A 51,498-nucleotide genomic window follows, 5' to 3' on the forward strand; every position below is an offset into this window, starting at 1 on the left:
TAATACTAGAAGGTATGGAGTATCTTTGGGACAAAAGGTGTACATCCTTCCTGTGTTAGTCCAAAGATTTTCTGTACCAAGGTGTACTGAAACTGTTCTTTTTGGCACATGGGGTCCAAATTGTGCCTTCATTCTCACATACAAAAAATACTCTTGGTATCTGCAATGTTTAAGCGTTGAGCAGAATCCAAAGACAAAGAACAGACAACCTGGACAACTGAGAAGAAACATAAAAAAACCACACAACAGCATTATAGTTACACTATTCTCCCACGAACCTTAAACGGGCCACCGTGCTTGCAAACAGTCTCACATTCATCTTTTTCCAAGTTGTTCTCATTGTTCTTCGTGCCTTAAAGGCATCTTTTGGTTTTGCTGCATGGATGCAGCCACTGCTTGCTTTGAATTAAGCCATCTCATCTTCTTCCTATCCGTGAGCTCTAAACTTTTGTCCTATTAGCTCAGCGAGCCTGATGGGAAAACAATCCTGGACCTGAAAACAATGTTGTGTTCAACCACCGCAGGGCTGAGACGAGCTGCTGCCAAATGACTCCATTCAAACACAGCTCTTTAAATTGGATCATTATGTGAATTTGTCAGAAGAGGGGATCTGAGGAGAAAAGAGAACCACGACAGGGCCATAGTTTATTTTAGCATTTATTTCAACACCTTAGTTGTACCTCTATTATATATATATATATATATATATATATATATATATAGTGTATTTTATTTAAAACAAAATTTATATATATATGTATTTATATATATATATATGTATATACCTTTTTATCTCTGCATACTTATGCTCATACTGTATGTAGTCATATTCATTATGCATTTCACTAGACCTAAAATATTCTTTTAAATAATAGTATGTAATGCTTTCTACACTACTGCTCAGTCCTTCCACTTTTTAGAGTAGCGTCCATCGTGAGACAGCATTGAGGCAACTCAGCATGAGAGTACACAGTCATAATTTTAAACTCACATGTAAAAAATATGCATTAACTAACGTGTCAGCTTCACTGGGGTCACCACAGGGCGAGCAGTATAGAAAGCATTTACAGAAAACCCAAAATGAAACAGAAACAAAACAAAGCCTCAAAGAATTTGCCCACACTATTTGGAAGACGGAGATTCTTATAAATGTTTACATACTTAATATTATAATCTTTATTATACTATATTTTTATGATATCATTGTCATCATCATCATCATTACATACAGAGCTAGAAATGATCTGTTCACCTTACAGTTGAATTCACTGCAGGGAATGGCTAAACTGGCATGTTAAAAAAAAATCCAGGATGTTCATGTTCACCTATATGTAACACATAGAGTATTTTAAGCTTATCACAGAAAAAAAAACTTTTTAAAAGTGGGTCAGAGCATTTCTTTTCCAGGGCTAATGTGTGGAGCAGGGAAACACTGGGATTGTCAAGTGGCGAGAAAAAAAAAACAGTTTTCTGACCTTTATAAATATGTTTTGGAAAAGGCATTAGAAAGAGAAAGGTGTGCGTCAGGGAAAGCATTTTAGCTACCAACGCAGGCTGACGAACACACGCACAAAATCAGACACACTGACTCACAGAGGCTGAAGGCTGAGGAAGTCAGGCAGACAGAGAAGCAGTAAAAAGCCCTTTTTGATCACTTCACCTGCTGTATGAGAGAGAGCGGTCAACATTATGGCATCAAAGTGGATGCATCCATCCCTTGACCTGTGCTATGACCATAAACACCAATAAAGTCTAAGAAAGGATGGATTTGAAATGACGTGCTAACTCTTTTCAATCCAATATATCTTTCTCCTTTCTGTAGAGGAATCTGGAAAATAATTTTTAAAAAAATGTTCATTTCACAACAATATTTTCTCAATATTTGTATGTCCTCATTACTCACAACTTGCTTTCAGCAGTTATAAATACCCTGACTAGTTTGAAATGAATGATTGCGATCAGCACTTAGTACAAAACAAATGGTTCTACTAATAGTGAATCCCGTTAAACATGTAAGATATATTTAGCGTTCGCAAAGTACATACATACAAAGCTTATTGGGGCAACCTTTGGGGGAATATGGCAAATATATAAAAACAATAATACTATTGTTGTCTGTAATTTTCTTCTATCATGTACAAACAAAACCCTTTCTCTCATAATCTGACTTTGGCTCCAGTACTCACAGCCATTTGATACTCTAATCTGCTTAAAGCTACAAAACTGATGTTCGGATGTGGCCCTTATGTTTCTGTTGTCACCAGAGCTTCTAGCTCAGTCACAATCAATAACATTTAATTGGGCTTTACCCTTTAAGCAGCAACTTTTCAACTTTTCTTTGAACTCAGACTTGAGTTTTCTCATTGCTGCTAAGCAGCAGATGGTGTGAGAATCCATCTGTCAGTGTGTGTGTGAATATGAGTGTAAGTTTGTATGTGTGTTTATTCTTTTACAGCACAAAACGGTGTGTTAATTAAATGCCTGTCCATCAAAAGTTTGAAAGTATATTTTCACTTAAAGAGCATCATCTTTAAAAATTCTTACTTTCTTCATACCATTTCTTGACCAGTAGCCATCCACAGATTTCACAGCAGTATTCTCTACATGTATATAGCAAATTTGTAAGACAGCATCTTCCCCCAAACAACCATCCCTTAGTCTTAGTTCAGCACAACCTTTTGATGTCCACTGTTCTTTTCTTGCAAATCTTCTGTCATTGTTCATCTTTGTCAATTTGTTTCTCTCCCTTTCTTTCATCTTTGAATCATCCCTTCACTCTCTCAGTCTGTGTCTCGGGGAGAAGTAGTGACATGCAAAGGAGAGGAAAGCCGCCTGGGGAGAGAAGGAGGGCAAATCAAAGAATAAGAATGGGTGGAAAATAAAGACAGTGCAAACTAAATAGGGTTGATAACACAGGTTAATAAAGAGAGAGAGAAGAGGGAGGGGAAAGAAGGTGGGATAACTTATCAAATTAAATTCATCTAATAAAGGAAGGGGATGGTCGAGAAAACTTGCATGGCAGCAATGAGACACTTTGACTTTCCTTCACCATCCAGCGCTTCCTTTAAGATGTTTTGACCTCGTTGTCTCTACGTGCTCCAGAGTCTATTTGTCCTCCCTCACCTGTCAGTGAGTTTCTTCAGCGCCCTCTCGATGTTCATTCGATGTCCAACACGTGTCACTCCCAGATCCAAGAAGTCATCCTTGGTGAGTGAAGGCAGATGCGATCCATCTATCTCATTGTCTATAAAACGGTCTCTGTGTTCACCCAGGTTTAGATAAACCAGCCAGTCGGCCACATCATACTTGGTCCAGTAGGGCAGGGGTTTGATGGCGAATGGTTTGGCTGGTGGAGGAGGGTTGAGGTGAGGATAGTTGAGACAGGAAGGGCTGGGTGGCAAATGCATGGGGGAAGATGCTCCGGAGAGAAAATGAGTTGGGGAGAGAGAGCGGGAGACAAGCAGTGGGTTTGGACTTGGTACACCAGATGGGGAGAACAGTGGAGGCGTTGAAGCCCTGTACGGGTCTCCTAGAGGGATGCCAGGAGAAGGAGGAGTGAGGGGTCCAGGGAAGTCAAAGGGACTGCTGTAGACAGGTGTACTGGGGAGGATAGGGAGGGAGGAGGGCCTGGGAGGGGTGGGGTTTGACTGTTCAGTGTTATAGATTAGAGGACTGGGTGCTCGCCGCCGGGAAACTGAGGATCGCATCTCTTTTGTAGGACTGCACTGAAAGTCAAATGTTTGCCTGCGGAACTTGGATCGATGCTTGGGTGATGTTGGGTATGGGCAGTAGGTTGGAGAATGGGGAGGATGTGAATGAACTGGAGAGGAAGGCATCTGTGGAGAAGGGGATCGGGTCCAGTTGCGCTGAACTGGGACTTGAGGGGACGGAGAGACAGAAGGGGTAGCCGAGAGGTTGGGTGTCAGGATCTGACGATGCTGAGGGGAGGAGGTAGGTAGTGGTGAGGTGGAACGGCCAGTGGGGGGGCTGTGAAATGCATCTGTGTAGTCTGCAGAATATCTGAAAGACACACAAAATGTATGTTTTAACATAAAACTAGTAAAAAATAAGCAGATATACAAATTTGGGTCATTTTAATATCAAAGACCAGCTGATGAAAACAAACAAACCTATGCATGGTGGGTGACTTTGGAGTGTGGCTCCAATCATCCATGCTCTTCATGCCGCTCATCTGTTGCAGCTTGGAACTTAGCTCATTGATGATACTGGCTTTCACACCCGACAGAGGTGAGTGAAGTCTGCGGCCTTCCATAAGCAAACCACCTCTCTGTATTGCGACTTGCTCGTGTTCCCCAATCTCACCCCAACCCACCGATCGAGTGTCCATGGGCCTCTCTAAGCAGGCAGCAAGGGTGGAGCTAAAGCCATCCTCCATTCTAGATCGACTCTGCTTGTGCTTCCTATCGTCTGCAAGAGTTCCATCTAAACTGCCGTCTTCTGGCATGCTTTGCCTCTGTAACTGCAGAGGAGCAGGGTTGGTGCTGTTCTGCCTACGTAATGCTACAGATGGGGCCCTCCCTCCCCCCTCCTTGTAATGAGTCATCTTTGGAAACACAGGGTTTGCCAGTTTGGCGCTGTGCACCTCAAATGTTTGCCCACCTGAGTAGGTTGTGCAAGGGTCCTGATGTTCGCCGCCTTTCTCTCCCTCTCCACCTCGCCCATCTCCCCCGATCCCTCCTCTCTCCCCTCTCAACCCACCCAGTCCCAGCATTTCTAAATGATGGTCACTACTGCTATGACTGTCGAGCTCCTCAATCCCAGAGTCCACCACAGCATCTTGCCAGTCCCCGCTCTTGGGTGTAATAGTCGTATGATGGGTGTGGTCAACAGGTTTACCTCCTGTGCCGAGGCCGGCCTTGGGCCCTGCCATGGTCATGCTGTAGTCAGAGGACGCTGGAGAGGTTGTGGTGGTGGTGGCGGCAGCAGTTGCCGTCATGGTAGTGGTAGCATACGTCATAGTGGTAGTAAGGGCAGCTGTGCCTCTGTCCTGGGCTGCAGTGTGAACACCTACTGAGGGGTCATTAGAGCTGCTGTAATAGTGGTGAGAATGGGACATGGGCTGGGGTCTGTGAAATGATGTGGCAGGCAGAGCTGCAGCAGAGGTGGTGGTGGTGTTGGTGGAGGAAGGGGGAAATATCTGTGGGGAAGGATAAGATGGAGAGAGAGCAGATTGTGTGAGGTTGGCCACTTCGCTGTCATAGGAGGTAAGGCTGGAGGCAGCAGAGTCACCCCCTTGCGAAGACGATTGGGGAGCATTTGAGGATTTAGAGGATGGAAGAGGAGGTGGAGGAGGTGGAGCAACAGAGGTTGAATGTTGATTCTGGTGTTGATGATGCTGAGGAAACTCCTGCGCTCTCTCATTCTTACCATTAGCAAACTGTAAAGGAGGAGGCAAGGGATCTGCAAAGACAAACTCATCATCTGCATCTATTGAGGGAGCTGGCGGAGGTAGAACCATCAGTCCTAGACCTCCACCTGCCCCAGCTCTAGCTTCTCCCATAGCGTCATGTGTCTGCACTGGAGCTGTAGGGACAGTATACTGAGGGATGTAGCTGGTGTTGGGAGTGCTATCCATCTGAAGAAACGAAGGTCTGCGAGGGGCAGGCTGGGCTGGAGGGGGAGGAGGCTGTATTGGTGGAGCAGGTCTGGTGTCGTACACCTCCTTTTCTCTCTCCCTGGGGCTCTGTGGGTAATACTGTGTTGAATACTGGTTGGTTCTGTCCTCAGAGAAACGAACTCTAAGACCCTCCCTTGGTCCTCCCTCCTTTTCTCTCTCCATCCTCTCCCCACCTCCTCCTCCTCCTCCTCCCAAACGCAATATTCTTGGGGACTGCGGTCGACTCAGAGATGCAGGTGAGGTGGTGGTGGTGGGGGAAGTTAGGTGGAGGGACACTGGAGAGGTGTAGGTCGATTGTGTTGGGGTTGCAAATAGGGAAGGTGTTGGAGTCTGAACAGGAGTCGGGAAGGCTCCTACTGTGGACAGCTGGCGGCCAAAGTGTCTCTCCTCTCGGCGTGTCCTGCGGTCGTCCTTAAGGGCTCGCTCTCTTGCAGCCAGGGCCAGGCCAAGTGGAGACGAAGGGTCCAGAACTTTTCCCGTCAGTGGGTGGATGAAGGTAGTAGTGGGCTGTGTGCCATACAGTGATGGAGCTGACTTGGGCTGGCCATCCTGACTGAGGATAGGGGAAGAATACTCAGGCAGGCCAAAGGCTGGGGGCATGCTGCTGGAATAATTGACATAGTTGTCTCCAGAAAACATGCCTTCATCTATAGATTTAGAAGGCCGTAGTCGAGGTGTGGGTACTTCCATTTGTGAGCCCTGTAAAGGCTGGATGCGTGTCGCTAGTGCTCCTCCTGCCTCTCCTAGTCCTCCGCCTGCCTCCCCTTGGATATCCTCCTCAGATGAGAGGTAGAAAGATGCACTCTTTCTTCTCATATCTCTGAAACGTTCTCTTTCTCTGCGTGCCCCTCCTCCTCCTCCTCCTCCAAAAGTTGACCCTAAGGTTGAAGTGTAATCCAAATTATCCAGGTGTTGCTGCGAGGAAACAGAATTTGCAACAGTCGATGACGGCAAAGAAGTGGGTATAGGGGGCTGAGGTGGCAAGGGGGTGAGTGGTGAGGGTAGGCTGGTATTGGGGCTGTCTGGGGCTGCGTCAATGGAAGTTTGGTCTTCGGCATCCTGAGAGGGCTCAGCCTCCATGCTGCTACCCTGGCTGCTTCGGCCGCTGCTGCTGGTGGAGGGTGCTTTGACAATGATGGTGGGGATGGGGATGGAGCTCTTCTCTTTAGCTGCACCTCCTTTCCCCGATGCTGTCTCAGTCCGTCTTCAACTTTTGATTGCTTCATCAAGGCACCCCGTCCTCCCCTCCTTGCCACCCCTCTGCCAGCCCCTCCAACCTGCTCCCTGTTGGGCACATGCGGGTGATGCTGTGGTGCCTGTTGGGCCTTGGGCTTAGCGCTCGTTGGTGGTGTAGCACTGCTGTAGCCTCTCCTTAACCCTCCCATCTTGCCACCACCCCTCCTGGGCACGTCTGGCTCTCTGATGCACAGTCCTTCCGACTGTCTGCGGAGTGTGGGAACCATGACCTGCTGGTTCATCCCACCAGTTCCTCCCCTCTCCCAGCTGGCTTGAGTAGGGTGGCCTGGCTGAGAGTGGATCTGGTAGTGGGGTTGAGATACAGGGGGTATAGGCATGGCAGGACCTCTCCCAGGATGAGGGCCCGCAGATAAAGGTGGCTCTGGTGCAGATGTGTTAGGAGGTGGGGGGATTTCTTCTGGTCCTGGCACTGACAAGCTGCGAGCCAACTTCATGGCAGGTGGGTGGAGGTATTGCCTTTCCTCCTCTGTTACACCTGAGCACAAAAACACAAGCAGTTACAAATTCATCAAAGAAAAAACTGAAATTTTGAGCTGAAAGAAATCTGTCCATGACAATTGTCATTACCAATAGATTTTTGACGCATCATGACTGCGTGCTGAGGACCGTGGCCTGGTTGAAAATGAGCCTGGTTGTAGCCAAATCCTGGTCCCGGCTGTACCATGCTCACTGATGACTGCTGCTCGTAGGGTTGCTTCAGGTTTAAAATGGATTTTCAGCAAAGAAAAGGGGGCAACAGAAAGTTGAAAGGAAGGAGGGAGTAAAGAGAAGAGAGAAGACATTTACTCAGATTTATTTAAAGTTGATATTCGCTGTTAAGCTGATATTGAGTTGATATACTGTACTATATAAAGCAATACAGAAGAACCAGTCGGTGTCAGTGTATCAGGCAACAGAGCTTAGATGAATGGACACAACCTGACTCATACTGAAACAAATGTTTTGGTGTGGGTGGTTCATTGTCAATCATTTTTCTCATAAGTGCAGTGAGGGCAGGAGAATACACAGAGCTAAAAAAAAGAAAAAGCTTAAGACCTGGCTGCTTTATAGATAGGCATCATTTCTGCAAGCATTAGTCACTTCCATGACTAAATACGTGCTACATCTTGAAGCAGTGGAGAAGCTCTGTTGTGTATGTTAATCTGTACTGCAGGACAAGGAGAGTGATGCAGAGCTGTTCAGGATTTGTTAATATTTTGATTTTGCAGAAATTGTGCCCACAAAACAATCAGGACTCCCCCAGTTAGGGTAATGACAACAACTAGGACCATTTCCTGCTGATTCTCAGCAGTACCTCATTAGAGACATTAGGAACAATACTCTTGCTCCGGTCCCTCTTGCCTCCATGACCTCTCTGGCCCTGGTTGTCTGATGTAATAGTGTGTTGGGCAGCAGCCAAGATTTCATCCAGTTTATCTGAAATAAAGACAGAGCAGGGACAGGGCATAAAAACGGCAGAGAGGTATTGGATGAGAACACAACAAAGAAACATGAAAGGAGGATTTCAGTGAGAACCCTCACGTCCCCTTAAGATTTAAAAACACCCTCTTACAGTATGACAAGAGCGGTGAGAGTGATTTCTTACTTAACGCCATCTGATAGACTGTCCTCTTCTTATCAGGACCCTGAGAGGACTCATAGTCTGGAAAAGGAGGAGGAAAAAAGAAGCATCAAACAGGCTGACTTTTAATTAAAGCTCAGGGGCTGATGGAGGTAACGATAAAGGCTGATATTCACCTGCTTTCTTTTTCCACGGAGAGGCAGCTGTTGCATACATAATTTGGGAAACAGAAATTAGGTGTGACTAGATCTGGTAGGTAGTCTTGTGTATAAAGCAGATGAAAGGGTGAAATACATACTCAGACACATGTGATGGTGTGAATGCTGATGTGATGGGAGGGATGGTGATAGGAACAGAAATGATGATGAGAGCACATAAATCCGTGATTCTCCCACCTTTGTCAACTGCATGCAGCACATTTGGTTCAGGAAAGAAAAAAAACAGAGAGTTTATGACGAGAGCAATCGAAAAGTATGATTTCACAACATGCAGTTGTTTTTGTATCTCCTAACCTCACTGTTTAATTATCACCTTCCTTCTTAAAATCAAAAGTGTAAATTAATCAAAAGACTCCTTCTCCATCAAGCTACTGCTGGTGGAAAAAAGGAAATTGCACCTTACTGGATAATTTTCTTGGCCCTCTGCATCAACTCGGTTAATATTTAATGCTGTGTTTCCCTAATCGCACCGTGGAACTGTACCCTCCTTCTGCAGAAAAGCTGCTAACCCACCTAAAAGAAGCTACTTCAGTGTAAACCCCAAGAACAACAAAGCAATGGAGAGACATAAATTAGATTTTTTTTGTTTCAGTCCTTTGTCCTCTCTGTCATCTTACCCATGTCTTCCAGCTCTGATGTCATTGACTTGGAGCGCAGGGCAATGGCAGGAGGAGTCAGTCTTTTAGTCTGCTGCGGGGCTGCCAAGGGAAGCCAGCCAAATGCAGACTTAATGTTTAGGATTCTTGTATAAACATGCAGTCACCAATGACAACCACATTGCAGGAGACTTGCAGGATGAAGTAAACACACAATCAGCTTTATCGTCACATCATAAACATAGGATGGAAACGACATACAAGGAGAATCTGACTCTTACCTCTTTTTCGAGCCGTGTCCTCCAGCTCAGGGTTCCGAGCAACCATCACAACTTTGACCATGAGACTGTTGCCGCCCTGCCGGATCATGTTGACCACCTGCCGATGACCAACCTTCACCACATTCTGGCCGTTAACCTGACAGACACGGACATGCAGAAGGACTGAATGCATATTCAAGTTTAGACTGTGGCTTTCCATGTTGTGGCATTTGTTGTTTAGCATTAAACATACATAATTTGGCAGGATTTTGGACAGGTGCACCAGCAATTTGGGAAGCAGCTAAAGTAAATCACAGCTCCAAAAGCTTGAGCAGCTCCATAAGTGACTCATATTAGCTTGAATACCAATTAGCAGTATGTGTCAGCTGTAATGGAGGTTTGACAATCACCATTTTGAGTTTTCAAGGCAGCACACAGGAACTTTGAAAGGTACAAAATGGAGCGAGAGATGTTGACTGAACTGCTGGTGCTTTGTTGATGAGGAACAGTGGCTACAAGTACAACAGCCTCTAACCAACTCTAAGTAAAAACCCAATTCATCTCACCCTATCTGTTTTTTCCCTGAAAGTTACTATTGATATTGTTAAAGGAACTTGCCCTAGACTTGTTGCATTCAGTTAGTGAACAGTGAAGAAAGGACAGGTGATCCTCGGGTCATTGATTAAACCTTGAAAAACGTATTTCTGTGAATCAGACTTCCTGACTAAATTCAACACTGTAAAACTACTCTACGCTACACAATGCAAAGTTTTAGTCTTGGAATAAATCAGCAGACATGTTAGAACCAGAAACTGTTTCAAACATGATGCAGAAAGTCCCATCCTGCAAACCAACAGGTTTGGTTTCTTAGGTTTTTTACAGTTAAGATACTGGCTGTTTGAATCTGTGTCTTTATCTTCAGTGCACGACAGTTTCAAGGTGAAAATGCTCAGCCATGGTTGCTTATTTTTGTTTATAAAGTGTCTTCTAGCATAAAAAAAAAGCATCACATGGACATGCTTACTGAAGAGAAAATTTCATTTTCTCCAGAAAAAAAACAACTTTATACTGTGTGTCCAGTAGCTTGTTGTGATTGCTGCATAATGAGCAATCAGTCTTCTCTTTCAAAACAGACTTCCTCCTGTATAGTCCTTGAATTCTCTCAGCCTAGCCGCGCTAGACAACCCACGGCAACGAATTTAATTCTCTGCCAGGGTGGGTCTAGTTACCCTCGGTAAGCCTCGAGGTTGGATGCTCCTAAAACTGGCCGACGAATCACCATGAAGTGTAGAGTCAGAAGGCGGGCGTAACTAAGTGACGACAGATGCGCGATGATTCTGACAGAAACAACTGGAAACAACTAGCCTAGCCGTGATAGACAACCCACGGCAACGAATTTAATTCTCTGCCAGGGTCGACAACAGTCGTTGAGCTCCATTAGCACGACTCTGAATGATCTTTCTGTTAACATATCTGTAATATACTTGAGCTTCACCCATTGACTGTATAAATAAGGCTTCACCGAACTCCCTCATCCTCTGATTTCCGGCGCTCTAGGAACTCCGTCAGCCTATTCGTTGCGCTGATTGGCTGTATACCTACCCAATTGCTGCAGAGTGATTTGAAAGACAACCTTTTAGCCCGCCTCCCTCCCTGTCGAGAGTTCCTAGACCCTTGTGCCTTCAGACCTGGGTCTAGCGCGGCTAGGCTAGAATTTTCTCCTTTTCAGTTGGAAATGACAAATATACGCCACCAAACAATAAAATTGTTCCAGTTGTGCAAGGCACATGAGTAGTTGGGATGTTTTTAGGCTTCATCTAAATGTGGGTTCTGGATTAACTGCGTTAGTAAAAGTCAGGACTTGAGATTAGGTTCAGTTTTGGGTTTAGGCTGCGTGTTAGTTCACACCTCGATGAGGAAATCCCCCATCCTCAGACCCGCTCTCCACGCCACGCCCCCCTCATCAACAGACTCCAGGTACTGCAGCGCGGGGAATGCTGGCGTTGGAGTGAACTCCTCTATGGGAGTCTGAGCTGTAAAGGATAAGACAAATAGGTTGGCAATGAGTGGACCCAGATTGGAGCAACATGGATTTGAAAATGACGTAGGAATAGAGGGATTAAAATACAGAAATGTGGAATTGGTAATGAAGAAGCTCACCTTTGGCTCCCCTAAGCACAAAGCCAAAGCCTTCATTGTCTTTCTTCTGTAGGAGCACTGTCTTCTCCTTAATGATGTAGTCACTTAAAGAGAGTAAAGCGGGAGCACAGGAGAAGGGGAAAAGAGGATGAAGAGAGACAGGGTAAAAAAGAGAAAAATGGAGAGAGGGAGAGCTATATGACTTCTAGAGCAACAAAAACAAGTCTTATTGTGATGCAAATAACACATTTTCTCAATGAGGAAAACAGCTATACTGCATCACATTATGAAATCACACTGCAGCAAAAGATCGGTTGGCTTGAGAATATCATACAAAAAGCACTGGTGCACAGAGGGGTTGATGGCAGGGATACAGTTAGTGTCACAATGGGAGGAATTGCATATGACATGACATTCCATACTACTGGCAAAATCCAGCTAGAGCTGACGAGCACTGGGCCAGAGGGAACGGCACATTACCAAAATGTGCATATATACTGATAATGGAAACTTCTAAATACACCTAAATCGCTGCATTAGCTTCCACCGCCTCTGGCAGCTTTTGCAAGGATACTGCTTCACTGACTCCTGTGCAGCACTACTGGTCATACATGACACTTCAAATTATGTACGAGAAGAAGTCGGACAAGCCTCTAATCTCTCCCTACAAACAGATCCTCTTGCTTAAAGGCTACAGCCTGAGAGGACAGAAACAGCAATCACAGACAGTCGTGATGCAATCTTATTATGTGACGGTTAGAGTTGTGGCTCAGCAAGCGCCTTCATTATTCTATTACCATGTCTGGGACATTTGGCCACGCTGCTTTACTAGACTTTCTCTAATATAGGACTGGTTAAATGGACTCCACACTGCCTCACACAGCCACATCTCATGACTCATTTGTGGACTTGACTTTCTAACAATGTCAATTCATCCTGCCTCTGTTGGTAAAGAGCCCCGGGACTTGAACAGAGCTGTATGATTTAAGAGGAATTCCAGATATTTCTTTCATAGGCAGCTCATTTCTCTGTTCGTTTGTGCTCCTCAAGTTAACTCAAACTGACACTCCAACTGAAATCAAATCAAAGGACTTGATTTCCTAGAGGGGCTCAACTGTAAGCGAACAGGACGACTGGCCTGATCGAAGGATTGTCTTTATTTATAGTGATAGCTTGACTGCCAAAACAATGCAGTAAAACTGCTGTGGGTAAGCTCAAGGACAGAATTTCCATTGGGAAATTTTTTTTCCCCTCCCTCTTTTAAATGGGAAGTTTGGGCAAATGTGTGTGAATTCATACCAAAACCTTCATGAGAAGCAGAAAATGTATGGGGGAATTTCTGGATCCAAATCTCACACAGTGGCAATAAAGCCAACATAAACTATAAAAAAAATACTTTATGATTGACTGCTGAGCAATAAGGTCTGCAGCCAGGGTAACCTCAGGGTAACTATCCCATATGACGTCTTAGAAAAAAAAGTTAACATTTAAAAGGCAATATTTTTGTTCAGTTTTAAGTTGGAGGCAGCAGACATAATGCATTTTTTTATGTCTGGCAAAGCATCGAGTCCCTCCAACTCCATTCTGCCTCAACCACTTCAGTAACACCCACTGGCATTAAAACAACAATAACAGAATAATATTTTAGTCCACATTGTCTCTTACAGTACAGACTCTGCAAGTTCGTGTGTATTTGATCCGAGCATATATTAAACAAAGTTTGGTTGCAGAGGCACAGAGGCACAGCAGAGTCATGAGCGTTGGCCTGCAGGCCAGAAGATCCAGACTTCGACATCGAGCCGTAACTTTAGCACTGAACAGACGATGCCCAGTTTCCCCTACTGAGGTCCATCCCTTGTGTGTTCTCCATCAATGTTACTGTTTCGCCAACGCACAGCCGCCTTCCAGCCATCTGCTCCTCACACCTCATTCCTTTTTCTCTCACCCTGTCCTCCATCATGCTTTCCCTCTCTAAGGATCAAAGTAACACAGAGTGGGTGGACAGATCTATCGGGCTCGCCATCCATCCGCTTGTGAACGGGGGAAATGTGGCCCCGGTGGTCCTCCGGGTGCCTCTAAGTTACACTGCTGGCTCACAGTAACACACTGGATTTCCTTTACATTGTTACATCTATTCCACTCATCGGTGGCTACAGTGACCACCATGGCCCAACCAAGAAGGACCATAAAAAGCATCATCCCCAGTCCACGGTTAATTGCTGCTGGCTAGTAGGACATGCTCTCTCTGAACTGGCTGCAATGAAGCTGTAAGCCTACTAGAGACTAGAGTTATTATGTACCCTCCTGAGTCATCCTCTCTTCTATCCACAATCACTGAGAAAAAAGGCAGCTTTTTAACCATTCACCTGCTGAATGTACATGCAAATAGGTTGGCTATGTGGGGACATTACCCATACAGCACAAGTGAAAGCACTTGACAGATGTTAGTGACACACTGTGGTTGGAGACACGGTAGATGGATGAGCAGCACATGAATACATGTAGAGGGAAGACACTCCCACAGCAAGCACTATGACATACACCCTTATATGTGAAGACCACATATGTTTTTTCAGTGTATGTAGTCACATGCACGCGCACATCAAGACAAATGCATGCACAGACAGAAACATGCACAGAAATGACTGGTATCTCGAATTAGAGCTCAAAAGGAACCGAAAAACCGCACTCTTGCCATTTTCTGGCTTGTTCAATTTCATCCCTCTGTACAGTTAAGATACCACACATTTTTTTATGACACAGTGAAATACATTAAAAGAAGACGGGATGTGACAATAGCATTTAACAGGGATAAATGGGAGGTCCTGGTGAATTAAAAATATCTGCTTAAAGAAATCATGACTCAAAGAGAATGAAATACACCCACACTGTCTGACTGAAATGCATCAATATGTGCTCTCTTTCATGCACTAACACACACACATACACGGTGTTCAAAGACATACGGAGAGGAAGACACAGAAATAAACATGCTGCAGAGTCTCCATTCAATAGCTACTTCCGTCCCAGAGATTTGCACATGCATTAGGGAAAATATGAATTTAAGACACACGCACGCATTCGCGCGCGCGCACACACACACACACACACACACTCAAAGACACACACACACACACACTCAAAGACACACACGCACACACACTCAAAGACACACACGCACACACAGAATACATAGCTTATTAGTCTGTCTTTGAAAAGGCACGGCCTCTCAATAGCATCATCTACCTCTCCCCTCTCTCCATTGTCCTCTCCTCACATCCATAGCCAGCCAATGAATGAGGAAACAGCCGCTACCTGTAAATGAACCACACGCTCCTGTTTCTGGGGCCCAGTGACGGCCACGAAGAAGAGAGGGAGAGAGAGAAATCTCTCTCTCCGCATCCCCCCATTGCCATGTCCCCCCCTCCTCTCTCTCTCTCTCTCGCGCGCTCTCCACCACCACCTCCACCTCCCTCCTCCTCCTCCTCCTGCTGCCTCCCTCCTCCTCCTCCCAGCAAGAGCTCAGCCGGAGAGAGCCGCGAGAGTGGAGGAGAGAGAGAGCAAGGAAGGTGGGGAATCAGAGGGAGAAAGAGAGAGAGCGCGATGGTCTGCACCCGGCGTACTTCAGACAAGAGAACGACAATGTGAAAGAAAGGCAGAGAGAGAAAGAGAGAGAGGGATGAGGATGCCAGCGATGGTCAGAAAGAGAGAGCGTGTGCTGGATGAGGGTTTGGTTGAGAAATAGGGGAGATGGAGATGAATCTGTGGGGTGGGGATGCGGGGGATGGGTATAAATGTAACACAGGGGGGAGACAGTGCTTGCATTTGCACATCACCAGACTGGTTTATCACAGATATGCTAACAGCTGATTCCCACCCTGGATTCACTGGCACACGCACACATATTTGCCAACTTTGCTCCCTCCTCTCCTCAAAAGCAGAGCTGTCATCAGCATCCAGGCGAACAAACACTCTTCTTCTCTCCATCTCCCTCTGAAACGGTAATTGACATTCTCCCAAATGCCTAGCTGCAGTGACAGAACATGCTCTGGATCACCTTGCTCTTAATTGAGGACCACTTCACCACAGCTCTGCAATTACGCTTAACCAACTTAGCACAGGTAATATAACCCCAGTGGCTGCTGTCTCCATTTGGAACACAAGTGCAGCTGCATTAAAGTGAATGTCTTTCTTTTTTTTTTTTGAATGACAGTGAAAGCTGCTCAGCACAACGGCAATGTCAGCCGTGATGCGTAAGAGGCTGTAAAACCTCGGGATGGCAACTAGTAAGTCCCTCTCACTAGCCCAGGGACCTAACCAGTGCTTCAGCCTCCTCATGACTCATCAGCTGGATGATGTATGTACACACAAAGACACAACCACTTTCACATTCACATGCACACTAACTTCAAACAAACATACATAGCTGCATAGCCCAGGGCTGAGCTGCAGCTCGAGATAGAAGCCACTGAAGAACTGCAGAAACTCCCCTCTTCCTTTCATTATATCATTATTGCGCTCAGCGTACACAAGCAACAAGAAGGGGAGATAGAAGCATGGGGATGGAAGTATCAAAGAGACAAGCGCATATGTTTGGTGGAGTCAAAAGGGGACGAGCTGAGAATGACATGGCTGCTCTTTGTTCTTTTAAGCGGTGACGTGTTCACGCGGCACAACAATACAGAACAAGCCCAGTTCAGCATCAGCAGAAAACAGACGCATACAGCGAGCAGGAAGACATCAAAGCGCAATAGGTGAAACAAGTGAGCACATAAACACACATTCTGCACACACACACAATAAACCTATTGTAGCCCACGAACCAGCAGTGTATTTCAATCACCTTGACTGGCCTCACAGTCTTGCCTTGCAGTGATAAACAGACAGCAGACAGTTCATTTGCTGCCCACACTAATGTGACAATCCAAAACTACATCAGAGGCAGCAGCCACTCAGGCTTAGTTTTATTAATCCATCTATTTTCCACACCCAGCATGCATCCAGTGAGAGCTCTATCACATTTACATTTTTCCAGCATTTTAGAATTCACAGAACACTGTTTTACTTCAGGGCAGCTTGATTTACAGCAGGACTGAAGCAGATAGATTACTGTTTTAGCTCTAACTTACTTATAGACTGGTGCTCTTTTGACCGATCACTGCTGGAGTCACTGCAGCTTTTCTTACCTGGGGCCATCCGTGCCATCGTAGGCTCCGACAGTGACGTTACGGAAAAGCTTCCTCTTGGCTTTCTCACTGCGGGTCTCTGCAAGGCGCATGCAGGCAAAACATATGTCCAATTTAAACTTTCAGCTTCCGTCATGACACCCTCTCCGTCTTTTTGCAGAAGTGTTGTGTCTGCAGCACAACAGACATATGAATGAATATTTACACCCTGCTTTTGTGTCTCCAACATGGCATATGGTTTGTTCACTGTGTGAACACTGCAGCAGATGAAATAGGGAGAAATAGAAAAAAACTGTACATGTACCACTATGGGCTGCTAAAGGGCCTGCTGGCAAACATGAGTGTGACATGCGTTGGGTGCAACAATGATTCAAAGGATAATTCCAGCCTCAGGAAATATGTAACCCATTTTCCAGCACGCCTCTTCTCCAATATATGCGCTATTTTTATATGCATCTCGTTAACACACCTTTTGAGTAAATGAGAGAGATGAGAGCAAAAACATCAACAAACAAAGAGATTTTGACAGTAAATGCATTAAGCATGTCATAATACTGGCAAATCCGATTCGTAGAACTAGAGATATATCCGATAAATTCTATATTCCGAGCTTGCCATTCTTCTTTAGAGCAGGCAAGTCATTAACGTAATTTTCCTGTGATATCTGAAGATTCTTTAGCGATTGGTTGTATAGTAGATTTACCATGCAAGCCTGCAATGAGGAGCTATGTTCACAAATCTAGTTTTTTACTTTGCTAACATGTCTTTCCAATAGACAGCGAATGCCATGGTGGAGCATTTCCACCTTGGAGCTGCAGCGTACTGATAACTGACTTCCAGGACTTCACACATAACAAATCTGAAGAGCCAGTATTGTCGGCTTGCAAGGTGGAGCTCTTTGCATCACTGTTCTTCTTGCAACGTGCCATTGTGTAGTGTAGAGTGGTTTGACAGTGTTCTAAGAGGGTAATAAGTGAGCTGGTTTGCTGAACTGCAGTGAGTGAAGACAGGCAGAGGCTTCATAGATCTGCACGTTCTAACAGAAGCTCCTGTATAGTGTTATGTCTAAGCCATTTGAAGGAAGGAAGGGATAATTTTCATTGGAAAAAAAGCCTGCTGTAACTTTAACACACAAAGGTGAGGTTAAAGGGGTTTTATCAATTCCTGGACTAAAAAATAACTGCATGTCTCAAAGGGGCTTTAAAAACAGTCTACTATAGACATGGTAGTATGTAATAACACACACAGCTCACCTGTTCGATTGTCTTTGCTGGGAGCCGCCACCTCCTGCACACATTCTGAAGGAAACCAGCCAGTGCGACCTTTCACTGTTCCCTCCCAGTATCCTCCTTCTCCTACACTTAACACTGAGACACATACATGGACAGATAAATAACTGCATAAACAGATACACACATAGATAGATGGCTAGAATTTAGCTTGGTGCTAAATCTACTGTCATGTAAGTACTTGTTTTGCTTCAGCTACCTCTTTCATCATTATATTGTTCAGTGCTCTGAGAATAGCTGGGAACATGTATTGCTTTGTGGTGAATTGGGAAATGTCTGCTGATGCTTCTCATTTCTCTTGTTTACAGACCTCTCCTCCTTTATGTACATCTCCTCCTTGCTGTTGATGTTTCAGATACAGTGGCTTATACTTTTCTGTATTAAACTGCAACAAAGCCGCACCAGTAATATCTGAACACTAAACTCAATTATCTGCAGTTCAGAGCGTTTAGCTAATCATCTGATAATAATGCTGTTTCATTTCACAGTTAAACAACAACATGATTACAAAGGCACTTTTTAATTTTTTGATAACAGTATTACAACCTCAGAAAGTCACCGGTGGGTTTGAAAGGCGTGTTCTATGTTTTTTTTAAATTACCGAACTTGCACAATTTATCAGAATTTGCAAAAACAGAAAGAATTTTCAGACATTCAACTGTTTTTTTTTAACTCCTCATTACCATTAAACCACAATACTTAACCAAACACAGTATTAAAATCTTGAATATACATCAAAATCACTTCATTCTACATGTCTCATTTAAAAAAAATGTCCATAATAGAATGTGTGTCGTCATCAAATTGTGTTTAGAGAGAAAGAAAGAAAGAAAGAAAGAAAGAAAGAAAGAAAGAAAGAAAGAAAGAAAGAAATTGTGCTCTTGTCAGCTGCAACCATCACTTATGTGACTGAGTAGTGGTTGTAGCTCACAACAGCAAAAATTCAGAGCCACTTTTATGAATTATATAGTAAAATACTTATAGTAAGTAAAATCTCTTTTCAGTATTAGTAGCACATGTGGGCAGCATTTAATTTTTTTGGGAACTAAGTAATCAGAGAAATTTAACTTTAATTTTCCACAAAAATTTTTTTATGCGCAACAGACACTTTAGAGTTCTCTCAAATTCTAATGTTGTTCTATATCCATAGAGGTGCAGAGCTTTCTTTTTCAGTGAAAAATGAGCCCACAGTGAGCACCAAATACGACAAGAGCCTCGAAACTGCTTGGGGTTCGGAGGGTTAAACTGTTTTGTATTGTATTATTTCACGGTGTGAAAGCGTTGACAGTTCTCACCTTTAACTTTGTCCCCTTTGCTAAGCGAGAGCTCTCTGTCTCCACTAGCAGAGTGGGCACGAGTGGCTACATACACTCGTCCTGGAACTGCACTGTACATACGCTTCATCTGAGCGCCCCCGCTGCCCGCCGAGGTCGCACTGCAGAGGGAGGAGGAGGAGGGAGAGAGTCTATAACAAAATACTGAGATAAGTTTCACACTGTGATAAACAAGTGGGATGACATACAGCTTGTCAGGCTACATCGGAGACAGTCAGGAGCTGAGTCATACTAATCAGTCACAGCCACAGTCAGAATGCAGGCGGCAGTCTTGTATTTACTCACAGCGTCTCACATTCAGTATGTCAGGTGTATAGAAAGTAACAATTCTGACAGCCACTGTGAGTTTATTCTGCGCAATAATGGCAATATTAAATTTAAATAACTGTAGCAAATACAAAACAAGAAATTAACATAAACAACAATTAATGTCATTTAGTTTACACATTAATTAGTAGTGTCATTGGAAGTTTATTAATTGGAAATATTGAAAAGCATGCATTGGATGTAATTTAAGTGGCAATTTTGGAATACTGTGACATAAAGCAAGTATTATACATTTTGTATCACCAAAGATTTATTTGTTTATTTTTAACTGTGCTAATTTCAATTTATTGGGATCATCCACTGCTTTGGTCTGGACTAAGCTTCTCAAAAAATGTTCAGTGAATCAGGGAAAAAATTCATTCAGACGTTTGTAGTTACTACATAATAAATATGAATGATTCTGATGACCAACAGCAATGGAAGCAGTATTCAAAACCTACTAAAGCAAGCATATAAAATACATAAGTATTAGCAGTAAAATGTAGGCAAATGATTAAAGTAAAAGTACTGGTTTGGGCCACTGGGCTGATAAGTGATTAATATTGTTATTAATCATATTGCTCCAGTGCATCAGCAGCATGTTATTGTTGTAGCTGCTGCAGGTGGAGCCAGTTTGAGTTATTTTATATCCACATTTATATAGAGACAGCACATATATCTTGGGGGCCATTAGACGATTAACAGGGGAGGAAACAAGAAATATCAGTTCTGATATACAAATCTGTTTTCAGTTTTGGACTCGCTGACTTTTGGTGAGATATTGGACCATTTGAACATTTATAAAAACCATGTGAGAATTTTAGAGGGAAAAATCACTATAACAACTCATAGACATCTGAAATGTAACCCCGATTACACACTGCTTTACCTAAAGAGTAAAAAAAGTAGGGAAACTACTGGTTTAATCTTCAATTATGTGTTGAATTTTTAAAACTTGTTTTATTATCCAGTGTGTAAAAATCTTCATTTTTAAAGTAACTAGGGCTGAATCTTAATAATTTGAGTGATTGAGCACATCTTGGACGATCATCACTTCAGTTGTTGGACTTAATTAATTTGTCCAGCCGTACAAAACTAAGTGAATTCAGCTGCACTTGGTATTTATTGCTAATCATCAAATGTTAGCATGAATAAGACACTAAGCAGAAACAGTGAACACAGTAGACATCTGCATGTTAACACTGCCATTGCTCAATTATAAGCATACTGACAGTAACATTTAGCTGAAAGCACAGCATCATTAGTGGTGTAAAGTACATACATTCAAATATTGTACTTAAGCATAATTTTGAGGTACTTATATTTAACTCAAGTGTTTCTATGCTACATTTCAGAAGTTAAAATTGAACATTCAACTCCGCTGCATTACTTTTGTGTTACTCTTAGATAAAGATTTGACAGTAGACAATAAAAGGTTTTAAATAAAACTGATTGTTGAAGAAGATTAAATGAGTTGTTCCAAATCCTTTTGGATTCTGACATCTTTTAAAAACCAGTGTGTTGTCAGGATCATATTTCAAATGTCTATGAGATGTTCAAGGCATCTGAAACAGTGGCTTTTCTCTCTAAACGTCCTCTAAACACGTTATCACCTCAGTAAATGTTTAAATGATCCAATATCTCACAAAAAAATGAAAGATTAGAGAAAAAAAATGTGTTTTCAAACTTTGTTTTTCTTTACACTAACATTAATCATCTGATGAGCCCTCAGATTTGCCAGCTGCTCATGTACAATATATACAGCTGTATATGAAGTAGTTCAAACCACAGCTGCTACAATAGTAACATGCTGCTGACACACTAATGGTTCACTATTAATACTCTAATGCTGTCATACAAAATAACACATCAGTCAGAGAGACCAAACCAGAACTTTCACTTTAATACTTTAACGACATTTCACTACTAATATTGATGCATTTACTTTAGCTAGATTTTTCAAGCAAGATTCTATTTGTAATGGAGTATTACATTGCTCTATTGCTGCTTTACTTAAATAAAGGATTTGAATACTTTTTCCATTCTTGAGCTTCAGTGAGATACAAATGTGGCTGTAGACTCGTGTTTCTGACATTTTTAAACCTTTTTTTCAGGGTTTAATAAAAAACACTGTCCATTCACACTGCACTTAAAATATTTAACATATTTGGAGCTAAAAATAGAGCACAGTATGCAGCTTTGCATACAGCTGCTGGTAACTAAAGATGAGTGACTCCCTTCTGCTGATTGACCTTAAAGGACTTGGTCAGAATTAGATCCCTGCAGTGTCCTTATCTTTTGCACATTAAATCTTCTGTTTAAAGGCTCCTTACACCTGTCTCCCCCGTGGCTGCCGGTGCCTCTCCTCTGTGTCGCTTTGGCCTCCTCTTCCTCTGGAGGGGGAGCGAGTACGAGTTCTGGGGCTGCTGGAGCTTCTCACGCCGATGGAGGCTCTGCGCTGGCCCTGCAAAACACACATTGTTCCATAGTGACAGAGCATCAAACTGATGCAGTAACATATTATGCATAAAAGACTGAGAAAGCAATGGCAGCATATCAAAGATCACAAAGATGAGCATCCACCTGAAGGTGCTCAGTACCTGTACTGGGTTGGGGTTGGTTGCAGCCTTGATGGGGAGGGCCAGAGGGTCGGACTGGGTCATGGTGTTGTCGCTATTAGCACGCAGGAGGGGATGGGAAAGATGTGAAGGGAGAGGCAGGGTGTGGGAGCTCTCTTTTCGCTTGGGAACAAACTTTGGTGATTCCAAAAAGGGCACTGAAGATGTGGTGAGGGTTGTGGTGAAGGTACAAGAAGAGTGATAGTGTTTGATGTGACAGCAGGGAAAGGGAGGGAGAAATTAGGCAGATTGTCAAGGGAAAGAAAACATATTGTCGGGGCATATACACAACAAATTTGGGAAATCACAAGGCAGGCAGGTGTTGGGAACTGACTGTAACACTTCAGACAGTTTTACCAGGAAAGCATACCTATGTCAGAATCTTTGTGGTTTTTGATGATTTCTCCGAGTTCAAAGTGACCAGACATTACAGATAGCTGCAAACAGAGAACCCAGATTTGGATATCATTGTTACAGCTGTCTTGAAGAAAATTGTTGCTCAAAGCTACGCTACAAATACATTTTACACAAACAGTAGTTAACAGTCAAGCAATTTACCTGAAAAGGGGTCTGACCATGTTTGTTCTTTGCCTCCTTATTTGCTCCCCTGTACAGAAGAACACGGACACAGCTTTCCTGATCATTTAGAGGGAGAAAGTGATCAGTTAACACCTTTAGAATAAACAGCAGTAATTATTATGGCATAATGGTTTCATATAAGGGATATGCTCCCTACTTACCTTGTTGTACAGGGCAGAGATGTGAAGTGCAGTGTTCCCTGAGGCATTTTGTGAAGTGGTGTCTGCCCCATAAAACAGCAGATGCTCCAAGTGCTGTGCAAAGCCATTCTGGCAAGCCTTATAATGTCAAGAGTATAATAGAAATATCCACAAATTGTTAGTTTTATAAAGGATAGAGGGAGAAAAGTTCAAATGATAAGTTTGGTTTCATACAGCATGAGGACAGGACAGTGCAAGAGAATTAGTTTGAAAAAGAGAAAACAGAAAGACATTGCAACAGCAAGAGAAAGGGAAATTATATGTCTTACATCCACATTTAGACCCAAAATTACTTTCACAGAAAAACAGGTAAGAGCCAATTACATTGCACAATGGTGGAGAAGAAAGGAAACAAAAACCAGTAAAAAAAACAGAAATGAGCTTTACAGCAGCCTGAGAGGTTTCCTCATATTTTTCTGCAGGGACTAAAATATCACAAGATACGTACAAAGTAAAGAAATTCAAAATAAAACACCATGACAACCAGCTCGCAGCACAAACACAAATTTACCAGAATGTCACAGAGACAATCATGTAGGCAATGCACCCATATTTACAGCAAGAAAGAGGTAATATCCAATGCTCTTTCTGATCTTGGCTCAGCTTGAGATGACTTCGATTTAGACATGTTTGAGGAAATAATGTGGTCACCTCATTCCCTATTTACATAATAACTGCATCATAATTCTCAGTGCTTTCGCCTCTTAAGGCTGGTAGGGATGATGAGATGGTGGGATGAAAGGTACCTTATGTATTTCTTCCATTCCAAACTCCTCTTCATCCCTGTGCTATGGAAAGAGAGAAGGAGGGGAGTAAGGGGAGAGAATGGAGAGACGAGTGAGGAAGGCCGAGAGGAGAGAGGAGTAACTAAACACTGAGAGAGACTGAGGGTGATGGTGTACGATGTCAGACACATAAATAAGACAGTGAAATGTTGGTGCATTGCTTAAGTTCACATGAAAAGACCAGTTTTCCATAAAAATATGAGAGGAAACCATGAACAGTTAAGGCAGGCAGACGGATTGATTGACTTGTTTTAGAGTTCATAATATGGGTTTACCTGATGGGTCTCATCCCAGCCATTCTCATCCCTCGTCCCCAGCCTCGCCCTGTAATAGAGCAAAGTCTCACAGCAGGAGGTGTCTCCCCCTGTCAGCACAGTGTGGTACAGCGGGGTCAGGCCACAGCGGTCTTTGAGGTCTGGAGACATTCCAAGGGACAAGAGAGCCTGAAAAGAAGGAGGGCGAAGTAAATTAATTATTTTCTGTTGTCTGTGTGTGGTAATAATATCTCAAAGTGAAATCACAAAGGTTTAACTGAATAATTCTAACTGGCTGTGATAAATATTTTGTTGCTCACACCACGGATTGGGTTCCTCTCTGTAATAAAAGTATAAGGGTCTATCTTTGGTAAAACACTCTGAGACAACTTGTTATGTTATGATCATTTTGAGCCGGTATCAGAGGTGGTTCAGCGTTTGCAGCGTACAAACTGTTCCGTACACACAGTGTTCCCTCTCCACTGCTCAGTGATGTTTTTAATATTATTGGGTCAAGTATTCTTGCACCGATAAATGCTGCTCTTACATCACACTGTGTCCCAGCTGTCTTTCAATATGCTGTGCTATAACCTCTCATCAAAAACAAAAAAATTGAGTTTTCTGTCTGCTCAAACTTCAGGATGATTTTTAAGTCACCTTTGGAGAAAGTAGTTATTATTCAACTGCAGACTTATCTTGATAACCATGGTGTTTAAGAAAAGTTTCAGTCTGGTTTAAAACCTTGTCAAGTGTGATCTTCTTTTAACTGATTCGACAAACTCTGATAGTCTGGTCGACAGTGTGGATCATGGTAACCTTATATCAGATCTAAAACAGTGTGTAGACATTAAAGATACCATCAGACAGATAAGTTCACTTCTAGGTTCACTTGGGCATACGTTCTTTCACTTCAATGCTGCTTATTTGTGGAGTCCCTCAAGGCTCCATTTTGGGCCCAATCCTGTTTTAGTTGTATGCCTTCCTTGTGTTCATATTTAGGAGACATTAGCCATACGTTTTGCAGACAACACATAAATGTGTCGACTTGTAAACACAAAAAGTACAGACTCAGTGTGGCCCATACTGGACTATTTGTATGATATTAAAATCTGGATGGACTAAAATGTTTGAGGGTATTCTCGCTGTCTGGCTTCATACAGCCAACCTTTTATAGAAAAACTTTGGACTGATCTTCAAAAGATACTTCATATTTTGGAAACAAATTAGCTCAGTGTTTAAAACCAGCTTTATTTTCCTTTATGACTTTTAGTCAAAGTTATGACGTAAGGTTCTCCTAAAGACTTCTCTGCTTTGCATTCCTTTATTTACATGCAGCTATACTTGGAAATCTTCCTAACCCTTACATCTTTACTCAATGCTTACATTTGCAACCAACCAGATGCTCCTAGACCAGGCATGGGCAAACTATGGCCCGGGCCACACGCTTTTCAATCCGGCCAATTAATTGAAATAATTTTGTCAATTACAGTAAAGACCACATTCATTTGGCCTTCCCCTGTAGTACCCGACGTTTCTGTTGACCCCACTAGATGGCGCGTTCCAGACCCAAGTGACCTTTGTTGGTTTATTTTCTCTTCTTAGTAGACAGTGAGTGTCAAGTGTTTCAGAAGGAGTGAACTACTAAACATTTTTTCGCTGAAGTCCGTTCAAAGGCTGTATGTCTTATTTGCAATGAAACTGTTGCTGTTTTTAAAGAATACAATATCACCCGACACTTTTGCACAAAGCATGCTAACTATGCTAGCAATCAGTCAGCCAAGAACGGACAGCTACGGCTCAGAGGCTGGCAGCCAATTAACAGACTTAGCAAAATATGTTTTTTTTTCTGCAAACTACGATTCAAGAGTCAAGGACGAATGCAAGTTATTTGCTAGCATTCAAAGTAGCAAAGGCTAGCAGGCCTTTCTCCGAAGGGGAATTTTTGAAAGAATGCATGGTAGAGACAGCAGGTCTGCTGTGTCCAGAGAGTTTAATTAATCAGCAGGACAGTTACTCGCCGTGTTGAACTGATGGACGAAGACGTAACCAGGTCACTGAACGAAAAAGCGGAGTCCTTAAAGCTATATTCATTAGCACTGGACGAAAGTAATGACATAAAAGACACTGCTCGGCTTTTCATTTTTATTAGAGGGATTAATGAACATTTTGGGACAACGGAGGAATTTTTGACCATGGAATCCATGAAGGGGAAAACACGAGGAGAGGACAGTAGGACAGGGTGTCTGGATCATCAGAGGATGAAGCTACCGTGGTGGAAACTAGCCAATGTCACCACGGATGGATCGCCAAAGTCGACAGGAAAAAACGTCGGGCTGACGCCAGTCTCATGTCCACTGGTTAAGTTTGGGAAAGGTATGTCAGTGAGTGTTGGAGCTCAAAGGCCAGATTAGCGCATTTTTGGAGTTAATCGGGAAAACCGATGATTTTCCTGAGCTGCGCGACAGAGATTGGCTGTGATTTTGCTTTTGCCGTGGACATACTGACGCACACGAATGAGTTGAACGTGAAGCTGCAAGGAAATGTACACAAATGTGACAGCCTTCAAAGCCAAACTGACTTTATTCTCAAGACAAATGTAAAAAAAAAAAAATCCGTCGCTCATTTCCCTACACTGGCGACGCTGACAGAGGCCAGGCCACATGTGATGAAATATAAGGAATCACTAGAAGACCTACACGGAGAATTCTGCCCTCGGTTCTCTGATTTTGGAAAAAATGACAAGACACTTCTTGTCCCTTGTCACAAGACCCAGAAACAGCACCTCAGGAGTTGCAGCTGATGGATCTTCAAAGTGACTCGGTCTTAAAGGAGAAGTTCAGCTCCCTTAAACTGAATGACTTTTACACTTCACAAAGTGAAGCCAAGTTTCCAAACATTCAGAAGATGGCACAGAGCATGCTGGTGTTGTTCAGATCTGCCTACGTGTGTGAGCAGACGTTTAGCGTGATGAACATCAACAAAGCACACCACAGATCCCAGTTAACTGATGAACACCTCAGATCCATCCTGAGAATTGCCACAACCAAACTGACACCAGACTTTGATGCACTGGCAAAAAGGGGTGACCAGCAACACTGTTCCCACTGAAACTGAATGTGAATATTCTTTACTTTGTCAGCATTGTCTTTAACATGTAATTCATATTAGTTTGCACAATCTCCAACCATCTGATGCTGGTCTTGCCCGTCTGTCAAATTTCAAAAGTCAGTGTGGCCCCTGAGCCAAAAAGTTTGCCCACCCCTGTCCTAGATGTTCTGATATTTAGGCACAAATATAAAGCTGATCCCTGCAGCGGCTTCTAATCTGTTTAATGGGTCATCTTCCTATGTAAGAACTACTCAGACTTCAGAGACTTCCATGTTGCTGCTGAGGACTCACCTCATTGACAGGTACAGCTTGACACCTTCACTTTATTTTTTATTGTGTTGTATTGTTTACTTTTGTTATTGTGTTCTCTGATTCATTGCATAATAAGAAAAATCAAACCCTAATACAAAAAAGCAAAGCAAATTTGAACATGGAATATTATCAGGCAGTTAGCCTTTCATTAGTCACATGTAATAGCACATACTGAAAAAGTGCTAACTGATCATGGAGGATGGCAGTGGGATGTGTATTCCTTTGTGTTTGTGTTTGTGTGGGGGGGTGTCTATACAATAGATGGAACACTATGTGATTATGCAATTGCTTTTGGATACATCACATCGATACCACTGAAACAAAGAATTAGCAAAAATAAATGGAGAGTTTAAAGTAATATTATCATTTTTAGAAACATTATGGAATGATTTGTCAGTGATACACCAGGTTTTGTACCGCAAAGGAGCAAACTAACCAAAAGTTATGGGACACATACAGTCTAGAGGCTACTTAAAGTCCTTCAAATGTCTCTGCTATTATCCACCTCTGATGCAGGGCTCAAAATGCTCAATTATTTACTTAGTTAAAGACCATTTCCATGGGGTATTTTGTGATGCTTTGCTTTTACCCTGTAATTAAAATAATCCCCCCTGCCCTACTTGAGTGCATTTGTACTCTGCATGCATGTGACTTTTACTTGTCCTTACCAGCAGCCCAGCATGATTGTGAGCCCGAACTGCTTTGTGCAACGCTGTGAAGCCGTCTCTGCTCCTGAAGTCGAGGTGAGTGCCGCCCTGCACCAACACCCTGATGCCCTCCACCGACAGGCCCGCCTGCATGGCCACAGAGAGCGGGGTCTCTGACCCACAGAGAGGGGTTCAGGGGCAGGAGGGATGGCACAGAGGGATGAAAGTGACCCTCAGACTCTCTTATCATATTTTATATTTACGGTACACTTAATGTCATATGCAAGGAGGAAGTGTAATTTCTTGGTGAGATGCTGCACACAGTCTTGTGGTAAACTCACCTCCAGTGTCAGGGTCATGAAAATTTGGATCCAGACCTTTATCAAGGACTTTTGCCATTTTCTCTATTGCGCCTGTCTGAACGTAATCCAGAAACTTCTTCAGACTGGCCTGAGCGTAGATAAAGATGGAAAAGCATGTCAGTGAATGGAACTTAACACAGAACAGTAATGAACAGCAGCGTTCAATTCGCAGGGAAAGAAATACCTTTGTGCTGAGTTTAGCGAGAGCCTTTTCATCCAGATTGGTCTGTTTATAAACTCTGGTTTTGTACCTAAACTGAGGACCAGAAAAAGATACGTGTGAAAATTATGAATCATCTCACTGCAATACAGTTGAGTTTATCAGACAGCCTACATAGGGGAAATAGCAAACAGATTACTATTTGCGCTATAAATCCATAGTTCAGAAAAAGGCACTGTTATTCCTGTTAGCTGTTTCCAGAAATTCCCTCTCCCACTCAGAGTTGCTGAAACACTCCCATGCTTTATTTCTTTAAAATATTAGGTCAGATTTTTGGTTAGTTTTGAGGAAAAGCTAAAATACGGTAGATGGTTTTGAAGAAGTTTGTTGTCTTTTGTGTGGTTGGCTTAAGTAATAACTAACTAGAATACCTGTGTTTATACTCATTTATATCTGGGGCAGTTTTGATCACAGCGAACACACAATGTCATGCTCATATAAGGCCAAACGCATCACGACGACTATCATCCTGCACAGTCCTACTCCTTCAAAACAGAATTTCTGACTGATAATATGTCAGACTATTTAACAGACATTTAAATGGAGATTCTTTTCTGACCTACAGTAAAAACTTTGTATCGGTTTAGACATTTTGTTTTATTTTGTATTTGTATATTTGGAACTATGGAAAGAGGGAGAACATTTTCCAAATTGGGACCCTCATTCATTTGCCATACTTGCTCCTATTTTTGTTTTAACCATAGACCTCTGCATGAACCCCTGCTGGGTCTTCAGCTAGGGTCATCTGTTCCCTTTGATCCCCTCTGCAGCGGTATGTTCCATGTGCTTTTAAAAAATAGTTATGAGTCCTATATTCTACCAGGAATAAAAATCAGGTGGAAAAATTCCATTTATTGTTGGAAAGTCTATGCATCCGCCACATATGATGCTTCAAAAAATGACTTTAGTTGGGTTTATCTTTGACCGAAAACTCCATCAATATAAACCTCTTAACTGGAGGGTTAGTCTCCACATCGGAACAATATTGTGATTTCAAACCAATCACCAGCTGAGCAGCGTAGATGTGGGAAGTCTAAGATCTTATCTCACAGCTGACAGTTGAGCTGAACTATCCATTGCACCTCGGACATCTACAGAGCAGCTGTGTTTCAACAGGGATGAGTTTGGTGATCAGAATAAAGAAGCAATCAGGCCTAATACTGGCTGTAAAATACCTACAATATATGCAAGTTGTGGTACAAAATCAGAACTAATATGATCCAGAAACTTCTCTATATTCCAAAAGCACAGCAGTGATTCAGATGGCAGTACTTATTTCATCAGTATATACAGTTGTGGATGTGTGAGAAACAGCATTGTGCAAATGTTTCAGGCACTTTAAATATTTAGATTTTTATCAATCATGTTGGGAGGGGTCTGATTGGTCCCAAATTCATTCTGAGAAGAAGAGCAAGGCAGCAGATGGTGTGGCTCCCACGGATCTCTAAATTCGTCATCATTGAAACAATCTGGGATTACATGGAGAGACCGCCTAAATCCACAGAATAACTGTGGCAACTTCTTCAAGATGTTTGGAGCAACTTACCTGCCAAGTTTCTTGAAAAACTAAGAACTGGTGCTGTTTTAAAGGCAAAGAGTGTTCACATTAAATATTGATCAGCTTTTATCTTTTTACTACACTCTGAATGAGGTTAACTGTTAAAAAATATCCACAATATTATTTTTGAAAGTCTCCTTGATTTTAATTTGCTGTGCCTGAAACTTTTGCACAATCTGCGGTGGAGGAAAATGTAGCTACAAGGCCTCATCAGCACACAGTCATGTCCTCATCTGGAGCTTAGTCAAGAATGTAAATACTCTGGTCTGAGGCCAAGCTGTGAGTGCAGGATCCTCTTTCAGCCCCACCCAACTCTGCAGCCTGTACCGCAGCTGAACCAGCAGGGGGCACTGTGAGATAATTGTATTACAGCATGGAAACTTCACAGTGATGATATCTCAAAACCCACTTAAACCAAAAAGGAGGAGAAATACAATTTTCAAGTTACATAATGTACAGAACTCAATTAAATCCATCCAATTGTGTAAAGGTTCCCCTTACTCAGTTCATTTACTGTGTAGAGCACTAGAATTCTAATAAAGGAGACTAAACACTGCTTCGTTAGGTGGACAATTTCCTATATTTTTATGTAGTTATGAGCTGTAAAGTTTTCAAAGTATGATGTAGCTCCATAGTTAAAGCCGCTAGAAAAGTTGCAAAAGAATAAACAGGTACATTAACTATATTTAAGAAAAATGTAACTGCATCTGTTTATTCTTTTTTCTTGAAACCTTGAAAAAGGGCCTGAAGAAGAAAAGAAAGAAGTAAAGTGAGCTACTGATATCCAAAAGAAATTGAACTCATAACTTCTGTACTTTTTGTGGGGATTTGGGGACTCGATATATTTAAATATGACTACTTTTAGGTAAAGAAATGAATAAAGTATGAGTCAAGTAAAGGACGCTACCATACCGTTATTCCTGACCATGTAGGAAAGGCCATGAAAGAGTATTAGGGTTTTCATTTTGAGAGGTGAAATTATTGACAATATGACTGAATAGATAACAGTAAAATGAATATATTAAAATTCAGATACTATCAGTGATTTAAATCTCAGACTCTTTATAATGTGATGAGATTTTTGGGGAAGTGTTGGTAGTTGGTAGGTAATTGCTAAGTGTTCCTGTACTCAGTGGCCCCATCATACCTCCAGGTAAGGCACCCCTTTCTCCAAGGACTGTGAATAGTCCCGCAGGGGTCGCTCCTCCTCTAGGAACTTGGCGTCCCGCCCGTCTCCAGCGGGCTGGAAGAGGCCATAGTTGTAGGCATCCCACAGCGACTCGTTGAGGGAGCAGATGATCTGCTGCTTGGCGTTCCACACTGTGCAGTCCTGGTCAAACTGGAGACACCTCTGACAGGCAGAAAGTAAAGGGCAGAGTGAAGGTCGGAGGCAGAGGACAGACGTGCTCATGTTTCTCTCTTGTACATCTACTCTGAAGGCAATAGTAAGGGTTAATATTGGTGGAAAACATCTGGTTTTAAAGGGTTTCATGAGCGCACCGGTGTTAATTGTTGACAAGGCTTGTCCCTGATTTTATAAAAGCCTGTTTGTGTTGACATTTTTTAATGCTTTGATAAAATTGCTATTCACTGCCAAATTGCTGGGATAAACAACAGACAGATGACAAATGAAAGGAAAAACTTAAACCTTTGACCCCCCACAGTGAGGGGATCTGGTGGTTCTTTTATGCTGCAGGGGGCCTTTTTGCTGGCATGGTTTGGATCCAATTGTCCCTTCAAAGGGAAGAGAAACTGCAAATAAATATTAAGTTCTGAATTACCACTTTCATTCTGTGATGAAACATTTTAATCCTGATGGAAGTCTCTTCCAGAATGACAATACCCCCATTAACAGGGCAGGAGGGGTCACTGAATGGTTTGATGAGCATGATAATAATGTAAATCAGTTGCTTGGCCTTTGCTGCCACAAGATCTCAACCCAGTTCAACTCCTACGGAAGATTTTGGACTGACATGTTCGACAACATTCTCCACCACCTTCATCAGAACACCAAATGAGGGAATATCTTTTCATCCCTCTAATAGGCTCACAGAGACTTGAAGAATCAATGCCAAGGAAGCTGTTCTGGCAGCACATGGTGGCCCAACACTTACTAAGACACCTTATATTGGTTTTTCTGTCAGTTTGTCACTCATCTGTATATTAGCTATCTATGCTAGTAGCTCCCACCACAGTTCAGTGAAGAAATCTAAATGTACTAGTGCATAGTCTTTCTGGGATGAAACTATCACAACAAAAGGACAACGTTAGCACACCATGAAAAGTACTTTTAAGCCTAATTTTAAGGTCTAATTTATTAATTCACTACTACTTATTTGTTAGAAAAAAATACTGTACTCACTACTCCATTAAATGAATGCATACATAAAATTAGATTTTAGAGAGAAAATCTATGACTAACATATGATACACAGTGTTATATAATAAACATTGTCTTTAGCATCTCAAAAAGCTACAACCTTAAGAATATATCTCCATACATAACTACCATTAACCCAGATATACCATAAATAATGAGTATATTACCATTTACCTTTGATAAGTATGTATAGTGGATAATGTGGCGGTTTTGCTACATAGAGATCCATTTTTGGCAACTCCCGAAAAGATTTTAGTCTGTCCCAAAGGAAAACCAATGCTAAAATGATAGGAACTGAAATTTTAAACCAATTTTTTTAATGAATGTTTTATTTTTTCAAGCATATTAGACATTTTTGCTTATCAAATGGTCAGAAATACTGGGGGAAATGCATAGTTTTCTGTCAAATATGTGACAATAGCACAAGCTAACGGCCCGTTCTGAGACAGAAAAAATTCTTGCATGTGCTTTAACTTTAGTAAAAGTTTGAATGCAGGACTTGTCCATTGTCATGGCTACGTTTTTATATTACAGTATTGCTTCTTTTACTTAAATAACAACATGTCAAAACAGAAGCCTTAATTTTTTTATTACTGCCATTTTAATCTGGAAAATTTTTTTATCATTAAAACAATTTAATGCTAATGTCTGGTGTTTTTATATTGGGCAACGGGAGTCTTTGTATAAACTGTCTGGTTAAATATCTGGCCAAATCCTTTTTATTGTTATGGTTTAATAATGTAGCTTGATGGTTTCAAATCAGTTGGTGAATGATGAATGTATGAGAATGTGGTGTGTGCAGAATATAAATGCATTACTTTTAAATAATTAATGGCCTGCCACAGTCATGACTTAGAAGACGTATGCTATCCCCTTCGTCTGGGCTACCCGCTTATGTGGTTCTGGATCACATTTGTTTTCACACCGTATTTTTCTCTCCTAAAGAAGGGGCAAGAATCACATAATGGGACAAATTTTCACCTTTTGTTCTTTTCTTCTTTGATATCCGTATGAAAAGCATACCATTTGCACTACAATTCAGAACAGGAGGAACAAACTACTTTGAAGAGAAAATCTCCTTTGCCTCTTACAGCATGTCTGCGTGCGATAACACCAGAGGCTCACTGGCCACAATGAGAGAATACCTGGGATGTATTATGGCAGTGCAGTGTGCCTAACTAGATTTCACTGTGATTTGTGCACTGCCCATTTCCTCATATTATTCCATTTTGTTGCTTTTCCCCTTTTCTTACTGAAGTCTGGAGCCAAAGGAGAACGTTGAAGGAAGGAAGGCTTTAACAACAGGGCTGAGAGGTCTGGATGAGATATGTGCATATATGCTATCGTTCCACTTCAGAGGTCTGCAGGTAAAACTGCACAACTCAGCACACTTCTATGTCCCCTCTGTCCCCCCGCTCCTCCTTTTAAGCCCCCACTAGGTTGCACTGTTTGATAGGGTAGTCAACTCTATTGGCATGGCAACCAGTTCATTAGTGGAGGCAGGCACCCGTTGCCGTAGCAATGTCTTGGTGGTCCCTGGGAGGTAAACCACATGATGTGGATGAGCGCGTGTGTGTTTATGCGCACGCATATAAGTGAGCCGTAAAGTATATGTGTGTGTCTGAGCGTTGTTATGGAAGTGTCCTTGTGCAGTGTGGTGTGTGTAGCTCTCTAGTGTGTGTTTATGTGTGTGAAAAGGAAGAGATCGAGTGGCTAATTCCTGGGAGGGAAGTCTAATGTAATGTACACTGTACATAACAGCCACACTCCTCTCCCCATTGTTCTGTTCTATACAACCAAGGATTTTCTGAGATTTTTCTGGCAGCACTTGTCCCCTCTCAGGAGAAATATTTAGACTTTCATCATACAGTTTTTGAGAACACATATTTGCGTCTTTACTTATTTACTCCCCATGTCTGCCTTCATCACATTCATTCCCTCCCTCAGTCTCTTTAACTAACACACGCTCTCTCTCTCTCTTTATCTCTCTTTAATTCAGCTCAGTAATATTTCAGCTGCAAGGTTTTGGATGCTGAGTGTTTGTCAGTGATTGCAGAGCTGAATACGATGCCTGTGGCTCATGGAGACCTATGTGCAACACAGATGCCTTCCACATATTCCTTTCCTTTCCAGAGTCACTCACTTCCTCAGCTCTCCCCAAACTCATTAAAAACCTATTAGATAATTAGCAATTACTGTTATATTGAGGGCAGATTAGCTGACATGTAGAACAGTCGGCATGTTCAGGGAGTTGAAAACGGAGAAAGGAAGATGGGGAGGGACTACAGTGGGGCGCCCATTCTCACCTGGATGTGGTGTGTGTGGGCCGGCCAATTCTCACCTGCCACCACCATAAAGCTGAGAGCTGCTGCAAGTGTGAAATGATGCCAACTTCAGTTTTGGAAACTAATTACGACCATACCTGACCCAAGGCAGATGTTTGCACGGTGTTGTTGACTGAATATGTCTGTCTTTGCAGGCTGCTCAACACAAGTCTAGCTCTGTAATATTTTTACTTCCTTTTGGGACTCGTCTCTGGGCACGTGGGATGATTGGAATGAAAATGCTTTGAAATAGGAGATGTGCTCATACATTTTGTGCATGATTTGGAAAATATACAAAAAAAAAATCCTTCAGTAAAATACTCCTGGGTTCTTTTGAGTGACTAATTTGAAGCATATGTAGCGTCAGCTCTGCAGTAAAATTATTTCAGATGTTTTAATTAGGGGATGCACAACAGCTGGATTTAGAAAGAAAGCAGTCCCTTTCAACTTTGAACAAAGAGAAACACGGGGAGAAAATACAGCCAGAGGATGAACACTGAGGGGCTTCACTGGAAAGAAGCAACCAAAGCTTTAGTGTGTGCCCTTACGAAATCTCTGTTCACCAGTTTTTGGGAAATAGTCACCAATGTATATCATATGTCCTGGAATTTTATTTTTTTTATGTTTTGTTGTTCATATAATTGTTGTACAAATACAAAAAACATCTGAACTGTTTTATTCTTGTCTGTACTAGCAAACAGATCAGGATCCAAACTAGTCACATAAGCTTAATGCATAACTGTCTTAACAGTTTAAATAAATATTACGATTTAAATTCTGTTTGTGAAATGAAAGTTTTTCTCTCTCTGAGGCAGTAATGCCAGAGAGACCTGACTTGAACTACTTCCTCATTTGGAAAGACCTCCAGTCAGTGCCCTGTTTGTGACGGAGACTTTTTTTTTAAATAGATAACTAAATTTTTAAATGCTTGATTTTGAATAAGCTCCACCGTTTATTCTTTTATTTTTTCTGGTTTGTTTATTTAAATTTGTTCTGACTTTTGGGTCATGAAGATGCTGGGACTGTGTGCACACATTTCGTGAACTTCACACTCACTGAATGGGCAGTATTTCTGGTGCACCTACTGTTTGTTTGATGTCAGGAATCCCGATGCGGAACACCATCATGGTCAGGAAAGTGTCCTCCAGCGGAGCCACTGTGGTCATGCTGCGCTCCATGAGAGCTCGTCTCTTTGCTGCCAAGAGATACTGCTGCTGCTTATTGGCAACTTGTTGATGTACTGGGCCTAGATTGGGCATATAATTGATACCCCTGTTGCCCAGGTTGCCCGGCCTCAGTGGCCGGTCTATTCTCTGTCTGCCGACCACAATGGCTGCTGGTTTCACCACCTCTCCACCTTTCCCTTCCCAGGATTGTCGTCCTCCCGTCATTTCCTTGTCCTCCAGACCCTCTAATCCTCCATTCTCCGTGTCACGTCCACCTTCATCTTCTCTGTCTTCTCCTCCCTGCTCCTCTTCCTCCTCTTCATCCTCCCCATCTTTGTCATCCTGACCGGGATAAAAGTGCTCATTATTTCCCAGCATCCTTTGCTGTGCAGGGGTCACTGCAGAGAGGGCTGAGTGATATAGCTGTCATGGAGACAAAACATGGCTATCCCATGAGACTGGCTTCATCCTTAGACACATGCTGTGGGAAACAGGCAGAGAAGGGAGTAAACTTTGGTCATTTAACTCTTACTACATTAAGAGAGTGAACTTAGCAAAATTAGAATGTGTGTAATTCAAGTATGTAAAAGACACGTGCAATAATAGAAAAACTAGCCACTGGCAATGCTAATAAGTCCACATGTGTGAATTAGCACAGAGCTGGTCCACATTTTCCATTTAGCCACTGGGAATGCATCGGGGAATAGCAGGCTGATGAAAGACAGGCTAAATATAAACTCTGTGAATTTGCATCACAGGTTCTGTGCAGAAGAGAGTGAGCTGGATGTGCAATTTAGCATCACATGAGGTCAAGATCATTGCTACTTTATGATAATGGAGGAGACCTCAGTCTGAGGCACAGCCCAGGGCTAACAGCTAAATGTGAGATTCTTAAAGGAAAATTCCACCCTCAGACACTTGTACACCATTTCTCTGTTTCCTCGTCCATGTGATGCAGGTGTTATTTTTAAATGAAGTGTTATGATTGACCTTGTGGTGCATTCACTGCCCTCAACCTGTCTCAGTCATGTCTGCATGGCTCAGTGATGAGATTTTGTCCCTTCAATAACTTGTGACAACCTCTGAAAACATGCCTCAACTTGTTGCACAAAGTTCTGTGCTGCTGTGACAACCATAATAAGAGCCATGTGGCTATCTGGTATATTGTAATCCCGATTACATTTGGTGGATTTTCACAAACAAGGTGGCGAATTTTATTCACAGCATACTAGAGCTTCTTCTTCAGTTTGAAACCTTTACTAACCATTAAATGGTCAGATTATTGGAACAGGTTAGCTGGATGCCTTAACATCAGTCCATGTGTTCCAGAAAAAGTAGATTTTTGGGTCTCACATAGCACATGTATGCAGATAACTCAGTGAATCAATTTCTGCGAAATTACATCGGAATACACAGACATTCGCAGAGTTTGCTGTTGATATACTTTTGGGAATATGTTAAAATTCAGCTTAGTTTGAGTTATGCTGCAAAAATGCATGACTTTTTCAAGCTGAGAAAAGCTACAGTCGTGGGCCTTCATTTAAATAAAATGAGTGTGGTGGCTGCATGGTTTTTGAGCCCAGTCTCACTCCCAACTTGTCACATTCTACTGTTTTGTCAGGAAACATACTTGGTAGCATTACCAAAAATGTTTCAATGCAACGAATCCAATAGACCTACAAAAATCTGTCAATGTCACAAATAGACAAAAAAAATCTGAACCCAGATGTTCTCTGCTGATGTCATCACTGTCTCTCCTATGCACCTACAGGAAAGTGAAAGAGCAAAAGAAATCCTTCCACAACAACAAAGGACACTTTTTTAGCCATCAGCTGTAACAAACTGCAATTTTTGATGCCCTTGGATGGGGTTTCTGGTCACTTTTTAATCTACTGAATTTTATTTTTCCAGCACTCAGTCATGACATTTGCCATCTTTACATAATAAGGTTGAGACTTTCAAGATGGCTGAGGCACTTCTCCAGTGGTACCAACACTTGGCAGCACTACGGAGAAAATCTTCCTTTTAGCAAGAGGAAATTTACAGCAAAACCAGACTCAGGGTGGGCGGCTGTCTGCTTCAACAGGTTGGGGTGAGAGGTGAGCAGCAAGAGAAAAGATGAACACTGAGGGCTCATTGAGTGGAAAAACAGTTTCCTGTGATATTGATTTACTTCTTCATGAATGTAAGCACAAAGTCTGAGAAGAGGACCTTACTACCGGTGTTAAAGATAGCTTTCCTGCTGCTTAACTCAGCTGACACTAAGTGAAAAATCTCTTAATTGACACAATGTCAGTTGCCTCCAGGAAGAATAACACTCTATAAAATGGATTCAAATACACCAGCTGCATCACTAACAACTGTTGTAAAACTGAAGTAAAAGTGTTGTTGGGTGGATTTTCGCTTTAAGATGGCTTCATCGCTTCATTCTGCTTCAGATTTGGCATACTGGCGCCTCCATATGTTTTGTCCTGGTTTTTCTGTGGTGAAGTCTGGCTACAGGGGCTTTGCCATCATGCAGATCTGGACCATTGCCAACAGCCGCCTTAATGATGGTGAATGACGCAAGGGATCTCCCACTGTCTCATTGGCAGTTTGGCGCTCTGAATATCATATGAGTTGGGAGTCTGAAATAGATGAGTATCAGAGTGCTCAGATGGACAGATGGAACTCATGGAGGCACAAGTCGAATTAGGACACAGATCTAAACTCATTCAGTCACAGATTACCAACATGCAGGTACTTCAGTCGGTTATTATTAGAATATGCAGAGAACATGGTGCTGATGAAGGTTAACGGGGTATTAAGTGATCTATGACTTTTGACTTATCAACCTCTATCGGGGACCAAGGACATCGACAGGTGTCTGGCACAGCGTACAGTGGCCTGCAATTGACATAAATAATAACATAGAGATGAAGAAGCGAGCCAATAGCCAGACATCCAACAGAAACATTTAATGAAGAGTATAACCACGTTAAAAACACTGTACCAAGAGCACCGCTTTGCTAGTTGAGGTTGTGGCTTGAAAACAAAGTCAGTTTTTTTGGTTTGCTTGTGCCGCCTCCACTTCTGATTGTTGGAAAGCTGAAAATGTTGGTTTTGTCCATTTTGTGAGGATTTAATATCCTTCCAGTAACGAGAAGATGAAGCTAGTTGGCTTAAGTTAGTGTTCATTATATTTAGCATCATAATTAGGGTTCTAGTTTTGTGTTAAGGCAACTTTTACGGCTTGAAACAAAGCAATATTTTTAAGTGTGGCCCCTGCTTATTGTTTGTATGTGTTGGCTGTTCATGAAAAATAAATGCATATATTGCAGAGCCAGCGGAGTAGTGTTTAGCACTTTTGCCTTGCAGCAAGAAGATCCCCGGTTCAAATCCTGGCCTGGCATCTTTCTGCATGGAGTTTGCATGTTCTCCCTGTGCATGCGTGGGTTTTCTCCGGGTACTCCGGCTTCCTCCCACAGTCCAAAAATATGCTGAGGTTAATTGATCACTCTAAATTGTAGCTGTGAATGTGAGTGTGCTTGTGTGTCTGTATATGTAGCCCTGCGACAGACTGGCGACCTGTCCAGGGTGTCCCCTGCCTTCGCCCGAGTCAGCTGGGATAGGCTCCAGCACCCCCCGCGACCCTAGCGAGGATAAAGCGGTGTATAGAGGATGGATATTGCAGAGCTATTTTTCTATTTTTGTTTAGTTTCTTTGTACTTTTTTTAATCTGGTCTTCCTTTGTGAAGATTCTTGACCCCACAGGGTGGGAACCAATGTGTTGAAATTAGATTCAGCTTTTGGCCTAGAATTGAAGGAACTTTAATCAATGTCTGAAATAAATTTGTACACTCTAAAAAACAACATGGGAGATAGAGAGAGATTGACCTGGAATTCTGATTTTACAAATTGGTTTGTAAATGTCTGATTGTTTCATGCAATGAAACAAAAACACAGCATCTTTGAGAATAATCCAATTTTAAATGACATAATTATAAAGTCAGCGCTGTACAAATGATTGACTGGATGTATGCAAAATGAACCAATCCTGCTCTGTTCATGCCTCAACAGCCAAAAAGAAGACTGCTAGTTTAGCATTTCTAGGGGTAAAGCTACCATAGGGGGAAGGAGGAGTGACTGTGGTCGATTCCCCAAGACTCTCTGAGAGTGACAGGGTGGGCCACTTCAACACAAGCACAGTGTCTGTCAGGGCAAATAAAGCAGAGGAGACTGAAGGGGGAGAAAAGTGAGGGAGGATTTTAGAAAAAAAACACCCACTTAGGACGTCTTCGGGAAAAGTGAGCTGATAAATGAATAAGCACCGAAAGCAATAAGCACAATTGTTTTGGGGAAAATAATGTGGCTGGTTAACATATTTAAAAGTTTCTTCATTAAAGTTTTCTACTGCTGGCAATAAAGTTAAGGGTCTCTAGGCCTATCAATATTACCACGAGAGAACTCAGCGATTCAATTATCAATCCATATTCAGCACATATTTAAAGGCTGGGGGCAGCACATGATGGGACCCACCTCTGGTCATTTTCTAAGTGTGATTTACACATTCAGAGTTTAGGCCGCAAGCTGCTCAAATTAAAAGCTGACAAAGAGCTGCATGTTAACACTCACAAGGTTTTGGAGATTAACACTATCATTCAAGTACACTAGGGGGAATAGAGTAGGCTGATTTATGAACAAAGTCTCATCAAATATTGAACAACGTTGAGCCTGCACAAGGCAAGATAAGGAACTAGAAGGACAGGCAGAGAGGAGACAGGATCCAACTAATTGGGATGTAAAAGCGAAAAGGGGAATACACAAGAGAGAAAGACAGAGAAAGTTGTAGTTTGCATAAAGCAGAGTAATCAGATTGAGAGAGAAAAAAAAGAAAAGCAGGAGTGTGGGAGGACAGCCATGGCTGGGAGAGGGGTGAGAGGCAAACAAAAAAAGTCACACAAGGATAAATCCGGGATGAAAGGATGAGTCTTGTGAAAAATAAAGGAATATTATAACAATGGAAACTCCAATCACACGTCCTGAAACTCTCTCCTCAGCCATGATGGATGTCGAACTTGTCTCGTCTTTGCCTTCTCATCAAGTCACTCAACTCCTACGTACCGCAACAACAATAGGCCAGACTTAGTTCCCTTTGCCAGCTGTTTGGCTCTCCTGTCCATGTGCTGGCCATCATCTCTCTACTAGATTTGACTTTTCTTCCTCTTGGGACTCTTGGGAGAAGAATAGGAAGCATGATTTTCACTCTCCTGGCAGAACAGTCTTTTTGCAGAAGCCTCATTTTCACTGTCTTGCACTGGGACTCTTCTTTCTCTTGGCCTCTCACTAGAATCTTCCTTTAGAGTGGCTATTTATCCTCAGGATTATTTTATAATTGTCCTATATTGCTCTCTTGCACCCTGCACCTCCAGGAATGGGTTGCATATGACGCAAGGAAGGAATTTATACTAAATTTGCTGCATTTTCTTGGTGAGCTGCAGTGATGTCATCTTAATGCAAAGATGGTATTTCATACTAGACTTAGCAATGGAAGATATAGAGTTGATTTGCGTAAATTTGACTGTTGAAGCCTTATTTTAGGTTCAGATAAATGTTTTTTACACTGTACGAAGACTGCAGATTTAGTTCCCCACCACTTAGAAACTAAATTTAAGCTTTCATTTTCCAGCAGACCTACTCGTCCTGCATATTCATCCACACATGCCGGTTTGTTTACATGTGTTAGACTGACTTTCTGTAAACTCGACAGCTAAATGACAACAGGAACGCACTTAAGGATGATGTCCTTCAGGAAATATGGTGTTCCTGCAGTCGTTGCTCTGCAACTCTGAGGACAAGCGTTGCTGCAAAGAGTGCGGCCTGTTTATGACCGACACGGAAAACCTCCATGTGACTATAGATTATTCTAGCTGTCAAACTACATGGACTGGGTGATATGGCTGAAAAATGTATCATGATAAAATGTTTTATATGGGTTAATATCAATAATCTTAATTTTGTATAAAGACCAGGTATGTCTTGAGATTAACCACTTTAGTCTATTTATCAAGGTATACAGGTAATAATTTTATTGTCAGCGACACTCAAATCAATAAACTTTCAAAAATAAATTATAAATTAATGATCATCAAGCTACTGACAGTGTGACACTTTGGTTTAGGTCGTGGGGGACACAGAGATATGGAGGCTTTTAAACTGCAAAGCCACAGCCTCCACTAGGGGAGGTGTGTGGGTGCAGACGGAGGCGAGTCCACAGAGTAGCACACCTTGGGAATCCTGCACAGGATTATGAGGGTATAATAGATTGGTAGTGAGGCAGGGAGGGAGCACGCTTGTGGTTTGTTCATGCATGAACTTTGCATGTCCGATGCTGTTGAGCAAAACTATTAAACATTCTACGGAATAATTTTCTCCTTGCTGTTTGTGAAGTGTCTCCCACTGGTGCATATCACCACCACTTTATCGCCCAGGCCCAGGTTATTGTTATCCTGGAGAAATCAGCTGGTAGAAAAGTCCTGGACTGAAAACTCAGCTCTCCATATGTTAAGTTAAAGCTGCTACAACAAATAAAAAATCCTTTTAAGTGCTGAATATCTCATTTGCTACCACTTCTATACCTTGAACACATGTTAAACAGAAAGCTAGCACAGCTTCACACATGTAAACAGATTGTGTTGTATGGGTGAATATGCTGCCTGACCTACTGCAAGCAAAGGTCTCTGCAGAACACAAGTAGGCATTTCTCAATCAAAGTGTATGAGTTCCATGATGTTATATGCAGTTAGGGTTAGTGTTATGGATGGTTGTGGAACACCCACTCGTGTTCGCCAGAGATTACTTACTCACCTAATGCAGGATGATTAGGTCAACCAGCGAGTATCTCTGACTGGAAATCCTTATTGTAGTTCCAGGCAGTTAGTGTTCTGTTTACTTTCTGCCACACTCAAAATTAATGTTAATCATGCACAAATCTTTTTTTTTTTAAAGCTACAGAGAGCTCACAATAGTTGCTCTGATGTAGTGTAAAGTTAGAGTGACCCGGGTCACGCCATAATGAATTTCCCTTTGGGACTAATAAAGTCATTGTGTTGTATATATTGAAATCATTCAGAATTATTCTTTGAGAGAGACTTCAAAGAATGTGAATTCATCCTTTAATCTCAAAACATACTATGCATTACGTCATTTTCTAAAATATTTATGCTCAGTAGCAGGTTGTCAATGAAAAGACATATTTTCAGACCAAGACACTACAATTCAAAAACGTCACACAATTGCATTGCCCTTCTTTTATGAGCTCCAAACATGAAAATTTCAACAGGCAATTCACTCTAAGAAGAGCACAAAGGGGTATCTGACGGTTTCAGAAGCTGGGGAGTCGGATTGCTTCACATGAATTCAGTCCTGAAGCTTGACTTCTAATGATTATAAGCCACAAGGAGAGGATTTCAATAGATGTGGTCGGATGTGGGTCCACAGACAGTAAGGAAATGGAGTGAAACTCAGATGAGGAGTCAGGAACTGATTAATCATGGTAACGAGGACAGAGATGGATACCCTCCTTAAGCACCTGGAAAGCAAAAATGGATGGATGGAGAGGTTTGGGGAGAGAGGTCTCTGATAAGTTTCCTCTCTATCCATCTTTGTCTCTTTTTAGATATTTTTTGGACATCTTGTTTTTTATAAAGCTCCAATAACTTCGGGGTTTATTTAGTTGTATTTGTCATTTGTTTTCCCTACAGACAAAGCATTATGGATGCTTAATCTAATGCGCCAAACTCAAGCTTTTGGCAAGACAAATTAATGTTGGATCCGTACAGATGTGGCATCCCTACTTTAGTTTCTTGAAATAATTCCGTATAGTATCCTAAAATATCTCACATTCACGGTGTCACCCCCATGTACAGCAGGGTTTCTCGTCTTTTATCCAAGGAGCACAATGTACAGTAAGGACCTAAAGGACAGTCACTTCAACTCATGTTGTTTCATTTTGTCGATCTCTCTCTCTCACTCTTCCTCTCTCTCTCTCTCAGTCACTCACTCTCTCCTTATGTAGGACAGAGCATGTGTATAGATATATTTTCAGTGTATCGGTCCCCGGAAAGTAGAATTGGAGATCATCCAAGGAACAGATTGTCCCACTTTTACGTCCTGCAAAAGTGGAGCGGCCAAGTTCTGTCCTCTATATCCCTCTCTTTGACTGGGTCTCCACCCTTCAGCCTCTTTCATACCGTCGGTATGACGAGAAAGTGTCAGGAACACTTGAGGCCTCCTCCAACATAGGATGGATGGAGTGAGTCACTGATATGAGGGGTGAGGACTCTTAGTTTTATATGAATGGTGCAGCGCTGCGCGAGCCATCAGCTCTGGAGGTGGCGCTCTGACGTAGGAGTTAAAGGGGGAAGGGCTAAGCTGGGGTTTGATAAGTGGCACCCTACTGTGTAATGCGCTGATTAAAGTTTACACCAAAGGATGATGTAATATATATAATGTGAGTTTTAATGCTTATTTTATCTGAAGAATATAAATAAGCTTCAAAAAATGCATATTCATTGAGGATTTTTAAAATATTTATACGGTTTACTGGCATTTTCAGGTTCTAATTAATTCTGTGCTTGATTAAATCCAATGAAACGCAAGCGCCTAATTGACAATCATAGCATTAATGATTAATTTTACAGGCACTTTAGCACCAATAGACGTATCCTCCATGCACCCATAGATTCGTGGCAGTAGATGCTCCTATCCAACCCAAACACATGCCTTTTAATCAACTGCTTATCTGATGGAAATCAAACCAAAAATGATCACCCCGTTAATCAGTAATTAAATGGATGATTAAAAATAATTACCCCCTGCTTTCCATTTTACAATTAATAGCCCGCTCCTTTGATGTGCGTTCCAGCTCGATCCTTCCCAGCACCGCCAAGGACCATCTTTATTTAGGAAAAAGGGGCCACAGTTTGCTTCATAGGTTACGTGCCGCTCACCTGATGTTCCGAGCACGTGTTGTATGCGCGTTCACACATGCTGCCTGATCTCTCACACGCGTACACGATGCGGATGAACTCTTTAAGCAACACATCTGTCCTGGAAAAACTGTCGAGCAGAAAGCAGCATTAAGTGCCAGACCAAGGCAGCCCGAGCTTGGCTGGTGGTCTCGTGTGCGATCAAAGTGGGCTATCTTTCCCCTCAGACTGGATATAATTGGGTCAGGTGGAGCGTGCACTGAGGGCCTCGCTTGGGCTAAACTTGGCTGGATGGGCCGGGAGACCTCAATGCAGAACAGATTTAGGAGCGAACATCCCCTGTGCTATTTTCGAGACTTCCCCCTCTCCCGTAAACATTGTTTGGTACAGTAGCTAAAGCTCCTTTGTCGACAACAGAAATCCCTAAATCAGGGTTTCTCAACTTATACTTTTTCTGGCCCATGACCTCCTTTTTATGAGTTACAGCTATGTGAATCTGTGTTTAAGAGAGTTTTATCGAAAGCCGCATTGTTAATCTAATCATATACTTGATATACCTGGTTTCCCCGTAACAGATACCTCTTCTTCAAGCACGAGGACTTTAAATCTTGCAATCACGACTTCATCTGCACTTTCAGTCTTAATATTCTATTAATGATGTGCATTTATTATCTTAGAGCGTCTTAATATTACATGTCTTACTGGAAGGTATTATTGCTGCTAATGAGCTAATCCAGGTGGACCAACACTTAATTCTTTTTTTCAGTATTAAAGTGTCTCCTAGAGCAGTGAATTAAATGACACCACATTTTAGGTCCATGGGCACTCCTGTGTGATCATGTGTTATGTCCAATGTCTTCCTGACTTGGACTATATCACCGGAAATACGTAGTTGGTGCGTTGCTGACATGTCAACATGAATATTGCTTCCTCTCACTACACATGACATGACAGAAATTGCAATAAAATGCCATGAAAACAAAGCACAGAGGAAGATGCACGCTCAAAACATTTCTAACAAAACAGACCATCTATAGAATTCCTCGCATCAAGCACCTTTTTCAAGGGCGTCTTTTTCTTTTTATACTCGTCCCAGAGCTCCCACCAAAACACCTCAGGCCTTAGATACAATGAAAGCAGGCCACAGACAAACTAGTCAGACGTACGGACATGAGCGCATGTTTTTAAGGCTTTAGGGTGGATTTGATTGCAGGTAAACAGCCACACACAAGACTGTCCACTAGTGACAGTTTCACTTACCTTGCACGTCCAGTGACAAAAAAGGTAACACTGAGAGACAAAAGTCAACAAGATACTAATAAATGCTGTTAGACATGGCTGACAAAGTGAGGGCCATGTCACTGCCTGTCAGCTCCCATTACAGCTCGTCCATCTTTTGTGTAATGGAGTGTAATTGGTTGTGAAGACTGGAAAACCCTTCAGACTCAACTTTGCACTTTCACTTCACATCTTTCAACTGCTAACATACCTCAAGATAACATATTCTATGATAAACTTTTATCCTAAACAAGATATTATAAACTTTAAACAAGAAGGGAAGGAGCAAGAGTGAGAAAATTTAAGATATACGTAACATTTACGTGTATTTGGTATCATCACTTGCTTTCGGGAAGCACCTTCATCCAAACTGAGGCAATGAAGGTTTTAAATGTGCACTTCCTGTTGAAGATATTTAGTAGGGAGCATGTTTTTACACCTGCTTATGAGCTTATCAAGTTTGACATAAAGATGCTTGATCACCCACTTGTGCTAAAGCCCTGTCACTGTATATAACAAGATTTAAATAATTTAAACTCTAACTTTTGTTGTCCTTTAGCAGCTGCCGAGTATATGTTGTTTCCTTATGAAGGCGCTGTAATCTGTGCTTCCAATATCCAGTTGTTGTTGTCTGTGTTAGAAGCCGGCGCCTGGATTTCTTCTGCCATTAATTCAAAGTTGTGTTCAGGAAACGTAAAGCTGGAGGTGTTTGAGCTCTTCATAACGGTGGATGTGTTGCAGTTTGCTGGCTTCTATTTTTCATGGCTTACGGCAATCCTCCAGATCTTTCCCCTGGGGGAAATCTCCCTGTATGTAATAATGAAAAGCCTGCAGAGTCAGGGGAAACAGCTCTTCTCTCACACTCCTTCTTAATGAGCACAACAATGAGCCTCTTCCAGTTCCACAAATAACAATTAGACGTTCATTAAAAACCGTACTTGGTGCTAATTTTTACTTAAACATAATATTACTGTTCAAGGTTATTTGATGATACAACTAAATGCTGGACAGAGGACGGTGTGTGTCATTTCTTTGCGCAGGTTTCGCAGTGTTAGTCCACAAACTGCAAGCCGTGAGTGTGTGTGTGTGTGTGTGTGTGTATTTGAATGTGCAAATGTGTGCATTTTGCTTATATATTGGTTTTTCATCTCTTCACACAGCCGCATCCCAATCTAACTCTCCTGCGGGACTGATTTAAAATTTAACATTTTGTTGTGTTTTTTTGCATTTCTGGATACAGCAGCAGCTTGCAGCTAACAGACCCTAGCTGTGCTCCTTCGTATAGCAGCGAGATGTCAGTGGAAATATTCTCCTCAACATGTCTGTCTTTTGTCCTATTCTCTCTCCACACTAAACCCTGGAGAATTACTGAACTATATAGCATTGTCACATCTGCTACACTGACCAGCCTGCTTATCGACTCCTGCTTCTCCTGCAGTGATCGGAGAGGACAGAACAGGATCGGGCAGGAGAGAACAGCATGAGACAGGACAGGATGCAGTGCAAATAAGTAGGCAGTTGTGATGGGAATATTCAGAATTAGAAAGACACACATCTCCACTGACACATCAAGCTGTCTGGACAGTTCTTTGTGTTTACCGTCTTTCATCTTCCGCTCAATTGTTTCATAATCACATTCTCTTTTGGCATTACCCACACATTACGTATAATCGCTCAGTCCCTTTCTGGCATTGATAACGTCACCCCGCTCCCTTTGTTCCATTATGATCAATTGTTCTGTGTTTTGAGGAAGCCATTAATCTTACTGTGTGCCCACTCTGCTCTAAATTGCCCAGTTTGTTTATTTTCTCCCTTTTTTCCCCAAATGAATTCCCCTTGGTGCAATTCTCCAATAAAAAAACTGTGCTTTTTAAAAGCAGTAGTGCTTGTTGTACGGGGCAAGCCTTAGGAGGCCGTGCAAAGTCAATTATGTTGTATCTATAGGATGAGAGTGCACAGAGCTGGAACATGCTAGCACAAGCTCACACTGTAACACCCTGTTTCAGCCAGGCCCCGAATAAATTAGGTGTGTGTGTGTGTGTGTGTGTGTGTGTGTGTGTGTGTGTGTGTGTGTGTGTGTGTGTGTGTGTGTGTGTGTGTGTGGCTGCATGCAGTCGGTTCTCAGGGGTCCTTGGAGGGTTTCCACCTTTCCACCAGCTGACACCATAAATACTGCGAGCACATTTTGACAAGTTGCAGCTGAAGAAGTGTGTGAACTGTGGGTGTTGATGAGCTCCAGTTTGATTCGCCTTTCCATTTAAGCGCCTTTTCTCTTTGAACTCATCCAGTTCAACGCCTCAAGTGTATAGGTGGTATTAATATAGGCATTACATAAATGTAGGTTTTACATAAGCACAAGTGTTAATTTTTTTTGTGCCAAACTCCCAGACTGAGTTCAAACATAGTTATCTACATAAATTAGCCCCCACATTTCTTCCGTGCTCGTATCGCTGTCGTACTACGGGTCATAACCTACTTTGTAGCCGTGGGGAAGCAGTTGTAAAATACCCAAGTCTACAATTATGATTCATAATTGACAAAGAACAATCGACATGAAGCAGGGTCTCAAGTAGTCACAAGGAATTCAATTATAGTTATAAAGTAGGATTCAGCATGAAAGGCTCATTTAGGGAAATGAACTTTTCCTGCAGCTCTGCCTGCTGTGGTCACGAGAAAATGTCTGGCAGTAGTCCTTTTAGTTGGAAAACAAGTCTTTTTATCACTGAAATTGCATAATTTACATTAACTACAAGCAAACAAACCTACATAATCTTCATTCCTGATGCTGGAAATCTAATAATGCTTATTTGCATTTCAGTATTGAGCAGTCTGGTCTGGCTAATCAGTCTTAAAGCTTTTCTGTAGTAATGTGCACGATTACTATAGAGTTTTCTCTGAAGGCTCTGTGATCTTTGCATTTTTTCTTTCTGTCCCACTTTGCTCTCCCTCCCCACCTACATAAAACATGTGAATCAGACCTCAGAGGACATGCCCCCCCCCCATTCTCTCCCCGTGCCACAATTTCAGCAGCACCCACTTCTTTTGAAAAGACTTTCACCTTGCTGCTAAAGATAATTTGTGCCCGATTCTTCCTATTTTTATTCTTTACATTCAGTTCAGAGTTGACACACACACAATCGCTGCCATTATGTTTTGACTTTTACAACATGAACACTTCACATTACTTTGATTGTGAGATAAGTGCAGCAGTCATGCAAGTTAATTCCAACCAATACAAAAAAAATCTGACAGTCGGTGAACACAAAAAAGTAAATACCTTGTAGCCTGCAGTTCAGTCTGTGTTGCTCCTTGTTGTATCCGCAGTGACCTCCTTGATAAACCACAAAGAGAGTCAAAAGGGAGCCGGAGCAAAAAAGAAAAAATGAGAGAAAGATCCAGGTGATAAAATATAGATGAGGGAAAAAATAAGAAAAAAAAAAGATTTGCTTTTTTTTCTCTCTTTTAAAATCACATTTTCATGCCTTCTAGTCTTTAAATATGCATCGGTGTGAGCCAGTCTGAGCCACTGTATTGTGCAGCCTCTCTTTCTCTTTTTCATTCACACACACACTTTCACCTACTCTGTGCCCTGCTAGAGCTGCTCTCTCTTCCTCCCTCTCTCTCTATTGCACACATTCATACTCTCTCTCTCTCTCTCTCTCTCTCTCTCTCTCTCTCCATCTTACTTTTGCCGCTAGATTGATCGCTCTCCTTCCTCTCTGTGTACCGACTCTTCTCCATCTATCTGTCAGTTGCTCTCTCAGCTTTTTTTTCCCCCGCCTCACACCCAAGTGCTCTCCTATTCAATTATCCCCAATTTTCTTCGTCACTCTCTCTCTCTCACTCTGTGTTTTTTGTCTTTCACTGTTCCACCACATTCTGACCTCTCCACTGTCTCTCGCTCGTTATTTCGGCCACTCTATCAATCAAATGCACTCACACTCGTCCTGTGATATGATTCCCACCCTTTTATGTTTGCCTGACTCACACATACAGGAGATGGGTTTGGACACTTCATAGCTTCCTCCCGCCTCCAGAATCCTTGATGCTGAGAGGTCATCGCAAAAATAACAAAATCTGTTTGGTGTCTTTCCACTGATATGTGTGCTAGCTTTGCAATGAAAATAAAAGACAGAGGCAGCTGCTACGTGTTACTGTGGTGATCTGGTCTGGACTTGTGTGTCTTGGGGTTGTTTTCTCACCTTTTATTTGCTGAAATACTTCTGCTCTTGTCTCAGTACAGTGGAACTGAATAGCATCTAGTTTATAATGCTCATCACACTGACAATTCATGTTTGAAGTCCTGAGACCTACTTTTTAGAGGTTTGACCTGATGAAAGGGATACAATCAAGCTTCAACAGTCGCTACTTTAACAGGTGTTACGGTAATATCACTGCTATAAGTCTAGCTGATGCACCTCCAGGCACTGACTGGCCTCGAGGGCTGCTTTACATAAAAAGCAGAAAATACATAACCGGATAAAAAAGATTAACTTAAGCCGATAAATAAAAATATGCTTTTGGATTTTTTAGCTCAGCACCTCATCTTAGAAACTCTGTGTGACCTAAAGCAGAGTTTTTTTTACGGATCCCGAAAGATATTTTAGCCAACATCAAATTCATTTTAGCTGCAAATGTGTTTATTTTTGACACTTTTGGAAACTGTGGTTTCATTTTCTCGAGTCTGGAGCAACAGCATAAAAGCACAAAGCACAGATTTCTTTTAAATAAGGCAACACAAACTGCTTTTGCTCTACACAGACCAGTCATGCTTACATGCTAACTAAAGGTTGGGGTGTGACTGGCACACTTACCCATCTTCTCACCATTTCAGAAGATGTTCGCATCTAAAACCCCCCACAGTCCATCCATACTGCTGTGCACAGTTGTGATCAAACTAGTTGTTCCACGATTTGAAAAACAGAGCTTGAGAGGGATGTTTAGAACCTGCCTT

The 51,498-nt window shown here is 42.2% G+C and overlaps 1 protein-coding gene across 2 annotated transcripts; it reads right to left on the bottom strand.

The window, feature by feature from the left end:
- Positions 1-6,395: 6,395 nt before the first annotated feature.
- LOC110949058 (SH3 and multiple ankyrin repeat domains protein 1-like) lies at positions 6,396-50,195 on the bottom strand. Of its 2 annotated transcripts, XM_051939088.1 has the most exons (26): positions 49,822-50,179; positions 39,132-39,183; positions 36,217-36,778; positions 31,575-31,778; positions 28,834-28,905; positions 28,629-28,737; positions 28,309-28,460; positions 24,242-24,409; positions 23,928-23,969; positions 23,143-23,259; positions 22,961-23,038; positions 22,773-22,839; positions 22,385-22,560; positions 22,118-22,248; positions 19,440-19,579; positions 18,109-18,222; positions 16,856-16,934; positions 11,691-11,773; positions 11,439-11,563; positions 9,552-9,687; positions 9,292-9,372; positions 8,633-8,659; positions 8,481-8,537; positions 8,190-8,311; positions 7,463-7,589; positions 6,396-7,370 (listed from the first exon to the last, which is right to left on the bottom strand). In XM_051939088.1, the coding sequence occupies exons 3-26, from the start codon at positions 36,673-36,675 to the stop codon at positions 6,517-6,519; spliced, it is 3,720 nt and encodes a 1,239-aa protein (XP_051795048.1). In that variant the 5' UTR covers positions 36,676-36,778; positions 39,132-39,183; positions 49,822-50,179; the 3' UTR covers positions 6,396-6,516. The 2 variants fall into 2 exon arrangements, 1 of the variants encoding a protein (XP_051795048.1); XR_007937816.1 differs by lacking the exons at positions 6,396-7,370; positions 7,463-7,589; positions 8,190-8,311 and having other exon boundaries at positions 8,852-9,372; positions 49,822-50,195.
- Between the last annotated feature and the right edge of the window lie 1,303 nt (positions 50,196-51,498).

This window comes from Acanthochromis polyacanthus, chromosome 19 (assembly GCF_021347895.1).
Source record: "Acanthochromis polyacanthus isolate Apoly-LR-REF ecotype Palm Island chromosome 19, KAUST_Apoly_ChrSc, whole genome shotgun sequence".
Taxonomy (NCBI): Eukaryota; Metazoa; Chordata; class Actinopteri; family Pomacentridae; genus Acanthochromis; species Acanthochromis polyacanthus.

Excerpts from the sequence above, each read along its gene's own strand:
- LOC110949058 (XM_051939088.1), bottom strand. The coding sequence starts at position 36,675 with ATGCTGGGAAATAATGAGCACTTTTATCCCGGTCAGGATGACAAAGAT. Across the intron at positions 28,461-28,628 it reads TCATGACCCTGACACTGGAG|AGACCCCGCTCTCTGTGGCC; the intron begins GTGAGTTTACCA and ends TCTGTGGGTCAG. Across the intron at positions 7,590-8,189 it reads TTCCTAATGTCTCTAATGAG|CAACCCTACGAGCAGCAGTC; the intron begins GTACTGCTGAGA and ends TTAAACCTGAAG.